A 72089-nucleotide genomic window follows, 5' to 3' on the forward strand; every position below is an offset into this window, starting at 1 on the left:
AAAAATCAATGGGAAAACTGATGAAATCTCAGCAAAATTTCTACTTTAGTAATAATATTGTACTAATGTCAATTTCTTAGTTTGGATAAATGTAAAATGGTTATGTAAGATATAAACATTAGGGAGAACTCAGTAAAGGGTATATAGGACCTCTTGACTATCTTTGTAACACTTCTACAAATCTAAGATTCATTCAAAACAGAAACTTTATATACAAACAAGTAAAATAACTTTCCTTTGACTCCACATATGACTCTGTCATAATATTTCTTTCCATCTCTTCTCAGCAAAAATCTCTGGAGAAAATTATCTAATTTTGAATTTCTTTCTAAAGTCTCTGTTGATAGTTTTTTAAACACAGAAAGAATATTCAAGGATTCTTTAAAAATAATTGTTCAATTTATTAAAATTATCAATTAAAAATTCTATTTGTTCTTCAAGTTTATCCCTTAAGAGTTTTCTATTTAGGTAAAATTTATAGTGAAATGCACATATCTTTACAATATAATGACTTTTGATGAATGCATACATCCAGGTAATCCACACGTTTAGATACAGAACGTTTAAATGACCCAATAAAGTCCTCTCATGCCCCGCATCCATATACCTCTCAGAATAATTTTTTATTCTCTTGGAATTAATTTTTCTGATTTTTTCCCACCATAGATTAATTTTTCCTATTCTAGAACATCATATAAAATACATTACAGTATGAATTATTTCATATTTGGCTTCTCCATCTAGCATAATGTTCTGGCTTCTTTCAACTCATGCATATCACTAGGGTTTATCAGTAGTTTTTTCCATTTTATTGCTTATTAATGTTCCATTTTATAAATAAAACACAACTTGTTTATTCAATAAAGATAAATATTGATGGACATTTGGATTATTTCTAGTTTTTAGCTATTGCGAGTCAGTTCAGTTCAGTTCAGTTGCTCAGTCGTGTCGAAATCTTTGCAATCCCATGAACCACAGCATGCCAGGCCTCCCTGTCCATCACCAACTCCTGGAGTTCACTCAGACTCACGTCCATCAAGTCAGTGATGCAATCCAGCCATCTCATCCTCTGTCGTCCCTTTCTCCTCCTGCCCCCAATCCCTTCCAGCATCAGAGTCTTTTCAAATGAGTCAGCTCTTCGCATCAGGTGACCAAAGTATTGGAGTTTCAGCTTCAACATCAGTCCTTCCAATGAACACCCAGGACTGATCTCCTTTAGGATAGACTGGTTGGATCTCCTTGCAGTCCAAGGGACTCTCAAAAGTCTTCTCCAACACCACAGTTCAAGACCATCAATTCTTTGGCACTCAGCTTTCTTTATAGTCCAACTCTCACATCCCTACATGACCACTGTGAGTGAGAATGCAATAAGCTTTCATGTTCAAGCTGTTTTATACTTTTTTTTTCATTCTGGAGGTTAAGTAACTAAAATTGGAATTGTTTTGTTTTATAAGAAACTGTCAAAATTTTCCAAAAGTGTTGTGCCATTTTATAATCCCAGGAGTTACACATCCTGGTTAACATTTGGTCTTTTCAGTCTTTTTAATTTTCATTATTGTGGTGGGTTTACAGTAGTTTTTTCATCATGGTTTTACTTTTGCTTTTCATTGCTGATTAGTCATATTAAGTACTTCATGCACTTACCGGGCATTCATATATTTTCTTTTGAGAAGTATCTGATCAAGTCATTTGCCCATTTTTTTATTGTTTGCATTTATTATTAGGATTTCTTTAATTAGTAGGAATATAAGCCACTTCCCATATACATATTTTTTACAAAAGTTTTTGATGTACAGAAAAATTGAGAATATAGTAAGAGAGTTTCCATAGACTCCCTCATTCATTTTCTTTTATTATTAACATCTTACATAAGAAAATCTTATGGTATTTTCTTAAAATTAATGAACCGATATTAACTAAAGTCTATAGTTTACTCAAGTTTCCTTAGGTTTTTATTTTTAACTAATGTATATTTCTGTTCCAGAATCCTATCAAGATATTAATTCCATGTATCCTGTTTCCTTGGGTTCCTCTTGGCTGTGACAGTTTCTCAGACTCCCTTTATTTTAATGATCTTACAGTTTTAAGGCGTACTAGTCAAGTATTTTGTAGAATGTCCCTTTATTGGAATTTACTGCTGTGTTTCTCATGATTAAACTGGGAATATGGGCTTTAGGGCTTTAGACTAATAGGGGCTTTAGACTACAGAGATAAAGTGTCATTTTTTTCACATCATATCAAAGGTACACATCATCAATATTGTTTACCACTGTTGATATTGGCCTTGATCACCTCGCTGATGTAGTGTTGACGTGTTTCTCCAGCCTAAAGTCATGGTTTTTTTCCTCTCTCTATACTGTACTCTTTGAAAGGTAGTCACCAGGCACAGCTGGGATTTATGTGCCCTCTGTTTGAGGGCAGAGTATCTACATAAATTATTTGGAATTTTTCTACAAGGGAGACTTGTCTTTTCTCCTCCATTCATTTTCGCCTTGTTTATTCAATCATTTATTTATATTACCATGGACTCATGATATTTATTTTTATACTTAGAGCTATAATCTAACACTATTCATTTGTTGCTATTGACCTTGATCATTTGGCTAATGTAGCATTTGAAAGGCTTCCCCACTGATACTTTTTCTCCATTTCCATATCTCTTAGGAAGAAGGTCACTATATGAAGCTCAAACTTACTGAACAGGGAGTCATGTTTCAATTCCTTAAGGTTGGAAAAGCTACATAAATTATTTTGAATTCTTTTGTGCTGATAACTTATCTATTATTCCCATTTGTTTAGTAATTTAATCACTTGCCTATATCAGTATGTACTCATGAACATTTATTTTATACTTTGGGTTATCATCCAGTGTGACTTTACTTTGCGTTCAAGGTGTTCTACAATGTAAGGTTTTTTTTCTTTTCATCCCCCTTCTTTTGTTTTGGTTCTGTTCTGTTTTGTTTTTTGAGCACTTCCTTACATTCTGGGGGCTTCCCTGGTGGCTCAGCTGGTAAAGAATCCACCTGTAATGCGGTAGACCTGGATTCAATCACTGTTGGGAAGATCCCCTGGAGAAGGGAAAGGCTACCCACTCCAGTATTCTGGCCTGGAGAACTCTATGGACTGTATAGTCCATGGGGTCACAAAGAGTCTTGACATGACTGAGCGACTTTCACTTTCACAAGCTGGACTTACAAAATGCTCTAGGCTTATCTTGTGTATTTCCTGCTCTAATTGTAGACTCAGACATTTCTCCAAGAAGTCCTAGATCCTTTTATTGCAAAATGATATTATAAACAAAGATCTGGGCAACAGATTTGCTTATTGCCATTATACTTGCAGGCCTTCTCAGCTGACAGAGCAAGGAAATATATACCTGTATACCAACCTTGATAATACACACAGCTATAAATATTTCTATGTATTTAATAATTTTTATCTCCCCAAAAGAAAACTCTACCCAGAAGCAGTCTCTCCCGATTTTTCTCCTCCTTCTAGCCCTGGCAACCATCAGTCTTCTTTCTGCCTCTACAAATTTACTTAATCTGCACATTTCATATAAATGGAATAATAGATATGTGACTTTGTATCTTGCTTCTTTCACATAGCATAACATTTTCCAGATTCATGTTGTAGCACATATCAATACTCAACTCCTTTTTATGGTTGAGTAATATTCCATTGTATGTATATAGCACATTTTGCTTATTCATTCATCCATGAATAAGACGTGGTTGTTTCCACCTTTTGGCTATTGTGCACAGTACAGCTATAAACATTTGTATACAAGTATTTGTTTATCGGTTTTCAATTCTTTGCGGTATATGCCTACCAGTGGAATTAACAGGTCATATGATCATACTATATTTACTTTCTGAAAAATGACATAACTATTTTGCACAGTGGCTACAGCATTTTACATTCCCACCAGCATGCACAAGCATTCCAATTTCTCTATTTCCTCAACAATACATGTTGTTTTGTTTTGCTTTTTCAAATTACAGCCATTCTAGTGAAAGTGAAGAGTATCTCATTGTGGTTTAGATTTGCATTTACTTAAGGACCAATAAGGTTGAGCATCTTTTTATATGTATTTCAGACATTTGTACAGTCTTTTGAGAAATGTCTGTTCAAGTCCTTTGCCCATTTTTAAAAAATGGACTGTCTTTTGTTGTTGGAGATTTTTTACTGTGGTTTTATAAGTCTTGAAATAAGGTAGTGAACTTTGTTCTTCTTTTTATAAATTACTTTGGTTAGTCTAAGTCCTTGGAATTTCCAATATAGATTTAGGATAAGCTTGTCACTTTCTCTACAAAAGCCTACTGGAATTTTTATTAGGACTGCATTTAATTTATAGATCAATTTAGGAAGTACAAACAACTTAACAATATTATGTCATCTGATCCATGAACATGACATATGTACCCAATTATTTAAGTCTTCTTTACCTTACCTCCAGAATATTTTTATTATTTTACAGTTTTCAATATACAGGTCTTACATCTATTTTATTAATAAGTATTCAATTTTGTGATGCTATTGTAAATGGTTCCTTTTTAAAATATTTAATTTATAATTGTCACTAACATAGAAATATAACTGATTTTCCTGTTGGCTTTGTATCCTCATTTATCAATTCTTGTAAACTCATTTGTTAATTCTAGTCCCTTTTATATACTATGGAATTTTCAACTAGATGTTCATAACATCATAAATAAAGTAACTTCTTATCTGTATACTTTTCTTATCTTGTTGCACTGGGTAGCATCTTCAATACAATGTTGAATACAAGCGATTATAGTGGAATCCTTGTTTTATTCCTGTTCTTAGAGGACTTGGTAGGTAGAATTCTAAAAATGTCCCCTATGATTCCCATCTCCTGATTATTCAAATACAAGCATACCTTATCTTATTCCGCCTCACTTCATCACGCTTTGCAGATATTGCACTTTTTAGAAATTGAAGGTTTGTGGCACCACTGTGCTGAGCAACTCTATTGGTGTCATTTTTCCAACAGCTTTTGCTCACTTCATGTCCCTCCTGTGTCACAGTTTGGCAATTCTTTCAGTATTTCAAACTTTTTCATTATTATTATATTTGTTGTAGTGATGTGTAATCAGTGGTCTTTGATGTTACTATTATGACTTGCTAAAGGCTCAGATGATGATTGAGAAAAGATGAGAAGCAAAAGGCAAAAGAGAAAGGGAAAGATATATACATCTGAATGCAGAGTTCCAGCATAGCAAGGAGAGATAAGAAAGCCTTCCTAAATGATCAATGCAAAGAAATAGCAGAAAACAATAGAATGGGAAAGACTAGAGATCTCTTCAAGAAAATTAGAGATACTAAGGGAACATTTTATGCAAAGATGGGCACAATAAAGGACAGAAACTGTATGGACCTAATATAAGCAGAAGATATTAAGAAGAGGTGGCAAGAATACACAGAAAACTATACAAAAAAGATCTTCATGACCCAGATAACCATGATGGTGTGATCACTCACTTAGAGCCAGACATCCTGGAGTGTGAAGTCAAGTGGGCCTTAGGATGCATCACTATGAACAAAGCTAGTTGAGGTGATGCAATGTCAGCTGAACTATTTCAAATCCTAAAAGATGATGCTGTGAAAGTGCTGCACTCAATATGCCAGCAAATTTGGAAAACTCAGCAGTGGCCACAGGACTGGAAAAGGTGAATTTTCATTCCAATCCCAAAGAAAGGCAATGCCAAAGAACGTTCAAACTACCGCAAAATTGCACTCATTTCACACACTAGCAAAGGAATGCTCAAAATTCTTCCAAGCTAGGCTTCAACAGTACGTAAATTGAGAACTCCCCAATGTTCAAGCTGGATTTAAAAAAGGTAGAGGAACCAGTGATCAAATTACCAACATCTGTTGGATCATAGAAAAAGCAAGAGAATTCCAGGAAAATATCTACTTCTGCTTCATTGACTATGCTAAAGCCTTTGGCTATGTGGATCACAAAAAACTGTGGAAAATTCTTAAAGAGATGGGAATACCAGACTACCTTATCTGCCTCCTAAGACATCTGTATGCAGGTCAGGAAGCAACAGTTAGAACATTACATGGAACAACTGACTGGTTCAAAATCGGGAAAGGAGTACATCAAGGCTGTATATTGTTACTTTGCTTATTTAACTTATATGCAGAGTACATCATGTGAAATGCTGGGCTGCATAAACCACAAGCTGGAATCAAGATTGCCAGGAGAAATATCAGTAACATCAGATATTCAAATGACACCACCCTTCTGGAAGAAAGTGAAGAGGAACTAAAGAGCCTCTTGATGAAAGTTAGAGAGGAGAGTGAAAAAGCTGGCTTAAAACTCAACATTCAAAAAACAAAGATCATGGCATCTGGTCTCATCACTTCATGACCAATAGATAGGGAACAATGGAAACAGTGACAAACTTTAATTTCTTGGGCTTCAAAATCACTGCAGATGGTGACTGCAGCCATGAAATTAAAAGATGCTTGCTCCTTGGAAGAAAAGCTATGACAAACCTAGACTGCATACTAAAAAGCAGTAATAAAAATTACTTTACCAACAAAGGTCCACATAGTCAAAGCTAGGTCCATATAGTCAAAGCTATGGTTTTTCCAGTAGTCATGTATGATGTGAGAGTTGGACTATAAAGAAAGTGCTGAAGAATTGATGCTTTTGAACTGTGGTGTTAGAGAAAGACTCTTGAGAGTCCCTTGGACAACAAGGAAATCAAATTAGTCAGTCCTAAAGGAAATCAGTCCTGAATACTCATTGGAAGGACTGTTGCTAAAGCTGAAGCTCCAATACTTTGGCCACCTGATGCAAAGAACTGACTCATTGGAAAAGACCTTGATGCACAGTGTATGGGGTTGCCAAGAGTTGGACACGACCAAGCGACTGAACTGAACTGAACTGAACTATGACTTGCTGAAGGTTCAGATGATGGTTGGACTTTTTTTTAGTAATAAAACATTTTTAAATTAAGATACATACGTTTTAAAGACATAGTGCTACTATACATTTATTAGACTATATTATAGTATAAATATAACTTTTACATACACTGAGAAACCAAAAAAAAATTGTGTGACTAACTTTATTGTGATATTCCCTTTATTATGGTGGTCTGGAATCAAACCCACAATATCTGCAAGGTATGTCTGTACCAACCTGGGTATGCTGTGTAGGGACTCTAAAGATGGAATTAAGGTAGTAATCAGCTCAACATTAAATTAGGAAGATTATTGTGCTGGGTCCAATGTAATTACATAAACCCTTAAAAGTGGAAGAAGAAGGCAGAAAAGTGAGTCAGAGAGATGCTAAAGAAGGAGAAGTGTAGTAGATGACAGATGAAGAAGAATTCTTCAAAGAGATTCAAGGCATAAGAAGGACTTGACTAGCCATTGCTGATTTTGAAAATGGAGGAAAGGGGCCATAAGCCAAGTTACACAAGTGACCTCTACAAGCTGAGCACAATCTCCATCTGACAACCATCAAAGAAATAGAACTCCAATACTAAAACTGCATGGAACTGAATTCTGTCAACAACCTGAATGAACTTAGAAGTGGATTCATCCTCAGAGCCTTCAGAAAAAAAAAAAAGCTCTGCTGAAAACTTGAATTTGGCCTGTTAAAATCCAGAGAAAAAACTGAGCCACCCTGGCATGGACTTCTGATGTATACTGTGTAATTTTTTAAATGAGTGTTATTTTAGGGCACTAAATTTGTTGCAATTTGTTGTGGGGCACAATAGAAAAGAAATAGAGAATATGTTCAGTCTTTCACTGTTGAATATGGCATTAGTTGGCCACCTCCACCCCACAGGTTGAAGTAGTTCCTTTATATTCTTAGTTTGCTGTTTCTCTCAGCAATGGGTACTGAATTTTGTCACTTTTTTATTGCATCCACTTAGATAATTGTATGTTTTTCAACATTTTTCTATTAATGTGGTGAATTATATTGATTTTCTCTTTTTAATTAATATTCAGGAAAGTAATGACAACAAATTGAGTTTTTCATTTAAAGCATATAAAGGCGTAGGGTCGCAAAAGGATACTCACTGTAGTATGGTGAAATTATTTATGCTGAGTAGATGAGTATTAATCCTCATTTTTTATCTTTTCTTAAGTAACAGCTTTCAGTTCAGTTCAGTTCAGTCGCTCAGTCATGTACGACTCTTTGCGACCCCATGAATCGCAACACGCCAGGCCTCCCTGTCCATCACCAACTCCTGGAGTTCACTCAGACTCACGTCCATTGAGTCAGTAATGCCATCCAGCCATCTCCTCCTCTGTCGTCCCCTTCTCCTCCTGCCCCCAATCCCTCCCAGCATCAGAGTCTTTTCAAATGAGTCAACTCTTCGCATGAGGTGGCCAAAGTACTGGAGTTTCAGCTTTAGCGTCATGCCTTCCAAAGAAATCCTAGGGCTGATCTCCTTCAGAATGGACTGGTAGGATCTCCTTGCAGTCCAAGGGACTCTCAAGAGTCTTCTCCAACACCACAGTTCAAAAGCATCAATTCTTTGGCACTCAGCTTTCTTCACAGTCCAACTCTCACATCCATACATGACCACAGGAAAAACCATAGCCTTGACTAGATGGACCTTTGTTGGCAAAGTAATGTCTCTGCTTTTGAATATGCTGTCTAGGTTGGACATAATTGAGGTATAATTCACTTATCATGTAATTTCCCCTTTAAAATGTACAATTCAGTGATTTTTAGTATATTCAGAATTGTACAACCATATTATCTATTACCAGTACCTTTTCATCACCCCTAAAGAAGCCCTGTACCCATTAGCAATAATCTCCCATTCTCTCCTCCACCCAGTCCCAGCAATCACTAATCTACTGTCTGTTTCTATGGATTTGCCTATTCTAGACATTTCATATAAATGAAATCATTCAACATGCAGCCTTTGCGACTGGCTTTTTTCATGTAGCATAATTTTTAAGGATAATCCACACTTACTATTTATAAGTACTTCTTCCTTTTTATTGCTGAATGTTCCATTATATAGAATAGCTTATTTCATTTATCCATTCATCAGCTGATGAGCAATTAAGTTTTTTCTAGTTTTTTACTATGATGAATAATGCTATTATGAACATTAATGTACAAGTTTTTTGCAGGGATGAATATTTTCAATTCTTTTGAGTATATAACTAGATGTAGAATTGTTAGGTCATATGCTGTCTCTAAGTTGTATATTTTGAGAAACTGCCAAACTCTTTTCCAAAGCAGCTGTGCTATTTTACAGCCCCACTAGCAATGTATGAAGATTCCAATTTCTCTATATCCTTGCAACAATTGTTACTGTGTTTCATTTCAGTCATTCTAGTGGGTGTAAAATGGTGTCTCACTGTAGTTTTGATATGCATTTCCTTAATAACTGACGATGTTGATAAGTTTTTTGTGTTTAATAACCATTTGCATATCTTCTTTGGAGAAACATCTATTCAAATCTTTAGCCAATTTTTAAAAATTATTTTTCTGTTAATTTTTGAGTTGTAAGACCTTTACATTTCTGTATACAGATCCCTTATCAAATATATGACTCGCAAATATTTTCTTTGTATGATTTTATTTTCACTTTTTTGATGTTGTCCTTCAAGGTACAAATATTTTCAATATTGATGACATTCAATTTATTATTTTTTTTTAATTTATTACTTGGAGTTCTGTCCACAGGCGCCACCTGGGAATCATTTCACAATCCCAGCAGGAGCAGCACCATAGATTCCTTTAAAGTGGTGCTGGAGGGGCCAGCACTTTGGGGCTTCTGGCCACAGGTGGGCAAGGACTTCACTGTGCCCTTCTCCATCTCCTGGCTCACTAAGTCCTGGAGGTAAAGCTGCGCAGGCCAGCATGGCTGTGGGTGACTGCGTGCTGAGTGTTGATGGTGAGAACGCCTCATCCAGCATGGCCGTGGGTGACTGGGTGCTGAGTATTGATGGTGAGAATGCAGGGGGCCTCATACACATGGAAGCCCAGAACAAGATCCACGCCTGTGGGGAGAGCCTCAGCCTTGGTCTCAGCAGGGCTCAGTCCCCTCAGAGGAAACAGCAGAAGGCCCTGGCCCCTCGCCATGGACCCCCTCTCCCCACTCCCACCCCTGCCCAGGCAGTACACCTTTGCACCCAGTGCTTCCCTCAACAATACACCTGGCCTTCAGGGCAACCCCGCTCGCTGACAGTGCCCTGTAGCAGAATGGACAGCTGCTTAGCAAGTAGTGGCTGATGGAGGACATGGAAGACTGGCAGTCGAGGTCTGGGACAGGCCAGCCCCATTTCTTCTGCATCCTCGCCCACCTCACGAGCACTGAGTTCATGCAAGACCTGATAAGGAGCACCTGAAGAAACCAAGGGAAAACTATGTCCTGGAGCTGCAGGGCCCATGCCACACCCACCTCCAGGACTGGCACCCCTGGCACTCTGCCCATGTGCTCAACATGCAATGGTAGTTTGGCCCTCGCTGGCTGGCTGCCCCCTCTGCCTCTCTTTCTGTTCTTCCACCTAGGGCACCTCCCCTTGGCGCTTCCAGCTTCTGCCTACCTCACCCATCCCTTTGTTGCCCCTGCATTGAGCCTCCTGCTGGCCTAGCCCTGGCTGCCCTACTGGCACTGGGCCTGGCTCCATTTGACACTGTCCTCTCTCTTTGCCCTATGGTACTGCTGTCTGCCAGGTCTGTGCTGGCTTGGGCATGAAAATAACTTCTTAGCCCTGCTTAAAAAAAAAAAAGTCTGCTTGCCAATGCAGAGATACAAGAGGCAGGGGTTGATCCCTGGGTGGGGAAGATCCTCCAGTAGGAAATGGCAATTCACTCATTTTCTTTTCTGGAAAATTCCATGGACAGAGGAGCCTGGTGGCCTACAGTCCACGGGGTTGCAAAGAGTCAGACAAAACTGAGTACACACACACACACACACAAACACATGCTGTGAAAGGATTCCTCCCATCTAGTTAATTGGCACATCCATCATGTCATACGTCATACATTTATCTTTTTTTGATGAGAACATTGGCATTCTACTCTCTTATACAACACTGCGTTGATTCACCATGCTATACAATACAACCTTATACCTTACTCATCTTATAGCTGAAAGTTTATACCTGTTTACTAATCTCTTCCTATTTCTCCCTAGGTCCTGGCCACAATTTTCTACTCTATGTTTCTGGTTTGTTTTTCAAGATTCCACATATAATGAAATCTAAATTCAGTATTTTTCTTTCTCCACCTGGCTTATTTCACTTAGCATCTATGTGTTCATCTATGTTTCAAAAGTGGCAGGATTTTCTTCTTTCACATGACTGAATAATATTGTATTCATTGTGAATATATACCACAGCTTCTTTATCCACTCACCCACTGACAAACACTTAAGTTATTTCCATACCTTGATTATGTGAGTAATACTGCAATGAACATGGGAGTGCAGATGTCTCTTCAATATCCTGTTTTCATTCCTTTTTGATATATACCCAAAAGTGGGATTGCTGGATCATATGGTAGTTCTATTTTTAATTTTTTGAAGCACCTCCCTGCTGTTTTCCATAGCGGTTGCACCATTTTACAGTTCCCATAACTGTGCACAAAGATTTCCTTTTCTCCACAACCTACCAGCACTTGTTATCTCTAGTCTTTTTGATGATGGTCATTTTAACAGGAGTGAGGTGATAATATCGTGATTTTGATTTCCCTCATGATTAGTGATGTTAAGAAACTTTTTATGTACCTGTGAGCCATTTGTATGTCTTTGGAAAAATGTATATCCCATCCATTTTAAAATCAGATTTTTTTTTTTGTTTTGTTACTGAATTGCATGAATTCTTTTTTAAAAACAACAATGGCTAGTTTTGTATTCAAGAGCTCTAATAATTGCTTATTTTTAATATTTATTTATTTATATGGCTGTATCAGGTCTTAGTTGCAGCACATGGGATCCTCATTGCATCATGCAGGATCTTTCACTGTCGCACACAGATTCTATTTAGGGTGCAAGGGCTTAGTTGCCCCTCAGCTTGAGGAATCTTAGTTCCCCAACCAGGGCTTGAATTAACATCCCCTGCATTGCAAGGCAGATTCTTATTCACTGGACCACCAGAGAAATCCCTGAATTTTGCATGAATTCTTGATGTATTTTTGGATACTTACACCTTATCAGATGTATGACTTGCAAATACTTTCTTCCATTCCATACGTTGTCTTTTCACATTGTTGATGGTTTGCTTTACTATGCAGGAGCTTTTCAGTTTGATGTAATCCTTGTTCATATTGTCTTTTGCTACTTTTGCTTTTAATGAACGATCCAAAAAAATCATTACCAAGATCAATGTCAAGAAGCTTATCTATGTTTTTTATGGTTTTGGTTCTTATGTTCAAGTCTTTAATGTATTTTGAGTTAATTTTTATGTGCGGTATAAGATAGGAGACCAGTTCCATTCTTGTGCATCTGGCTATCCAATTTTCTCAACCTTATTTATTGAAGAACTATACTCTCCCCATTGTATATTCCTGCCTCCTTTGTCATCAAGTTGGCCATATAGGCATGAGTTTATTTCTGGACTACTTTTATAATTCATTCATCTATGTGCCTGTTTTTGCACAATGCCGTACTATTTGATTACTACAGCTGTGTAGTATAGTTTGAAATCAGGAAACATGATGCCTCCAGCTTTATTCTTCTTCCTGCACTAGATTACTTTGACTACTTGGGATATTTTGTGGTTCTATACACATTTTAGGACTTTTTTATTTATGTGAAAAAATGCCATTGGAATTTTGATAGGAACTGCATTGAATATTAGATTGCTTTGAGTAGTATGGAAATTTTAACAACATTGTTTCTTTCAGTCCATAAGCATGGAATATATTCTGTGTCTTCTTCAATTTCAAAGTCTTAAGAGTTTTCAGATCTTTTACCTCCTTGGTTAAATTTATTCCCTAGAATTTTATTCTTTTCAAAGAAATTGCAAATGGACTTCCTTTTTTATTAAAATATTGATGATTTACAATATTAACTTCAGGTGTACAGTATAGTGATTCAGTATTTTTGAAGATTATACTCCACTATAGATTATTACAGGTAGTAGATATAATTCCCTGTGCTATACAGTATGTCTTTGTTAATTATCTATTTTATATACAGTAGTTTTTAATCTATTAATCCCATACCTCTAATTTGTTCCTTCGTGAATTCAGGTTGTTAATACTTTCATATTGCACTATGCTTATTATTTTCCCTTCTTGTAGTGTCTTTGTCTGGTTTTGCTTAATAGAGTAATGCTGGCCTCATAAAGTGAGTCCAGAAGTGATCACTCATCTTTCAGTTCAGTTCAGTTCAGTCACTCAGTTGTGTCTGACTCTTTGTGGCTCTATGAACAGCAGCACGTCAGGCCTCCCTGTCCATCACCAACTCCCCGAGTTTATCCAAACTCATGTCCATTGAGTTGGTGATGCCATCCAACCATTTCATCCTCTGTCGTCCCCTTCTCCTCCTGCCTTCAGTCTTTCCCAGCATAGGGTCTTTTCAAATGTGTCAGCTCTTCACATCAGGTGGCCAAAGTATTGGAGTTTCAGCTTCAGCATCAGTCCTTCCAATGAACACTCAAGACTGATCTCCTTTAGGATGGACTGGTTGGATCTCCTTGCAGTCCAAGGGACTCTCAAGAGTCTTCTCCAACACCACAGTTCAAAAGCATCAATTCTTCGGCGCTCAGCTTTCTTCACAGTCCAACTCTCACATCTATACATGACCACTGGAAAAACCATAGCCTGGACTAGACAGACATTTGTTGACAAAGTAATGTCTCTGCTTTTGAATATGCTGTCTAGGTAGGTCATAACTTTCCTTCCAAGGAGAAAGTGTCTTTTAATTTCATGGCTGCAGTCACCATCTGCAGTGATTTTGGAGCCCCAAAAAATAAAGTCAGCCACTGTTTCCACTGTTTCCCCATCTATTTGCCATGAAGTGATGGGACCGGATGCGATGATCTTAGTTTTCTGAATGTTAAGCTTTAAGCCAACTTTTTCACTCTCCTCTGTCACTCTCATCAAGAAGCTCTTTAGTTCTTCTTCACTTTCTGCCCTAAGGGTGGTGTCATCTGCATATCTGAGGTTATTGATATTTCTCCCGGCAATCTTGATTCCAGCTTGTGTTTCTTCCAGTCCAGCGTTTCTCATGATGTACTCTGCATATGAGTTAAATAAGCAGGGTGACGATATACAGCCTTGACGTACTCCTTTCCCAGTTTGGAACCAGTCTGTTGTTCCATGTCTAGTTCTAACTGTTGCTTCCTGACCTGCATACAGATTTCTCAAGAGGCAGGTCAGGTGGTCTGGTATTCCCATCTCTTTCAGAATTTTCCACAGTTTCCTGTGATCCACACAGTCAAAGGCTTTGACATAGTCAATAAAGCAGAAATAGATGTTTTTCTGGAATTCTCTTGCTTTTTTGATGATCCAACGGATGTTGGCAATATGATTTCTGGTTCCTCTGCCTTTTCTAAAACCAGCTTGAACATCTGGAAGTTCACGGTCACTCACCTTTAACATGTTGGAAGAGTTTACAAAAAATTGGAATTAATTCTTCTTTAAATGTCTGTTATAATGCACCAGTGGAACCATCTGGTTCCGAACTTTTCTTCGTTGGGAGCCTTTGATTACTGACCTATAATTCTTCCTACTAAATGATCTGTTCAGATTTTTCATGATTCATTCTTGGTAGGTTGGACATTTCCAGTAATTTATCGATTGTTATATTTCAACTGAACAATACCTAGACCAGATAAAGAGGGCCAAGACCTTTATTTCAGCACCCTGTAGTTATTTCTTTAGCAGCATTATATCTGTTAAAATTGCTAGATTGTATCCTGCACTGGACAGCAAGTACCTAATGAACAATAGGCTGTCCTGATCAACACAGTCATTCCAGACCTGAGTGTACTAAGATAAAAAGTAACCCTCATTTTTTATGGATTCCATATTTATGAATATACCTCATTACTAAAGTTTACTTGTGACCCCCAAAATAAAATTTCGCTGTGTTTTCTTGCTCATTTTTTGACATTTACAAAATAGGGGAAGATTTTAGTCAGTCAATACACATTTTCCTGCTGCTGCTGCTGCTAAGTCACTTCAGTCGTGTCCAACTCTGTGCGACCCCATAGACAGCAGCTCACCAGGCACATTTTCCTAGCTAAGGTCAAAGAAGGCAGTGCTCTGCCTTCTTGTTTCAGATATCAAACTGTAAACAACTGTTGTTTTCACAGTCTATTTGTGTTTCTTTTTGCTTTTTTGTGACTTTCGTTGATGACTTGGTTGTTTAAAATGGTCCCCAAATATAGTATTGTAGTGCTCTCTAGTGTTCCTAAGCACATGTAGGCTGTGATATGCCTTACAGAGAACACACGTGTTAGATAAGCTTCCTTTGTACATGAATTACAGTGCTGTTAGCTGTGACTTAAATGTTAATGAACCAATTAAACACAGTGTCTTCAAACACAAGCACACATAAAGCAAGATTATATATGTTAGCTGACCAAAATGTGATGCTCACAGGAATGTAATGTGTACTTCCTCTAGTAGCAACAGTTCAATATTCACTAATCCAGTGTTTCAGCAACTTGACTAGAATCAACTATATTTGTTGAATGCATGAAGCTGGATCATTTGATTCCAAACCCAAAGCTTGTGTGACTGCAGTATATGGTGGTATACAGGCAGCATGCAATAGTATATGGTAGTAACAGTGATTGTGGAGACAAGCTTCCTTAGAGTTCAATCCTGGCTCTTTGACTTGCTAGCTGTCTAATTTGGGGCAAATTATTTAACTTTTCTCTGCCTTCTTCCACAATTGAAAGCGCAGACAAAATAGTTGCTAATGGTTGCCTGGGCTGGGTGTTGGGGGAGGGGACTGACCACAAAGAGGCACAAAGAAAGTTTTGAGAAATATTCTGCACCTTGTTTATAGGTTTACAGTGGTAGTTACAAAACTGCCCATGTTTTTCAAAACTCACAGAACTTAAAAGGGTAAATTTCACTTTGTATAAACTCTAACAGTAAATTTGAAGGTTTAAAAAGGAGTAACAGTCAAGATTAAAGGAATAATGCACATAAAACATTTACTGCACTACCTGCTTATATACTCTAAATATTTGTAACTTTCTAACAATAACAGGGAAAGGTTAGGGGGTGTGAGGAAAAGCAGAGTGGACTCCTGAACCAGGGTCCTAATCTGGCTCTTTCACATATTAGCTACATGCTGAGCTCAGTTTAGGGTGTTCACTTGCTTACTGTAAATCTGACTGGACAACACACGTGAAACATCTGTGTAAACCATGGAGTCACACAGAAGAGTGAGAAATGGAATTTTTCATGAGACAGCAGTACAAAATCACAGGCCCACATAAACTGGGGTTTTAAGGCCATCTCTGCAAGGTAGTAGAATTTGGTGGGCTGTGAAACCACTGAGAAAAGGAGAATGCGTCTCTTTTTAAGAAACTCGGTCCTAATCCTATTCAAGTCACTACTGGCTCCTATTAATTCCAAGACAACCCAACTGGCCTAATGAGGTACAGGCATACCTCAAACTTGAAGGAATCCCAATGCCAGGAGGATGTAAGAGCTGAGTTTGGCAGCACATCTTTCTGCTGGACAATGCAGTAGGAGTCAGACACCATTTGCCTCCAAAACTCGGTAACAGCCTCTGATGTGAGGAGTGTGAGGAGAGAGTTAGGTCATTTCACCGCTGCTTTTTAGTTCGTGGATGTCTCAGGAGTTCTCTCCCTTGAGAGCGGATCAGCAGTGGCAGCCGCCGCTGGAATCTCATAGTGGGCGACTGGTGTCTCCCGCGAAGCCCACAGTGGGAGCCGGGTAACACCATACTGCACTCAGGCTCTTCCTCAAGTAAAAAGCATGGTTTGGAACGCCAAGTAGGGCTTCAAGTTGGGCCAGAAGTTGGAACCCAAAGTTCCCTCCAAAGCCACGAGATACACTCGTTGAATTCGCACGCCTTGTGAGTTCTGACAGCCGTCACATGACAACTACCACAACACCGGAGGGCACGGGCCATCAAGTGCGTGGCTTGGTTTCCGTTCAGTTCGACAGGGACCCTAACTTAATTGCACCTGGAAGTTTGAGAGAGCAAGTTTCCTTACCTGCGAGTTTACCCTCAGCAACCGAACTCCATAAAGTGCTCTTCACGCCGGAAGTGCACTAATCCGCAGCACGTGGGGTTGCCAGGGCGCTCTTCACGTGACTGGGCGGGGCCTCAGGAAGCTTATAGCCAATGGTAGCGCGAGAGGGCGGTGCCTATGACGCGCCGGGACCTATCCCGGAAGTGGGGCTGAGGTGGGGGCGGGAAAGGGCGGGGAGGCCGGGGTGTGGAAAGTGTGGCGGCCCCGCCCCGTCTCTTGGAACTGCCGCGGCCGCCACAGCTGCCGCCGCCGCAGCTGTGCGGGACCGGCGCGGGTGCGCAGGCAAAAGGCTCTCTTTACCTTCTGAAAGGTGAAGACTCGGGGAAAAGGTGGTGGGGCTGCGACCGGAGCGAGGAAGGGCTGGGGTAGGCAGCCAGAGCCGAGCCCCGACCGAGAAGAGGAGGAAGGATGGATGGGGGACCGAGGCGAGCGCGGGACCCGCCAGGGCTCAGGCCCGTGAGGCGCCGGGCCGGGGATGTCGGCAGGACAGAGGGTGTCTGAGAGGTCGAAGTGACGCCGCTGCAGGCTGGAGGGAGAAGTGTGCGCCCACTGCCCGAGGGCCAGGTGCTGATGGCCAGGTCCTGTTATCCCCATCCTTCGCAGGGATGTGCGGCCTGGGCTGGGTCCCCCGCACTGAGGATCCGGGCGGCGGCGGAGGGCCGGGCGGCGCGGTGCGGGAAGGTCGTCCGGCGGTGGGACGGTGGGGGCCGGGATTTGCTGCCCCCCGAGCGGGTGAGCGCCCTCGGCGGGTATTCCCCAACCCCAGCGAGCTCTGCTGCGACTTCCCTCCCACCTCCCCAGCAAAGGATGGAAAAGTTTGTAAGGCCGGAGTTAGAAAGTGCCCACTATTCCGGGTGGGTGTTCTATAAATGCAGAAATAATAGATCCATGATGCTTGGCTCGTAACTTGTCCGAAATGAGGCGTTTTCCTGCTTGCATGCTAGTTGTTAAAAAGCAAACAAACTTTTTGCATAGTACCCTCAGAAGAATCTCCCCAGCCCACCATGGCGGATGAAATTGATTTCACTACTGGAGATGCTGGGGCTTCCAGCACTTACCCTATGCAGTGTTCCGCCCTGCGCAAAAACGGCTTCGTGGTGCTCAAAGGACGACCATGCAAGATAGTGGAGATGTCAACTTCCAAAACTGGAAAGCACGGTCATGCCAAGGTAAATGCCCTTCCTGGTCTGCCTTGGCGTTTGGGTTTTGATCATTTGTATTCCATTACAGAACATGAGGTTTCTGAACTTGTAAGTGTATAAGAACACATTTTTATTCTTCCCACAATTACTGGGTGATCGGCTATTTGAATACTGAAAGGTAGCATTTCCTTCCTGGGCCCAATAATGTTTCATTAACTGGAAATAGAAACTTTCCTGAATCCTAGTGACTTAGGCGATCTATTTTACAAATGAAAAAACCTGTTCTAACATCATTCTAAGGAAACTAACCTCATTTTTCTTAAGCACTTTTATGATTGAGTTACTAGACTGTATGATATTGTGTCTTGATATGTCATGATACTGTTTAGTTGTTCACTGCTTCTCAGTTGTATGACCACTACTTTTTTGTTTTAAGAAAGTAAAATTAGATGACCTTGAAAGGAGAAAGAATCTGTCATAATCAGCATTGGTATTATGCTTCTGTGTATGTAATGAGTGATATCTTGGCAAAGATTAAACAGATTTCCTGTTCTCCCTTCTCTGTTAGGTTCACCTTGTTGGAATTGATATTTTCACGGGCAAAAAGTATGAAGATATTTGCCCTTCTACTCACAACATGGATGTTCCAAATATTAAGAGAAATGATTATCAAGTAAGTATTAATTTCCTTTAAAATATTACTTGTTTCCTAAAGGTGCAAATACTTTCTACTGTCAGTTGTAATTTAATAAAACCCACAAGTAGTTTTATAGGTTTTTCTAACCCATTATTAGGTACTGCTTATCTTAGAAATTGGAGAAATATAGTGCTGTTTAACACTTGTATTTTATCTAGGATAACTGTTAGTTTGCCCTTTAACATTCTTGCATTTTAAAAATTTGAACACTTCCTATTTTTCAGATCAAGTGACTCCATATTGTGAGTCCAGTGTTTAGTAAAATTACTATTCTCTTTGCTGTAAATTATTTCAAGTTTAAATAATTCCCTTCTAGGTAATGTATTTTTTTTTTTTTTTTACCTTACCAGACCTAAGATTCTCAAGAAATTTTTGGAATTCATGTTCCACCAACCAAGTTTGTATGTATTAAGGAATGAGTGTCAGAATTTGGTGTCCTTAAATAGGGAAATAAGTTGAAAGCCATAAATACAAAGGACAAAATGTATGGTCACTGAATAGGTGAAGGAAATAAAAAAAAAAAACTTTGTAGTTTTATTTATATTCAGTGACCATGCTGTGAAATTATAGGTATAAACTGCAACTTTTAGCTCCAATTATACATTTAGATAAGTCATGTTTAATGATAGCATTTTCTTGTTTGGAGTATTGATAGTAACTAAACCACTGACCTCATAGGATGTGGAAACTCAGATTAATCATAACTAAAGTCTTTCTTGAAAGTCTTTAATTTCTTTATCAAACATGCTATATGTAGAACTCTTTTCTATTCATTTTACATAGTGAAAAATACAAATGTGATGCTCAATTTGTTTTACCCAATTTAAACTGATTTCTTGCCATACCTAATATTGTGTTTATAATTTTTAAAGAATGTTACCATTAACTGCAATATCCAATGATTTCCTTTTAGTTTTTGTCCACATGTAAACATATTTTTTTGGAGAAGGAAATGGCAATCCACTCCAGCACTCTAGAGAAGGAAATGGCAATCCACTCCAGCACTCTTGCCTGGAAAATCCCATGGACAGAGGAGCCTGATAGGCTACAGTCCATGGGGTTGCAAAGAGTCGGACACGACTGAGCAACTTCACTTTCAAACATATTTTTACACAATTTTAATCTAGTAAGCAGTTTTATATTTTCATTTTCCCTCTTAATAAATGTTTTCTGTTGTTGTTAAAAAGTTTGTAGAAATTTGAATTGTCTTAGTAGAATAGTAGAAAGTTTTTTTTTTTAAGTCAGGCAGATCTGAGTTTCAATCTAGTCCTGCCACTTTCAAGCTGGGTGATCTTGGACAAATTATGCAATGTTTCTAAGCCTCAGTCTTCCCATCTACAAAGGAGGGATAATATGAAGGTTAAAAGATAATATGTACCCCATAATTACCTCTTAATTAGATTTATGCCCCAAACTATTTTTTCCTATATAAAAACTTCACTTAATCACTTATTCTTGGAGTACTTAGACATTGCATACAGTGCTGCTGCTGCTACTAAGTCACTTCAGTTGTATCTGACTCTGTGGGTGCTCGGTAAACATTTGTTAAATGCATACATGATTATTCAATGAGGTAAGGATGGTACAGCCAACTAAAGCTAAGCATAGAATTTTCTTTTGCCAAAAATGAATTTCTGTTTTCATCCTTAACATGTGAATGCTTTGAATATGCAATATTCATTCGGTATATAATGCTTTTGCCTTTGAATGTTTCAGAAAAATAGTAGTTCAGATGACGACCACTGTGATTAAATTAGCCAATCATTGATTAGAACTCAGGATCAACATAAAGGAAAATTTGGGTTTGAGTTGTATTTTGGCAGGACCAGAACTAGAATGAGGGAAATGAGATTAGTAGAGCCCTTGCCTCAAGCACAAAACTTTACATAAAGACAAGACCAGTAACAATGCCAAGCAACATAGGGGCCTAAGTCAGAAGGGAAAAATCAGGAATTCTGATCTTGTCTGAAAATTTGTTCATTATAGAATTTTTGCATTCTAATTTTTAAAAATACTACCTTAACCCGATCACTGAGGGTTTTGTGTGTTTGTGTGCACATGCACACCACCTTAAATTCTGCACCCTAAACAAGTGCCTCACTTGGTTCACTATAGTCCCAGCGCTCAGTATATGGTCTGTGTTGCAGAGCTGCTAAGACAATGGCTCAAGCCTAACAGTCTACGATCAGATCCTTTCTTTGGCACCTACTAATTACATGACGTTGTTTGACGAGTTATTTAATCTCTCATCTGCCTTTTTGTATTTATAAAATAAGGATAAGAATAATAAACTCCTCGTGAAATCACTGTAAGGATTAATTAGTTAATTCTTAGAAAAGTGCCTTGCAGAGTGAGCACTCAGTGATCACACCCCTTCATTATCAAGTCAGCATAGAATATTTATTTCTGTTCATTTAAAAAATTAGTTTGATGAACCCTTCCAGTTATATTCATTGTGCTATGGAAGGCAATGGCACCCCACTCCAGTACTCTTGCCTGGCAAATCCCATGGACGGAGGAGCCTGGTGGGCTGCAGTCCGTGGGGTCACTACGAGTCGGACACGACTGAGCGACTTCACTTTCACTTTTCACTTTCATGCATTGGAGAAGGAAATGGCAACCCACTCCAGTGTTCTTGGAGAATCCCAGGGACGGGGCAGCCTGATGGGCTGCTGTCTATGGGGTCTCGCAGAGTCAGACACGACTGAAGCGACTTAGCATTAGCATGGTGGTCTTCACTATCCAAGTGGCTTGATTCAATTTCTACTTACTATTTGGCTACTTGTAGTCCTTTGTGTTTGCTGAATTCAGTATTTCAAATGCCAGTTTGGCAGTCAGCTGAAGTGAAATATATACATATGTGTGTGTGTATTCGTTATAATAATTAAAAGGTAAATCTTTGTTTAAGAAAATAAAGGTATTTATAATTTTATGTATCTTAAAATAAGTTCAAAATGAAAGAAAAATTGTCTTCTGAATTCCATTCCAAGATGTAGCTGGAATTGCTAATTTCCATCCTTTCTCTCAAAACTAGTTATGGTTGTCTGGGGCTCACTGATAGTGTAAAATATAAATACACTTAAACACTTTTGGGAATCCCCAGACTCTTAAATACAGAAACGCTTGTTCAAACTCTGCTACTCCCTTGAATCATATTGGTTTAGAAAGTTCTATGTTCCTGTGCACCACACCACAAGTTAAATGCATTTTCATCATTCACTAAAGTTTTATTTGTCATTTAAAGATCACTTTTTAGAAGGAAAGCTAATCACTACAGGACATGTTAAAGTATAGATTTTGTATCTTTGGATTATTGGTGAATTTCCAAAACTGTGAATGTTAAATCCTAGTATATTCTTCAAATAAGTGTATGCCTTTTGTATAAGGAGTCGAATTTTGTTACTGCAACTTAAAATAGAACAACAAAGAAAATAATGATGCAATGAATTCTCTGTGTTTGAAGTCTTTTTATACTTTTTAACCTGTTTGTGGAATCTTTGTGTTCCCTGGTAGAAGCAGTGTTTCTTTGGAATAGAAAACCTCTAAATCAGCAGATCCCAGTGTTGCAGGGAGAAGAAACAGATATTTTGCTACAGGATCAGTGAGGGTAATAGTGAGAAGAGCCTTCTACCTTTGGTTCCTAGGCCTGTGTATTTTACCTTTGGGAGAAATAGTACCATATATTGGAATATATTGTAACTTGTAAAACAGCACCCAGGCGTGCATTGTCCAGCAGGTGGCAAAGATGAGTAGGCCAATGCAAACTCTCTTAGAATGACGGGAGTACATGGAGCAGTGAATCCTCTGAGTGTTGTCCTGCTGTTTTTTATTTCGCCTGTCAAATGAATTTTTTAACCAGAAATGACACTGTGTGAGGTTCTGAAGGAATGTGACAGTTTATAAATCCACAGATGAGATTTCAGCAGAAGCACTGCAGGCAGCAAAGGCAAATTTATATGTAAAGTAAGAATATATTGCAGTGAGCACAAACTGCTGCCTCTTCCATGATGGAGGGAATATACTATCACCAGGCAGCTGGCTCTTTGCCCTAGGTTCAGTTCAGTTGCTCAGTTGTGTCCAACTCTTTGCGACCCCATGAACCGCAGCACGCCAGGCCTCCCTGTCCATCACCAACTCCCAGAGTCCACCCAAACCCATGTCCATTGAGTCCGTGATGCCATCCAACCATCTCACCCTCTGTTGTCCCCTTCTCCTTTCTCCCTCAATCTTTCCCAGCATCAGGGTCTTTTCAAATGAGTCAGCTCTTCGCATCAGGTGGCCAAACTATTGGAGTTTCAGCTTCAACATCAGTCCCTCCACACCCAGGACTGATCTCCTTTAGGATGGACTGGTTGGATCTCCTTGCAGTCCAAGGGACTCTCAAGAGTCTTCTCCAACACACAGTTCAAAAGCACCAATTCTTCTGGGCTCAGCTTTCTTGTCCAACTCTCACATCCATACATGACCACTGGAAAAACCATAGCCTTGACTAGATGGACCTTTGTTAACAAAGTAAGTCTCTGCTTTTTAATATGCTATCTAGGTTGGTCGTAACTTTCCTTCCAAGGAGTAAGTGTCTTTTAATTTCATAGCTGCAATCACCATCTGCAGTGATTTTGGAGCCCCCCAAAATAAAGTCATCCACTGTTTCCACTGTTTCCCCATCTGTTTGCCATGAACTGATGGGACTGGATGCCTTGATCTTAGTTTTCTGAATGTTAGTTTTAAGCCAACTTTTTCACTCTCCTTTTTCACTTTCATCAAGAGGCTCTTTAGTTCTTCTTCACTTTCTGCCACAAGGGACGTGTCATCTGCATATCTGACATTATTGATATTTTCCCGGCAATCTTGATTCCAGCTTGTGCTTCATCCAGCCCAGTGTTTCTCATGATGTACTCTGCATAGAAGTTAAATAAGCAGGGTGACAATATACAGCCTTGGTGTATTCCTGTTCCTATTTGGAACCAGTCTGTTGTTCCATGTCCAGTTCTAACTGTTGCTTCCTGACCTGCATACAGATTTCTCAAGAGGCAGGTCAGGGGGTCTGGTATTCCCATCTCTTTCAGAATTTTCCACAGTTTATTGTGATCCACACAGTCAAAGGCTTTGGCATAGTCAATAAAGCAGAAATAGATGTTTTTCTGGAACTCTCTTGCTTTTTCGATGATCCAGCAGATGTTGGCAATTTGATCTCTGGTTCCTCTGCCTTTTCTAAAACCAGCTTGAACATCTGGAAGTTCACAGTTCACATTTTGCTGAGGCCTGGCTTTGAGAATTTAAGCATCACTTTACACTAGTGTGTGAGATGAGTACAATTGTGCAGTAGTGTGAGCATTCTTTGGCATTGCCTTTCTTTGGGGTTGGAATGAAAACTGACCTTTTCCAGTCCTGTGGCCACTGCTGAGTTTTCCAAATTTGCTGGCATATTGAGTGCAGCACTTTCATAGCATCATCTTTGAGGATTTGAAATAGCTCAACTGGAATCCCATCACCTCCACTAGCTTTGTTCATAGTGATGCTTTCTAAGACCCACTTGACTTCACATTCCAGGATGTCTGGCTCTAGGTGAGTGATCACACCATCGTGATTATCTTAGTCATGAAGATCCTTTTTGTACAGTTCTTCTGTGTATTCTTGCCACCTCTTCTTAATATCTTCTGCTTCTGTTAGGTCCATACCATTTCTGTCCTTTAATGAGCCCATCTTTACATGAAATGTTCCCTTGGTATCTCTACTTTTCTTGAAGAGATCTCTAGTCTTTCCCATTCTATTATTTTCCTCTATTTCTTTGCATTGATCGCTGAGGAAGGCTTTCTTATCTCTCTTTGCTATTCTTTGGAACTCTGCATTCAGATGCTTATATCTTTCCTTTCCTCCTTTACTTTTCACTTCCCTTCTTTTCACAGCTATTTGTAAGGCCTCCTCAGACAGCCATTTTGCTTTTTTGCATTTCTTTTTCTTGGGGTGGTCTTGATTCCTGATTCCTATACAACGTCACCAACCTCCATCCATAGTTCATCAGGCACTCTATCAGATCTAGTCCCTTAAATCTATTTGTCACTGTCACTGTATAGTTTAGTCATAAGGGATTTGATTTAGGTCATACCTGAATGGTCTAGTGGTTTTCTCCACTTTCTTCAATTTCATTCTGAATTTGGTAATAAGGAGTTCATGATCTGAGCCACAGTCAGCTCCCTGTCTTGTTTTTGCTGACTGTATAGAGCTTCTCCATCTTTGGCTGTAAAGAATATAATCAATCTGATTTCGGTGTTGACCATCTGGTGATGTCCATGTGTAGAGTCTTGTCTTGTGTTGTTGGAAGAGGGTGTTTGCTATGACCAGTGCGTTCTCTTGGCAGAAATCTATTAGCCTTTGCCCTGATTCATTCTGTACTCCAAGGCCAAATTTGCCTGTTATTCCAGGTGTTTCTTGACTTCCTACTTTTGCATTCCAGTCCCCTATAATGAAAGGGACATCTTTTTGGGGTGTTAGTTCTAGAAAGTCTTGTAGGTCTTCATAGAACTATTCAACTTCAGCTTCTTCAGTGCTACTGGTTGAGGCATAGACTTGGATTACCGTGATATTGAATGGTTTGCCTTGGAAACAAACAGAGATCATTCTGTTGTTTTTGATTGCATCGCAGTACTGCATTTCAGACTCTTTTGTTGACTATGGTGGCTACTCCATTTCTCCTAAGGGATTCCTGCCCACAGTAGTAGATATAATGGTCATCTGAGTTAAATTCACCCATTCCAGTTCATCTTAGTTTGCTGATTCCTAGAATGTCAATGTTTACACTTGCCATCTCCTGTTAGACCAGTTCCAATTTGCCTTGATTCATGGACCTAACATTCCAGGTTCTTATGCAATATTGCTCTTTACAGCATCAAACTTGCTTCTATCACCAGTCGCATCCACAACTGGGTATTGTTTTTGCTTTGGCTCCATCCCTTCATTCTTTCTGGAGTTATTTTTCCACTGATCTCCACTAGCATATTGGGCACCTACCAACCTGAGGAGTTCCTCTTTCAGTATCCTATCATTTTGCCTTTTCATAGTGTTCATGGGGTTCTCAAGGCAAGAATACTGAAGTGGTTTGCCATCCCTTCTTCAGCGGACCACATTCTGTCAGACCTCTCCACCATTACCCATCCATCTTGGGTGGCCCCACACGGCATGGCGTAGTTCCATTGAGTTAAACAAGGCTGTGATCCATGTGATCAGATTGGCTAGTTGTCTGTGATTGTGGTTTCAGTCTGTCTGCCCTCTGATGCCCTCTCTCAGTGCCTACCGTCTTACTTGGGTTTCTCTTACCTTAGATGTAGGGTATCTCTTCATGGCTGCTCCAGCAAAGCACAGCCGCTGCTCCTTACCTTGGACGTGGGGTAGCTCCTCTCAGCTGCTGCCCCTGACCTCGGGCATGGGGTAGCTCCTCTTGACTGCCACCCCTGACCTCAGGCCCCTGACCTTTGCCCTAGGAAATAGTGCCATATCAGTGACTATGCATTGGTCTGTGCTCTGAGGTACCAGCAGCAGCTGTAGTCAGTAGTGGCTGTAGGTCACATCAGCCTTGGTGAGAAAAAACCTGTGTCAATTAGCTTATGCCACAATGGCCAGTCATTGATAAGCCAGTTAAGCAAGGACTGAGAAGACTACAGTAAGAAACTTAAGTGACATTTGCCGATAGAATCATCTTGTCACCTGTCTGCCTCCTCAGTGGCATGTCCCCTGAGAGGCCCCTCAGGTACCAGGTACCAGAGAGGCCCCTCCAGGTACCACTCTCCCAGACCTTATTGTCAGCAGTTTTCCCATCTTGTTCTTTCAGTGTGGTTGAACTTCCATACAGACTCTTAGCCATTGCCCATCATTCGTGTAAATCTAAACCTTCAGTTCTTTATCCTCTGAGTCCAGTGCATGAAGTTCTCATCCTCACTGTCTCTCCAAGTAGTTTCATCAGACCATGCATAACCATCTAGAAACCACTCTGGCTTTTTTTATTTTTCAGTCAGCTGCGCATAGGGAACTCCCCCCATAAAGCCACTGGTATGAGTTGAGGGGGAAGTGGTGGATGTTGCAGAAGGTACTTTCTGAGTCTCATACAGCTTGCCTGTGCCTTCAGGACCTGCTCAGGTTGGTCTCATATATGCAGCTTGCACTTGATGATGAAGTGGCGCTATGCATAACCAGTTTTATGGCTTGATGAGTCAGATAGCACTCTAGTTGATAATAGTGTTATTTACTTGTGTTGTTTGATAACACTGGTCAAGCATTTAGTTCCTTCTTGCCCAGTCTCCTCCCCATGCCCCCCTCCCCCCGCCGCCAGGGACCAGCAGCTCTAAAGAAGTAGCTTGAGAGTACTGGAGGAAAAGGAAAAGGAAGGAGGAGAAGAAAGGAGGTCTTACTTAAAAGTCTGACTATTTTGAAATATATTGAGAAATAAAATTAAGTTCAGAAGTTAGGGCTAAGAAGGCACCTGTAGTGATGCTATTCCTTCTCCAGCTTTCTGCTGTTGTGTACCAATAAATTACAGGCAAAAAGTTGCCCCATAATTTTCCTTTTTCATGTTCTTATATGACCACATCATGGACAGAATCTCCAGTCACTGGCTTTCTCCACATACTTCCTTTCAGTTCATGCTTTGTTTTCTCAGCTCCCTGTGCCTCCAGCTATTTAGTGGTTACGGTGCTCTTTCTAGAATTCTGATATACCATAGCATTTTTATTTTTTGCTTTTTATAGTAGACATTTTCAAAATATGATGAACCTCATATACCCATCATCTGCCTTAAAAAATTATCAATACATAGCAAATCTTATTTCATTTATACCCCACCATCTACTTTTATTTCCTGTATCCTCTGTCTCTTGATTATTTTGAAGCTAATTCCAGATATTATGTTATTTATCGTTTCATCTGCAAATATTTTGATACACATTTTTAAAAGGTAAGGGCTGTAAAGAGCAAGATCAAAGCACACTGTGGTACCTCAAAAATTAGTAATTCCTTAATATCTTCAAATATCCAGTCAATATCTACATTTTCTTAATTGTATTTGTGTTTTGCTTTTTCAGATGTGATAGTTAATTATTTTTATTTTGTAGTTTTTCTAAATCAGGACCTAAATAAAGTCCACACAGTGAAATTGGTTGAGGTATCTCTTAAATCTGCTTTATAGGCTCTCCTCTCTCATACATGCATTTGAGTCTCTCTTTCCTCCCTTCCTTATTTCTCTCTCTCTTTCTGCCCCCTCTCAATTTTTTGAGGAAGAATGTTGCTCTATAGACTTTCTCACAGGCTTTATTTTGCTAATTGCATTTTCCTTGTTCTTTAACATGTTCCTTTGTCCCACATATTTCTGAAAATGGATAATTAAATCTACAGATCTAGTTTAGATTTTTATTTTTTTCATCTTTTTTCTTTAATAAGAACTACTCCAAAGGTGATGTTCTGTGCAGTCATCAAGTAAATGAATCTTATGGTTTGCTCTTTTGTGATGTTATTAGATATGTAATAACTGCCTCAATCCATTAACTTATTAGGGAAGACAAAGTAATAATAATCAGTTATTCTTTTAAAAAAAAAAATAAAAGCCAGAACACTTCTATAAAGAGAAATTTTCCTTTAGCTTTTTTGATTACCCTTGCAATAGTATATAATAGGAAAGGCAATATAAATACTTGATTCTTTGCCTTTAATTACCAGTTTTCAAAATTAGTTGGTTCTCTGGCTTTTATTGAAGATGACCAGTGAAATGTTTTTTTGCCACTTTGAACTCAAGCATTTAAACACATTTATGTTTCAATATATTATAGTTATTATCATTATTCATTCTCAAATTGTTCTATCTTTGGCCAGAGGGCCCTTATTTCAGTTAGCTCCTGAATCCCTTTGATATGGATTATCATGCTTTCACATCTTATATGCTTCCTACTCTGGACCTGGAATTATCCATTTTCCCAAGAGCCCTATGGAGAGAAAAAACACCATACATTGTATTCTTTTAGTAGGGAATAATAGATACCACATTCTGGTACTAGTATTTTGGGGGTATGGTATAATTTCAGATGTCATTCAGTAGCTTGGTATGCCACTGCATGATTGACTCTTCTATTACAAGTTTTCTGACCCTGCCCTCTCCTGTCTCCTTGCTTACCATTAAGAAAATGATTTTTCTACCAAAAAAAATTCTTCAAAACATTTCAAAGTTACCAAATGAGAATTGTTGTTCAGTCGCTCAGTTGAGTCTGACTCTTTTCAACTCCATGGACTGAAGCACACCAGGCTTCCCTGTCCTTCACCATCTCCCAGAGCTTGCCTCAAACTCATGTCCATTGAGTTGGTGATGCCATCCAACCATCTCATCCTCTGTCATCCCCTTCTCCTCCTGCCTTCAATCTTTGCCAGCACGAGGGTCTTTTCCAACAAGTTGGCTCTTTACATCAGGTGGCCAAAGAATTAGAGCTTCAGCTTTAGCATCAGTCCCTCCAGTGAATATTCAGGATTGATTTCTTTTAGGATTGACTGGTTTGATCTCCTTGCAGTCCAAGGGACTGTCAAGAGTCCTTCTCCAACACCACAGTTCAAAAGCATCAATTCTTTGGCACTCAACCTTCTTTATGGTCCAGCTCTCACATCCATACATGACTACTGAAAAAATCATAGCTTTGACTAATATTGACCTTTGTAGGCAAAGTTACGTCTCTGCTTTTCAATATGCTGTCTAGGTTTGTCATAGCTTTTCTTCCAAGGAGCAAGCCATCTTCTAATTTCATGGCTGCAGTCACTATCCGCAGTGATTTTGGAGCCCAAGAAAGTAGAATCTGTCACTGTTTCCATTGTTTCCCCATCTGTTGGCCATGAAGTGATGGGACCAGATGCCATGATCTTCGTCTTTTGAATGCTGAGTTTTAAGCCAGCTTTTTCACTCTTCTCTTTGACCTTCATCAAGAGGCTCTTTAGTTCCTCTTCACTTTCTACTATAAGGATGGTTTCATCTGCATATCTGAGGTTATTGATATTTCTCCCAACAATCTTGATTCCAGCTTGTGCTTCATCCAGCCTGGCATTTTGCATGATGTACTCTGCATATAAGTTAAATAAGCAGGGTGACAATATATAGCCTTAATGTACTCCTTTCCCAATTTTGAAACAGTCCATTGTTCCATGTAAGGTTCTAACTGTTGCTTCTTGACCTGCATACGGATTCCTCAGGAGGCAGGTAAGATGGTCTGGTATTCCCATCTCTTGAAGAATTTCCCAGAGTTTGTTGTGATCCACACAGTCAAAGGCTTTAGTGTAGCCAATGAGTAGATTTGCTTACAGTGAAGGATCAGAAGGAAATACTTAGAATTATAACTCTCTCCTTACCACCATCTCCTTCTGACTGTATAGAATCAGAGAGGGCTTTGAGGAAAGATTGAAAAAGTTGCACAGTAATATGTTTGAAACACAAAAATGACACCGTTAGCTTTTTTTTTTTACAAGCTTTTTTTTTTACAAGATTGAAAATTACAAAAGGGGAAATGATACCTTGAAAGTGGAAAAATCTGGCAGATACTACTGTAGCCAGGTAATCAAAGTTAATATCACCAGTAATAGGAAATAGACATTATTTACCTCTTGATGTGATACTCTGAGGACACATCATTTATGCAGTAATCCTTCCAAAAATGCACTATCTTATTCATTAAGAAACTGACAAACTCAAACTAAGAAACATTCTATAATTCAATGAATCTGTGCTTGTCAAAAACGTCAGTGTCATGAAAGACGATGGGAGCTGTTCCAAATTAAGAGACTGAACTGGTATGATAGCCAAAAAGATACCAGGCATGATCCTGGAGCTGGGAGGGAAAAAAAGACAATACTGCAGCTTTGAATACAGACTGTATATTAAATAATATGTTAGCAATATTGAATTTCCTGATTTTGAAAAATAAACTGCGGTTATATGAGTATGTCCTTGAGAAGAACACAGTATTATTGCTAAAGAGTCATAATGTTTGAAACTTACTCTCAAATGGTTCAGTAAAAATAAAAGAATAAGAATGTGTATGGAAGCATTTTATATATTCCATATATACTAGAGATTTTTAAAAAAGCACATGGTTAAATGTTAACAAAGAGTAAATTTAAGTAAAAGACACAGGATTTTATTGCATTACTTTTACAGCTTTTCTTTAAGAAGATCAAATAATTCATTATTATTATTTAATTTCATTTTTCTATAGCTTAGTTTTATTTTTGAAAATTTTAATTTTATTTATTATACCAATTTATTTTAATGCTTATAAGCAAATACTTTAGTAGATGTTTTATATGTCTGTACATTTTTGTATTTGAAATGCTTTATAGTTCATCCCATGGCTTATGAATGCTATGTTATGAACTGCTCTTAAAAAATAAAATACCATATAAATTTCAAAATACCAATATTATTATTTGGCTAATGTGGTTCAGTCACTAATGGAGTGGGAACCTTTAACTCTTAAAATTGACAAGTTCTACCTCAGGGAGTTGCTAAAGGAGCTAAAATAAAAACAATGAGCCTGTGATTGTCTAAAAGTCACACTTCTGTCTCAATTTCCTTGCTCCCCTGCCCTTTTCTGCCAGCTATCTCACAAATGTTTGAGTGACCAAAAGATTAAGTTGTTTGTGGTGGCTCAATAGGGTGGCTTTTTGTTTTTGAGATTATAGACATGTGCAAAAACTGAAATCTCCTGTGGTCAGTGCAGTGTCTGTGGAAAGCCATTGCCTGAGTTGGTAGCGCCATAAGGGAGCGCTCTGACACCTGTGGTCCATGCAGTGTCTGTGGAAAGCCACTGCCTAAGTCTGTTGCGCCATAAGGGAGCGCTCTGACACCTGTGGTCCGTGCAGTGTCTGTGGAAAGCCATTGCCTAAGTCTGTTGCGCCATAAGGGAGCGCTCTGACACCTGTGGTCGGTGCAGTGTCTGTGGAAAGCCACTGCCTGAGTCGGTAGCGCCATAAAGGAGCGCTCTGACAGTCTATCTCTGGGGTATGCCTGTGTATGAAATAGTGGCTGAAGGGGATCAGGGACCGTGTCTCTGATTCCTTTTGTGTATCTCAGTGTTAGCATCTGGTGTGCTGGCTGGTTGCCTTTCATAAAACCTCTTGGAATTCTAGGCACACTGATGGTGTACCTGCTTTTAGAATAAATGAATGTGGCCTGCCAGTTTCCTCATACCTGTAATGAAAAAAATTCAATGATATCAAAACTATGTCTTTTTGCAGGTTAGGTTGATGACTGGGTTTGTTGCACTAATGTCATCAACAAGCTAATTTTTTTCTTTTTAAAAAAACCTAGTGTTGTTAGCAGTGAGCTGGAGACTAAAAATTTTCCACTTCAGTTTGTGTATAATCAAGTTATAAAACGTATTGTTTATAGTCATGAAAAACTGAAAATAACTTTTATGCTCATTAATACAAAAATGGTTAAATCAGTAACTGTCTCCATACAGATTAAAGAGATTAAGCTAAGTCCATATTTTCTAAAATTGAAAGATTTCTAAGACATATTTAAGTGAAAACAACTTGCTGAAAAATAACTCATTTATTTTTGAAAACAACTATATTTGTATTGTGTACATAAATGTAAATACTTCTGGATACACTATTTTAAAAAAGCCAGATTGTTGAATAATGTAGAGATTTGTGGGGGGGGGGGGAGAATGCAAGAAGGAATGAACTTATACTTTTTCTCTATATCTATCTTCTACTTTTCTATGTGTAGCATTCTTAAGTACCAAGAATTTATTAATGTATTACTGTGTACTTATACAAATAAATGTAAATGGCAATTCATGTTAAAATTACAAAGGAGTGGATATAATCTAATCAGTGCAAATGATATAATTTCTTTCAATAGCTGATATGCATTCAGGATGGTTACCTTTCCCTGCTAACAGAAACTGGTGAAGTTCGTGAGGATCTTAAGCTGCCAGAGGGTGAACTAGGCAAAGAAATAGAAGGAAAATATAATGCAGGTGAAGATGTGCAGGTAAAGACCTATGGGGAGATTTTTTTTAAGCCATTTTATAAAAGCTTTGACCTAAATTAGCATAAAATACTATAAGAAATACAGCTGTTAAATAGTGCTGAAATGTTGAAAAGGAACTCTAGAACTAGGCAGTTTTCCCAGGATACCTTTTACCATGCCCATTCCCCAAAAAAGTATCAAAGTTCATTTTTTACTACATAGACACTGTCAATCCCAAATTTGTTTCGAAGGTCAGCCTGAACTATTCTGAAGGATGAGAAAGGATGTTATGGGAATTCTAAAGAGTAAAGGTGATTTATTTTATTTTTGTTATGATTTTCAGAAGTATAACATCTAAGTGTTGTGGCATTTATACTTCTTATTTTCCTGTTCCCTGGAAATTGTTTTAAAAACCACAGTTTAAGAAATTCTTCTCTAGAAAACTGTAGAGAAAGATGATTTGATCTTGGAATGCCTCTTTCCAAAATAAATATGTATAAAACATCCATGAGTACTCATCTCATCCTCTCCTTCCCTCACTGTATCCACAAGTCTGTTCTCTGTGTCTGGAAACGTATACATGACCACATGCAAAATAGATGAGCAGTGGGAACTTGTTGTATGATGCAGGGAGCTCAAACCCAGTGCTCTGTGACAACCTAGAGGGGTGGGAGGAGGGTCAACAGGGAGAGGACATAGGTATACCTATGGCTGATTCCTGTTGATGTATAGCAAGAACCAACACAATATTTAAAAGCAATTATCCTCCAATTAAAAATAAAGTTTTAAAGTTAAATAAGCAGGGTGAAAAATAGATCCACAATTATCCAGTGTATGATGAATTAAATATATCTTATATAGATACTGCCTTTTGAATAACTTTTTACCTGCTTTTTTTTTCCTTCTAGGTATCTGTCATGTGTGCAATGAGTGAAGAATATGCTGTAGCCATAAAGCCCTGCAAATAAATGGGAACATCAGGCATGACCAAACTGTTTAGGTCTGGATCAACTACAGATCTAAAGTTTGGTTCTAAGTTGTCACCAAAGCTATGGCCTTCATAAGCAACCTCATTTCTTTTTCAGTTGTTTTGAAATTGTGCTGAGTTAGTTTTGTAGGCAATTAGCAATTTAAAAAAATAATCAAGATATATAACTTTTTTTTTAATTTTGTAGGTGTCTTTACTATATAACATTCCTGTGGTTTTCAGTATGTGAGTCCAAGAAACAGATGAGATAGCTTCAGCACATATGATTTGTCTGAGCAAATCATTCCTGAATTTTAGTTAAATGATAAATAAACCAGGGTTTTAAACAATGTAGCATCCAGTGGTATTGATGTACCACATTTAAGTTGAATTGCTCTGCATTAATTTCAAACTTAATATCATAGAATAAGTAGATTATGGATTGGAATTGTCAAAATTTCAGCCTGGGTGTGGCAAGTACAGATCCTTAAACAAAAATCATGTTATCAAAAGTGCCAGTTATCTTAGTAATCGTGTGCAGCCCACCTGTGTTACCTCAGTCATTCTGTTCTTTGCCAAATTTCTGGCAGACTTAGTATAATCTGTATTATGGTCATTTTAGTACTTTGTTGTGGTTAACAGAGGCGTTAAACTGTTGTGTGACTGTTAGCAAGTCATATTGTAAAGAAGGCCCAAAGGACAGTGGCAGAGGGTGTTGGTAAAAGCTGTAGCTTTTTATTTGAGCCCTTTGTAATCAGCATAAAAATAGGAAGTTTCTGTTTGCATTTTTAACTTTTGTTTTCTCTATTTAAAGGAGTGACATGCTTTACAGGATACTATGCAGTACTTTTTATCGATTATGTTGAATAGTTGATATTTGTAGTAATCACTCCTTTCTAGACATTTTTAAGTAGACTTTTTTTGACATCAGAGTATTTGTTAAACAAAAACTGGAAATTCTTAAATTATTTGGAATGCTTGTTAAATTTATGTATGTTTTTTCTAACATGAAAGTGAATCATAGAAGAAAAGTTACTTTATATGATTATTATTTAACTTAAGTATGTATTTATCTGATTGTCATGTGACTTAATTCACTTAACTGGTATGAAATATAGCTAGGAAAGATTTCTATAAACTGAATTACTTTTAAAAGTATTTTAGGTGATTCTGTTACATTTCTGTTCAGTCTTTTGGATCATATATCTCTCTATTTCCAGAATTCTAGGCATTATATCACAGGGTTTGTGAGGACTCAGTAACAGCCATTATATTGCAGTGAAACTTAGAACAAAATCACCATTTCAGTAATACTTTCATTCTCTAAGACTGATTCTAAGACCTCTCCCATCATACATTGACTTCTAAAAGGCCTTTGTACCCTATCACCTAGAGGAAAATCTGCATGATGCTATAATCGGTCTACTCAGTGATTGGAAATAGCATTAGGAACAGAAGATCCCAGTTTTAGTTACTTAATTTGCCCACGTTTTAAATCTTGTATTGGCCTCAGCAAAACCACTTGGAGAAGAAGCAAGATGCTTTAAGGAAATGCAAGAGGAATTCTAAAGCACAAGAAATATTGATGTTGTAGTTAATCATTTTTTAGTATAACATTTTAGCTTTTGCCCATCTAAAGCACAATTAGTAATTAGGCTAAATTCTTTCATTTCCGGAATTCCATTTAGGTATCACTGCTCTAGTTTTTTTAATACTCTGTAGTATGTATCTTACTTGTGACTGGTTGGCATCGTTACCTGCAGGAATTCCAGAAAGTTACCAATCTGTGCTTCTTGCTGGCCATTCATATGACTCCAGTTAACTACACTAGTATTCTGGTTTAGTATTAATTCTGGATTAGCATGCCCTTGTTCTTCCTAATTTATCAAACTTGACATAAATATATTTTCAATTGCAAGATAAAGTATTTCAATTGCAAAGTATATATAAATTATGATAATGCACCTATACTTCATATATTGAATGGCAAAAGCTACTTATGCATAAGTATTTCAAGTATTATAATAAAGTGTAAATTCTCTTCTGACATATAATTATAGATTTTAAAGATATGGGACTGTTTATTTTCATGTAAGTCAATACTTGTTTCTGTTGAACAATATATTTCATTTAGAAAAGCTTTATAAATTGTATTAAAAGGAAGCAGGAAACATTTTTTAATAGAACAGAAAAGACTTCATTCTTTTTTGACATCAGAAATGTTAAAAGTTGATTCCTAGTATTTGTTGTACTTTTTTGTAGTAAATGTTAAATGTCACAGTTACCACGTGTAGAATGTAGACTGTCATCTTGATAGATTATACAGTGATATACCTTTTTGTCTGCAGGCATTTCACCAATTTATATACAGTATTATACTAACAAGTGGAATATTTGTTTCTTTCTAGAACAACATATTTTATTTCTACTGTGAAGACTTTGTTATATCTTATTTGCTACAAAGTTATATACCCTCTGAAACAGATCAAATTATTGCTACTTTGACTTAGCATTTGCATCATAGACATGATGTTTCTTTCATGTTCCCTTCCAAGGGCTGTCAAGTCACTTGAAATTGTTGCTAACTGACCAACTTCACATTCACTTTTCACTTTCATGCACTGGAGAAGGAAATGGTAACCCACTCCAGTGTTCTTGCCTGGAGAATCCCAGGGACGGGGGAGCCTGGTGGGCTGCTGTCTCTGGGGTCGCACAGAGTCGGACATGACTGAAGCGACTTAGCAGCAGCAGCAGCAAGCTCTTGAATCCATTTCCATTTATGGTACAAAATTCTGTATGGATTCTTTATAACTATTACCAAAACTCTCCTGCAGCCAGAGCATGAAATCTTTAATAGGAGATGCTGCAATAAAATGTTTAGGCTATAAAATTTGGGGATACAGTTTTTCATTAATAGCACAACATGTGTGCATATGTGCACATAGCTTTGGATGTTTGTTCTCTTTACAAAGTCCTTCCAACTCTTAAAAGTACTGTAGTCTGGTAGTGCCTCAAATGTTGGTAACTTTTTTTTTATTTACAACTTTTCCAGAATTTGGTTTTGTATTTTAAAGTTTCTCAATTAGATTATTTCTAGTTGCAATTTGAATGCATTGTTCTCAGGGCTGTTTGTGCTAAGAGCTGAAGTTTCCTTATTTTAAAGCTAACTGCCTGAAAGAATATTGTAAAATTTTCCCACATTGTAATACAATGATACATACAAATAAAAATCTGTAATATCAACACACTTAAACTATATGCTAAATATTCAAAAAAAAATTGGAATATTGCTAACATGTATACTGGAATCTTGGCATATTTTTTTCATTTTAGAAAAGAATTTGGTGGTCTTATCTTAGAACCTTATCCTTAATGATACACCTGAAAGCATTCCTTTGGCATGGACCCCAAAGATAGCTTTGGAGCCAAACTTGGATATGATTTTCAAAACATGTCTAGGGAGAAAAGAATTAAAATTCATAACACTTTTGGGGGCACATTAAAGTGTTTACAGATTGAATTCTGTATATGAACTAGTAACATTTATTATAAGAAAATATGACTCTTAAGCAGTATATGTACAAACTATAAGCATATATCCATAAACAGCATAATATTAATTGGTCAACAGTTTAAACTTTTCTGATATCTAGGCATGATATTTCATAGTTTTCAAGCCTTTTTTCCTCCCAGCATTTGGACAAGTAATAGGTAACAAAGACTTAAGAAAATTTCATTGTGAAAAACCTTAAAATTGAGAAAATTCAATCCATTAACTTTATTAAATTTTCTTTCTCTGAATTGGGCATATGGTATTATTTGATTTTAGCAGGGAACATTTGGATTTAGCTTACAGAACACAGATGTTCTATGGGAACATGACTTGAAGTTCTATATAATTTAATATTTTTTCATTAAATGACCATCTGAGCATCAACATAACTACCACGTGAGGTCAAGTGCCTGAAAAGTGCTGTATATATCTATACACATTTTCCTTACATGAAAGATGCATCTTATAGCAATGCATATCAGGCTTTCACCTGCTAAAAAACATTCTTGTTGCCCAACCTTACCATCCACCACTATTCTGACTCCTTATTACAAGTTGCAACCTATTTTACAATTAAAAGAGAGGTTCCTTTATTTATATAAAGTCCCTAAAACTATGTCTTGATATTGGTAGACTTAAGTTTATCATAGTTCAAGATTGCACTTTTTTAAAACTCTGGATATAAACTTGATTCAGTGGTGACTATACAGCTTGTCATAAGTCACGGTTGTGATTTTTCTTGAGAGGAATCCTTTATGTGGTTAATATCTACTATAAATAAGCACTCTTGTGCTTGTTATAAAGAATAATGCAAATTCCTAGCTCTGTACTGTTTCTGTCCTTCTCTTCAAAAAGGAAATAGTTGAAATGGCATTGTCTAATCCAATGGCACTTTATTAGTAATACATTTTATTTGTCATAGGTATAAGAGAACTCTTACCTGCAGAGACTTATATGTTTTAGCTAAAACTTTAAAATTGTAAGATATGTAGTATGGGTATTATTATAATTGTGTATTTTACATTTCAAAAATGGGTAAAATTCATATAGTAAGCCTTTGACTATGTTAAAATAATTGTGAAATCCTTTAAAATGTGGAACGTAAACTAATCAATTATAACTTTTTGTTACAATATATTTGTCTGTTAACTTCATCAGTTATATTAAATAAAAATAAAGTTAATAGCTTATACTACTCTTGTATATATACATTCCTAGAGACATTTTCATACTAGAAAATTAACTACTGTTAAAATCTAACTTGTATTTTGTTTGTTTTTCTATATTTTAGGTTCTTATTGTACAGCACCCTAGCTTTACACATGAAAATGTTAATTTCTAAATTTCAGTTCCAGATTTAGATATACTTTAAAAAAAAATCTTTTAAGTTTTTAATAGTTTTTAGAATATATAAAATACATGGTTCAAAATTCTATAGATACAAGAATAAATACATCTCTTCCTCCTCTTCCTGTGCATTCTTCCAGGGATACATAATGCAAGAGAGTTCAGTGGTCCCAACCCCTGATCAGGGTCTGAGGTGTTCCTTCCCTACCAGACTTGCTGTTCGCTTTCTATACTGATGTGAATGGTGTGATGAGTCCCAGAAGCAAACTCTTTTCCCAGTCCTCATCATATCTAATCAACATCATCTGGACATATTCATTCTGAGGGGGTGCAGCAGTTTCTTCCTTTTACCCACTGTACCATTCTAGAACATCTCTCACTTCCTGATGTGTGGACCATACCAAGACTACCAGCATAATTGTCACCTCCTATCTGTGATGAGCATTACTGTTACCCATAACCCTCCAGATCCAGCAAGCATAACTGGGCAGTGGGAGAAGCACCAGATTAAAGTCTTGTACACCTCAGCCCCACTCTTTTTTGCCACTTGCAAACACTAATAACTGTATCCCAGAAATAGGCATGGGAGGGAGAAAAGAGTGAAAAGGGACTAACTGTATGTCACATATCAGCTTGAGTTTCTTCACGCCCCGCCCCGCAACCTCGTATTTAAACAAATATTCTATCCAAATAGGATGTGTCCTATGGGACTGCCACTTTTAGAACTCGTACTGCCTGTCTAAAGTGTGTGCCACTGGGAACTTAAAATACCGATTCCCACAATACTTTCATCCAGCAGGATCAGTTACAATCACTGGGTGTGTATCGGCTCAAAAGGACCCACCTACAATGTTTTATCAATCCACTGTCCATTTGTGAGTTATTTAAATCTAGTTGAAACAATTTTTGATCCCACCCACGGGTACTACCCAGCATCACAATGACTTGTGTCCTAGTGTTTAGAAGGGCAAAAAGACCTGGCAACCACAATTGCTATCAGATCCCTGACAAAGATTCTAATTGGGAGAACGGAGGTTTATCTACCTAATATTGATAGTGTGTCTGCCTTTTTTGTTCACACTGATGTGTGTGTGTGTTTCACTTAAAATTGTTGCCACTCTAGTGCATTTTAATTTGTACAATCATTGAGGTAAATCTTAGAGAAAAAACAAATACATGGAACTTTCTGAAAAGAAAAGGACATTTAGGGCACAAAGAAAACAGTTTCTACAAAGAGGAAATGGTAAAAATAATGCTGATACCAATCCTAAATGAAAATAAAAAGACCCTCCTACCTGGAAATTTGAAAATCTATTACATAATTCTATAGTGAAAGGAGTACTACAAACAAAGAATTCCTGAAAAATAATGAAAACTCTTATCAGAATCTAAAGCAGTATATAGGAAAATTTGTAGCTTTAACATCTATATCAAAAATGAAAGGAATGTAAATAAACTCCTAAATCAAATAACCAGAAAAAAAAAAACAAGAGAGCATAAGAGAAATGATAAAAACAGAATTAGGTGACTAGAGAACTTCCCTGGTGGTTCAGTTGGTAAAGAATCCACTTATAATGCAGGAGACATGGGTTTGATCCCTGGGTTGGAAGATCCCTTGGAGAAAGAAGTGACAACCCACTCCAGTATTCTTGCCTCAGAAATCCTATGGATAGAGAAGCCTGGCCGGCTACAGTCCATGGGGTTGCAAGAGTTGGACACGACTTAGTGACTAAACCACCAGTGAATAGAAAAATTGAAATAAAAATTCTGGTTTCTTGAAAAACTAACAAATCACTGGCTAATTTATTTAAGGTAAATAAAGGAAGAAAACAAAAGTAAAAAATGAGAACAAGAAAGAATGACTAACAATGCAGAGGGAAAATGAAAATAAATTCTATGCTGATAAATCTGAAAACCTACATGATACGATTTTTTTGGAAAATACGGTTATTAGAATCAACCTCCATAGAAAGAGAAAGCTTAAATAGAACAACTTTAAAACAGAGAAAGTTATCAAATTGTTCACACACACACAAAACCCAACAACCAAAAATGAAACCAGGCAAATAGTTTCACAGGAGAATTTTACCAAACTTTTAGAGTCTAGATGGTCTCAAAGTTACATAGATTGTTTTAGAGCATAGAAAATTAGAACTTCCAAATTCTTTTTACAAAACAAGTATAACATTGATACCCGAACTTGATAAAGATAACATAAATACAAGTACTCATGCAAATATCTTAATATACTATACTAGTAGTGAATAGACTCAAACCACACGTGAAGAAAATGATACCCATACCCACATGGAGTTTACATCAGAGATGCAAAATAAATCAATATGAAATCTATCAATTCACTCCCAAGGAAATAGATTAATATCTTAGGAAATCTCTCTTAATAGTATTCACTATATTAATGAGTCTAAAGAGAAAAGTCATATTATTTTCTCCATAGATGCTGAAAAAAAACTTTGAATAAAACAAAATCCATCCTCAAAACATCTCTCTAAAATGGGAGCTGTGTCAGGTTCGTGAAATTATAGAAAAATTCCTTATTTGTGTTACTAGTGCTATGTTCCATGTGCAATAAATTTGATTTCCCCCCACAACTTGTTTGCATGAAGCACAGGTAGGTTTCTGTAACAACCCAAGTGGGCCATTTTTAAAAAGGTAACTGTAGGTTTTACTAACTGTGAGATCAGACCAGTGCTGCCAAAGTTGGGACTAAAGTTCAGCAGAGATTATCTGGGATCTCTGAAACCAAATTATTTTACCTGAACTTGGTGAAAAAAAAAAAAAAAAAACTCTTCGAAAGAAAAAAAGAGGTGGATGAATATTTACCACAAATATATCTCCATTTACACATGATAACATGGTATGTGTAACATTATATGTGTGTACGTGTATGCATGATCACATGTGGGTGTGTGTTTGTGTGTAAAATTGTAAAAGCTAGCCATTTACCTAATGGAAAAACACTGAAGGCATTCTCAGTAAGGTCAAGAAATAGACAAGAATGCCCACTATTTTGACAACTATTATATTGTTTTGAAAGTATCAGCCAATACTATTGCACAACAGAAAACAGTTAAGACACATTACAACTGTAAAAGAGAAGAAGCTCTCCTATTTTTAGATGATCTGATAGAAGACCTGGAAATCCCAGATAATCAATGATAAAGCTAACTCAATAGAATTATTCATCAAAGTAGAAGGATATAAGATTAACATACAACAGCTTTTATATACAAAAATAATGACCAATTAGAAGATATATAATGGAAGGAAGACCAGCAAAAAGATAAAATACAATGAAGAAACATACAAAAATTTTTCAAAACCTATATGAACTATAAAACACTACTGAAAGACACAAATCTGACTTAAACAGGTGGAAAGATATTCCTTGTTCTTGGCTGATAGCTCAACACTATTGAGATGCTGCTGCTGTTGCTGCGGCTGCGGCTGCTGCTGCTGCTGCTGCTAAGTTGCTTCAGTCGTTTCAGACTCTGTGCGACCCCATAGATGGCAGCCCACCAGGCTCCCCCGTCCCTGGGATTCTCCAGGCAAGAATACTGGAGTGGGTTACCATTTCCTTCTCCAATGCATGAAAGTGAAAAGTGAAAGTGAAGTCGCTCAGTCATGTCTGACTCTTAGTGACCCCATGGACTGGAGCCTACCAGGCTCCTCCATCCATGGGATTTTCCAGGTAAGAGTACTGGAGTGGGTTGCCATTGCCTTCTCCAATTGAGATGCTAGCTCTACTTAATTTAATTTATAAACTTAATGCAGCCCCCTCAAACTACAAGCTTTTTTATGGAGCTAAGCAAGTTGCTAAAAAGTTCATGTGGAAATATAAACAAGAAATAGCTAGAAAAATACTGAAAAGAGCTAGAAATAGCTAGAAAAATACTGAAAAGAGCTGTAAGTGGGGACTGCTGCTACTGCCAAGTCGCTTCAGTCGTGTCCGACTCTGTGCGACCCCATAGACGGCAGCCCACCAGGGTGGGGGTGGGGGGACTAGCACTACAGAAATTAAAACTTACTATGAGGTCTCTATGGGGCTTCCCAGGTGGTGCCAGTGGTAAAGAACCCACCTGCCAATGCAGTAGACATTAGAGATGTGGGTTCAATCCCTGGGTCAGGAAGATCCCCTGGAGGAGGTCATGGCAACCCACTCCAGGATTCTTGTCATGGAGAATGCCCTGGACAAAGGAGCCTGGAAAACTACAGTCCATAGAGTTGAAAGAGTCAGACACGGACCAAAGCAACTTAACACACACACACACACACACAAAGACTCTATAATGAAAAGAGTGAAGTACTGGCAAATAAACAGACCAAAAGAGTGAAATACGAAGTCTCAAAATAGACCCAAATATATACAAAAAAATTTTGTATTTGATAAAAGTAGTATTGCAAACCACTGGGCAAATATTTATTTAGCTAAATTGTTCTGGGACAATTGGAAAAAAATAAACTTGGAAAAAATTAAATGAATTCCATACAACATACATAAGAATAAACTCCAAATGAAGCAGTGGTCCAAATGGAAACAATAAACTCTACAAGACCTAGAAGATAATATGGGTGAATTTCTCTATAACTTGGCTTCCTTTCAACTATGACTGAAAATCCAGATACAATAAAAAAGATTTATAGATATATAGATATATTGTAGATAAAAAACAATAAATGGAGCAAAATGCTAATAGTTGGTAAAAGTCTAGATAAAGAATATATAGACACACATATATATTTATATATTCTTTACCAGATTTTCATGTATTTATATATGTATACATTGTGTTTTGAAATATTTTTACAATTTTAAGTTTGAAATAGTTTATAGTTTTTTAAATTTCAAAAAATATGCATTGTACCAACTAATATTTACAAATGTATAAAATTACTTGTATAATCTAAATGATATAGATATATAAATACACATTCATAAACATGCATGTTCCAAAGGATTAAATGGCTATTTTAAGCAGGTGTGATTTTAGATATTTTTATGCATTATCTTTTTTACTTCTTTATATTTCCTTTCTTGAGCCATTTATTTCAGCATAAGAGGATAATAATTTTCTTCTTTAAAAGTTTCCCAAAGCATTGCTTATAGTAGTGAAAAAATGGAAATAATCTAAATGGACACAAATAGGTGAATGACTATGATAAAAATGACAAGTAATAAAATTAAGCAATAAAAACAGATACTTGTTCTTATTTTAAAGGTTGACCAATTATTCAGAATTCTTTTGGCATTGTATAGCAATAAAACCTTACTTCTGAAACTGCAATTGTTAAAAATAATTTAAAAATAACTTTGGTTTTTCTAAACATACACTGAGGGCTTCCCTGGTTGCTCAGTGGTAACAAATCCACCTGCCAATGCAGGAGATGCAGGTTTGATCCCTGGTCTGGGAAGATCCCAAATGCTGTGGAGCAATTACGCCCCTGGGCCACAACTACTGAGCCTGAACTTTCACAAACCACACACACTTTATGTAACCACCCCCAAGATCAAGAAACTACATTACTAGCACAGATCAGATCAGATCAGTCGCTCAGTCGTGTCTGACTCTTTGTGACCCCATGAATCGCAGCACGCCAGGCCTCCCTGTCCATCACCAACTCCCGGAGTTCACTCAGACTCACGTCCATCGAGTCAGTGATGCCATCCAGCCATCTCATCCTCTGCCGTCCCCTTCTCCTCCTGCCCCCAATCCCTCCCAGCATCAGAGTCTTTTCCAATGAGTCAACTCTTCGCATGAGGTGGCCAAAGTACTGGAGTTTCAGCTTTAGCATCATTCCTTCCAAAGAAATCCCAGGGCTGATCTCCTTCAGAATGGACTGGTTGGATCTCCTTGCCGTCCAAGGGACTCTCAAGAGTCTTCTCCAACACCACAGTTCAAAAGCATCAATTCTTTGGCACTCAGCCTTCTTCACAGTCCAACTCTCACATCCATACATGACCACAGGAAAAACCATAGCCTTGATTAGACGAACTTTTGCAGACCCACAAAATAAACTTTTTTTTATGTGCAGTAGGTGTTTGTTTAGATTTACGCACATCTTAGACCTTTTCTTTGCTCCCTATTTCTTTTGGCAGATACCCCTTCTTTCTAGGATTATTTTTCTTTATACCAAAGTATATTTTTCAGAGTTCCTTTACTAGGGGTCTGTTATTAATAGCAAATTTTCAGTTTTGTTAAAAATATCTTAAATGCATCTTTACTCTTGAAAGTTAGTTTTAAACTTTTTAGTTCTAGTGTTAGTGTTAGCCACTCAGTCATGCCCAACTCTTTGTGACCCCATGGACTGCATCCCACCGGGCTCCTCTGTCCATGAGATTTTCCAGGCAAGGATACTAGAGTGGATTGCCATTTCCTTCTCCAGGGGATCTTCCCACCCCAGGGATTGAACCTGGGTCTCCTGTACTGCAGGCAGATTCTTTACCAACTGAGCTACAAGCGTTTAGTTCTAAGTAGACAGTTATTTTCTCTTGTGTATGTGTCAGTTGCTCAGTCGTGTCCGACTCTTTGCAACCCCATGGCCTGTAGCCCACCAGGCTCCTCTGTTCATGGAATTCTCCAGGCAAGAATATTGGAGTGGGTTGTCATGCCCTTTTCCATTTTTTTTTTTCTCTCTCAGTACTTTGAAGGTAATAATTCTCTGCTCCCGGCTTTCATTGTTGCTAATGTGAAATCAGTTATTAATATATCTCCTGTTAATAAACACTTTGGTTTTTCTTCCTGGATGCTTTGGAAACAACTGTGTGTTTGTGTTTTGAAGTTTCACTACAATGTGTTTAGGTATGCATTCCTTTCAGTTGTCCTGCTTGAGGCTTCCTCAATCTAAGAATTTAGCCATTATTTCTCTAAATTTTGCCTTACCCCCACTTTCTCTATTGTACCCTTCTGTGCATGCGTGTGTGCTTAGTTGCTAAGTCATGTCCGACTTTGCAACCCCGTGGACTGTAGCCCGCCAGGCTCCTCTGTCCATGGGATTTTCTCAAACAAGAATACTGGTGTGTGCTGCCATTTCCTTCTTCAGGGGACCTTACTGACCTGGTACCCTTCTAGATCTCCCATTTGACATAACTAGAACATTCTTACTCTGACATCTTTGTCTCTTAACTTACCTTTTTACATTTTCTCTTTTCTCTTTGCTTGTCTATGTTGCATTTTAAGTAATTTCCCGTTCACTGATTTTCTTTGCAGTTGTCTATTCTTCTGTTTAACTCATCCACTCTTCCTAATTAAAGATTTTCTGTTTTTAATTTTTAGAAGTTTTATTTTATTCTTGTTTTTAGAAAATTTCTGGCTGATTTCAATTGTCCCTGGTTCTTTTATCATATCTTAAATAATCTTAGCTTTTAAATATATTGAAGATAGTTATTTGCATTTGCTTCTGCCTGGCACTATCAAGCCAAATACACTTTTAAACTGTTTTTTAGGCTGGAGCTGTCTCATACCATTTGAACAGAACTAATTCTAGCCCTAAATTGGTATGAGCATGAGGACTGGTCATTTCTGCCTTCAAAAAATCTTTAGCTTTTCCACCAACCTAACCATACATTAGAAATTATTGATAACTATATTTTATCTGGTTTTTTAATGTGGCTTCATATGGGAGGGTGTCCTTGTGAATCTAACCTGCCATATTGTTCAATATTTTATTTTACTGCTCTATTCAGGCACTATTATAATATAGACCCAATGATTGAAGGTTATATTAGAAATATATCTATCACATATTATAGTATCTATATTTGAATAGCAGAAAAGACAACTTCCCTTCATTGTTCTAAATTATCTTGGCTCTTTTTAGACACCTATTATTTCATATGTTTTAGAATCTATTGTCAAAATAAAAAATATTTGTAGGGTCTTGATAGGCAATGTATGTACATATACTACGTATATAATGGAGAGAGAGAATCTGTGTTTAAAATTTGGTTATTTATAATATTTAATCTTACTATCCTACATTTCTGGTTAATATTTTCCTTAAGTTTTTTTCATAATTAAAAGATTTTTTTTTCTGTTATAGTTTCTATTTAATTATCTTGGGATTGCTAGTTATTTTCAAAAACATATTGTTTTTGATATCCACTTTGTACAAATGGCTTAATAGTTTTAAGGATTTTTTGGTCATTGCATGCAAGACTGCCAAAAACAAGCAATAAAGTAATAAGTGCCTCAATTAATGGCTTATTTTCAAAATATCAATAGTACAAGGATCATTTCTACTTTTCAGCCTGGGCAGCCCTGGAGGAGAAAATGCCAATTGCTCTTCTTTTTCCTTAATGTTTATAAAATAAAATTACAGTGGTTCCTGAAGCAAACAAGCAAAAAAAGTTGAAATGAATTTTTTCTAGGAATTCAACACTTCTATTTAGAATCTACATGTTTTATGCTTCATTAAACATAGCTCTATTACTAATCATTTTCACCAAGAACATACACAGCTATCCCTTTCTAGGGTCGATCTCCAAATTAACAAAAATCCACCCCAGCCTCTACACTTGCCCACCCCTCCCCGCTGCATGACAGTTTCACCTCAACAAACAAAAGTACTGCAGAACGCTGAGAGGCATGCCACATTTCTGAAATGACATCAACTTAGAATCCTTCAAAGTTCAGAAACTATTTTTTTTCTTTTTTCATCAAGTATGTCACCACCACATATCCATCCTCTTGCGTCTTGTACATTTTAGTAGTTAGATCTCAGCAAAATATTCTTTGGATGGCATCACCGACTCAATGGATATGAGTGAGTAAACTCTGGAAGTTGGCAATGGACAAGGAGGCCTGGCGTGCTGCAGTCCATGGGGTCACAGAGTCGGACTCGACTGAACTGAACTGAAAATATTCCTCGAATGTTTACTGGGAGGCATTGAGGATGGAGTCAGGAGTCCTAGGATTAACTCTGTGTTGTGTGCTGTGCTTAGTCGCTCAGTCGTTTCCGACTCTTTGAGAGCCCATGGACTGTAGTCTGTCAGGCACCTCTGTCCTCGAGAATTCTCCAGGCAAGAATACTGGAGTGGGTTACCATGCCCTCCTCCAGGAGATCTTCCCAACCCAGGGATAGAACCCAAGTCTCCCGTATTGCAGGCGGATTCTTTACCATCTCAGCCACCAGGGAAACCCAAAAGTACTGCAGTGGGTAGGCTATCCCTTCTTCAGGGGATTTTCCCCACCCAGGAGTCGAACTGGGGTCTCGTTCATTCACCCAGGAGTCGAACTGGGGTCTCCTTCATTACAGGCGGTTTCTTCACCAGCGGAGCTACCAGGGAAGCCCAGGATTAACTCTAAAACCTATAAATAGAATAAAATAAGATAAATTACTCACATGTGTGAACACGTGAGCACTACGCATTTTACTCTTAAAAGATTTTCTGTTTAACCTCAAGAACCTAATTTTGGCTCCCCAAACACTGATTTCCCTCAACAGTCATTCAGAAAACAAGACTTAGAGTCAAAGCATACATGTAGAAATAACTTTTTTGCTAGAGGATTATAATTGCAATATAAGACAGGAGATCCCAAAGGAACCCGAGACACTGCCTTGCCCTGATTTGGACGAAAGACCCAGGCTATTAGTGAAAAACGTTTCCTGCATCCCTCGGGTGTGTGTAGCTGGAGCGGTCTCCCAGCAAGTAAGCGCAGACACCACTGCGGTCAACCAGCATTTGCAGTCACCAGCGCAGTATCGTAAATGGTTTCGCCTACCCGCGGGCCGGCGCTCCCTAGTAAACTGACTGCCTCCAGCCCTCCGAACCAACCCCCGGTTTCCTGGGTTACTGGCCTCTGCGCTCCTCCCAAGTTCTCCTCAGAGAGACGGCGATCTTACGTTCTCGGCGCGTGACGCAGCACGCTTCGGTATAAATACGTGCGGCCGGCAGCCTCTTTCTCTCTCATCGCGCGGCAAGCCTTCAAGATGGCGCCGGTGAGTGTTCGTGTTGTTGCCGGGAGTGAGCTGATTTTCGCCTGTTGTAGATGAGTTTTGTAGCTGGCGAGTTGAGATCGTCTAATTTTAGGCAGAGGAAGGATAAAAATGGGAACTTCGGTTAGGAACACAAGCAGAACGTTAAGATTGTGAGGTTTTTTCCTTAACTGCTGTCGACTGCCATGCGGTCTTGTGGAGTTCGAGGTAGGCCCGAATTGGCTTACGATGGTTGGTCGTGGCAGCGCAGGGAACGAAGAGGAGGCAGGACGGTGAACGGGGTTAGTGGGACAGCCTTTGGGCCATTACTTTTTTTTAATTTCGCGCCTGATAACGCCGATGATACCCTGTTTGTTTCCACTAGGAAGAGACGGTGGGTAATGCGGCAGGTCTAATGGCTTTGCCAGGCGAAGTGAGAGAGCTGAGGCACTCAATTTCCCGGGATAGCCGCGGTTGCAGAAGTTTCAGAGAACTTAAAAGTTAGGGAAGAGGTTTCTTCATTATCTCACGATAAAAGTTTTTAAAATGGTGAAAGCCAGAACTCTTAGGCGAATGTAGAAGTGGCGTTTTTCAAAGTTTTTACTTATTAAATAAGGGAACCAGTACCTAAAGCCATCCAAAGAGCATTTGAAATGTTAGGGTAAAACTGCATTTCTAAACCTAATTGATACTCAGGTATAAATTGCCCAGTCAAGTCCAGCTCCTAGTATTCTTTTCTACCAGTTTCAGTTAAGTCGCTCAGTCGTGTCCGATCCTTTACGACCCTATGGACTGCAGCACGCCAGGCTTTTCTGTCATCACTAACTCCAGGAGCTTTCTCAGACAAATGTCCTTCGAGTCGGTGATGCCATCCAACCATCTCATCCTCTGTTGTTCCCTTCTCCTGTCTTCAGCCTTTTCCCAGCATCAGGGTCTTTTCCAGTGAGTCAGTTCTTCTCATCAGGTGGCCAGAGTAATGGAGCTTCAGTATGAATATTCAGGACTGATTTCCTTTAGGATTGTTTGGTTAGATCTTGCAGTCCAAGAGACTCTAAAGAATTTTCTCCAGCACCACAGTTAAAAAGCATCAATTCTTAAGCGCTCGCTTGCTTTATGGTCCAACTCTCACATCTGTACATGACTACTGGAAAAACCATAGATTGTTTCAAAGTTTGGATAAAAATTTTTGACACAAACCCGTTTTTCAAAAAAGCAGAACAGATTAAAGGAATATCCCATTCTGGCTTGGAGCTGAGCTTCGGCTAAGTGGTAGGCTACCTGATTCCCCACCTGCAGAGGGGGTGGCAGTAGTAAAGACATACCTGGTAATTTGAAATTGAACATGTGCAGTCTGGAAAATAATAAAAGCCCACAAAACTTGGTCTTGATAATTTGAGGAGGAGGGGGGAAATGGACCTAATTAGAAGTTCTGATCAAGCTCTGGGTAACTTGTTGAAAGGAGGTTGATTCTCTTAATTTTTTCCATTTGAAAAATAGGATTCTTGGGAATCTTCTGGTGAAGGAAACCATAGGTCACCATGTACTTTGAGATTTCTTGAATTTTGCAGTTGTGAAACACTTACATGATGAACAAGGGAAATTTCCAGTGGATTTCATGAAACTTGGTTTTTAACCAAGTTAGTGAGTGTACTTCCCTACTCGTAGCCAGGTTAGAAAAACGTAGGGTGTAGAATTTTGCACCGTTTCATACATATATAGCCTCACTGTACATCTCTGCACTGATAACAGGGTTTTGATTTTATATGTGAATAAATTGTTGTAGAGAGCCATACTTATATTAACTTTTCTGTAGAAGAAAGACAAGAAGCCTAAGAAGTCAACCTGGAAGTTTAATTTGGATCTTACTCATCCAGTAGAAGATGGAATTTTTGATTCGGGAAATTTTGTAAGTATCACTCTACTCAGCTTGGTTTTATCATTTTAGTAGAATTTCTAATAATGAATTATATAATCTTGGATTTTAACCTAATCTCTGTTCCTAGGGTACCTTCCCTAGTGAATATCTAGGGTTTTCTTCCCTAGTGTGGCATTTTTTCTGTTTTAAAATAGGAACAGTTTCTGCGGGAGAAGGTTAAAGTGAATGGAAAAACTGGAAATCTTGGGAATGTCGTTCACATTGAACGCTTCAAGAATAAAATCATAGTCGTTTCTGAGAAACAGTTCTCTAAAAGGTTGGTATGTGTTTTCCATCGTGTTTTGTTTAAACAGTGTTGGGTGTAATATTAGAACGTGTTTGGAGAAACATGTCTGTTGTGTAGTACGGGAGTAGTGTCCTAGCTTCTAATAGAAGCAGCCAATCAAAGGTAAATTTCTCTAATGTTCATCCTGTGGCCAGTTTTCATTCATTAAAATTTTCTTGACCGATAGTAAATATTAAAACTTCATAATGACAGCACTGTTTGTTACTGCATAGCCTAGCAGTGACCTAAACACACTAGGTAGCCACTACCAAGGAACTTAAATTTAAGCATAGAAGAGAGATGATGAAATGCAGTAATGTAAGTAGTTGGTAAGAGCTGTACATAAGTGCATAAAGAAAGTTGATGTTTAAAGTGGTCAGGGAAAGCTTCATGTAAATGAAATACAGTAGTAAGCCAAAGACTTAGGAGCCTGTGGTGGTAGTACATATTAGCTATGGTTGTGAATTAATCACTAGGGATTTGGAGATGAAGTATCTGTCCCCAAAGTTCTTATGGACATGCAGATAACTGTTATAAATGCAATATTGTAATTGCTGCATTGAAGGTAGAGATTGGGATAGCAGGAGTTTGCAGAGAACCTGAGAGTAAGCTTAGTGTTGCCAGTGGAATGCGATTCCTAACGGGGGAGCAACATTGACAGAGGGCAGGGAGGCTTTAGAGGAATGTGTAGGAGTTCAGAACTGTAAAATGTAAAGGGAGAGTGATTGGAATAATGAAATCAGGCCACGCTGAAAGCTTTTTTTATAAAGACTGCGCCATATGCAGGTTTTAAGACTGGATAATCTTGAGCTTGTGAGTAAGATTCAGCCCTGTTGACAGATTGCCTCTTGTTGATCCAAGATGGGATTGAAATTAGGGAGATTGGTGGTGAAGAGAATGTTGATATTTGCATGTAACATTTGAAGAATGAGATCATATTGTTTAATTTAAAAATCTAATGTCGAAGTAAGACTGAAGAGGAAGCTACTATTACTGCTATCCTTCATATTAGTCTCCATATAAAGATTATTGTGAGGGTGGGGGAGAATAAGGGTTTTGTTGTAGGGCATAAATTGATACTAATTGGAGTTGAGAATGCTACCTTATATCCCTAGCAGCCTTGCTCAATATTTAGTACAAATGAAATAATTAGAGGGAACTAGGAACACAGAAGATGGATATGACAGTGCATCTTATATAGGACTTTATGTAGTAAGTATTATATGTAATGAAATTTATTTTTATTTTAAAGGTATTTGAAGTACCTTACCAAGAAATACCTTAAAAAAAACAATCTTCGTGATTGGCTTCGTGTGGTTGCATCTGACAAGGAGACTTACGAGCTTCGTTACTTCCAGATTAGTCAAGATGAAGATGAATCTGAGTCTGAGGACTAGATGATGCCATCCTTCACAGGGCTTTGCTTGCTAATAAAACTTATTAAGCATACAAAAGAAACATCTTGAAATGGACCTTTAGCTTATCAGTGAATAAAAAACATTACTTTGTATGTTAAACATTGATCTTTATTTAAGTGTATGCTGTTTATATAGTGCTGGCTTTCCTTTAAGACTTTTTTATATTTTTATTGGAGTGTAGTTGATTTACAATGTTGTGTTAGTTTCAGGTATATAGCAAAGTGAATGAGTTATACATAGATATCCACTGTTTCTTTTGTCATATAGACCATTACAAAGTATTGAGTAGAGTTCCCTGTGCTATACAGTTTTTTAGTTATATGCTAAGTTGCTTCAGTTGTGTCTAACGATCTGCAAACCCACGGACTGTAGCCCGCCAGTCTCCTCTGTCCATGGGATTCTCCAGGCAAGAACACTGGAGTGGGTTGCCATTTCCTACTCTTACCTGTTTTATGTATAGTAGTGTGTACATGCCAGTGTCAATCTCCCAATGTATCCTTCTCCCCTGTATCCTCTGGTAATCATAAGTTTGCTGCATCTGACTTCCATTTTGTAAATAAGCCTTTGTCCACCTCCCCCCCACCCCAAGTACTTTGTATAAGCAATATTTAAATAGCTTATAGCTGGTGGAATTTCAGGATTTATCTAGTGTACTGGTTTTACAGATGCCTCAAGTTAAAAGTATATAGCAAAAACACAATTGGGTGTAACTATATAATAAAATCTATAGATTTGATCAACAGTCTGTCTTTGTACAATGTGTAAATGAATCCTGATTGCCTACAACAGTTCTTACATGTAAGTGCTCAGTATTGAATCACTCCTGCCTTTTGCTTCAGGGGAACACTTCCCTAATTAGCGTAAAGGGTCTGAGTTGAGCATGGTACTATAAACCAGATTGCCTGTTGATCATGATCCAGGTGCCTTGTGGGCACTAGAAACAAAACCTTTGAAGGATTTGAATCTGAACTCGTACCCACTAAATCTGCTTGTATGTTCTTTGAATAATTAGAATTCCCTCAACTAGTTGGAATCTCTCAACCTCCATACTAATCATTCAGAAAATGTTGTTCTTCTGTTGCTTGAAACTGTGGACAGACCCTTTCTCCCAAATAAAGCAACCGTTGAGAGCTCTTTAAGCAGTCAGTTCAGTCGCTCAGTCATGTCCCCGTGAATTGCAGCACGCTAGGCCTACCTGTCCACCAACCCCCGGAGTTCACCCAAACTCATGTCCATCAACTCGGTGATGCCATCCAGCCATCTTATCCTCTGTTGTCCCCTTCTGCCCTCAGTCCCAGTATCAGAGTCTTAACACTGAGTCAATTCTTCTCATGAGGTGGCCAAAGTATTGGACCTTTAGCTTTAGCATCAGTCCTTCCAAAGAACACCTGGGACTGATCTCCTTTAGAATGGACTGGTTGGGTCTCCTTGCAGTCCAAGGGACTCTCAAGAGTCTTCTCCAACACCACAGTTCAAAAGCATCAATTCTTCGGGGCTCAGCTTTCTTCACAGTCCAACTCACATCCATACATGACCACTGGAAAAACCATAGCCTTGACTAGACAGACCTTTGTTGGCAAAGTAATGTCTCTGCTTTTGAATATGCTATCTAGGTTGGTCATAACTTTCCTTCCAAGGAGTAAGCGTCTTTTAATTTCATGGTCGCAGTCATCATCCGCAGTGATTTTGGAGCCCAAGAAAATAAAGTCTGACACTGTTTCCCCATCTATTTCCCATGAAGTGATGGGACCAGATGCCATGATCCTAGTTTTCTGAATGTTGAGCTTTAAGCCAACTTTTCCACTCTCCTTTCACTTGCATCAAGAGGCTCTTTAGTTCCTCTTCACTTTCTTTAAGCAGAATGGTTAACAATCTCCAAATTGTAGATGAGAATTAATGCAAGGGAGGTACTAGAGCCGTATCTTCTACTGGCCCCAGGATGGTGGTAGTACCTCAGGTACTTAGGTGGGCCATGAATCCTAATGCCAGTAGAACAGTGTTGCCAGATTTTGACTATTCCAACAATATAGATGTGTGTGTAATTGGTTTGGGGAGTGTTAAATGTTTTCATCCTATTAAGAGCTTTAAGTACTCACCAAAGTTAACACAGCCACTCCTCCCTTAACTCTGCCCCATTTGAATTGTTCATGTTTTCCATCAACATCCTACTGTGTGCTTGCTTTGTTGGGTATGGTGGATGCATTGAAGTAAAAACAGCCCGCTTTCTGGTATTGTGAGGGAAACTGACCACATGGTGAGGAAAATTGCATTAAAGTATAACAAAGGGAGAAGGCAGTGGCACCCCACTCCAGTACTCCTACCTGGAAAATCCCATGGATGGAGGAGCCTGGAGGGCTGCAGTCCATGGGATCGCTGAGGGTTGGACACGACTGAGCGACTTCACTTTCACTTTTCACTTTCATGCATTGGAGAAGCAAATGGCAACCCACTCCAGTGTTCTTGCCTGGAGAATCCCAGGGACGGGGGAGCCTGGTGGGTTGCCGTCTATGGGGTCACACAGAGTCGGACACGACTGAAGCGACTTAGCAGCAGCATAACAAAGGGGTTTTAAAAGAGTTTAATGTGGTCAAGGGAAGGAAGTGAGGAAGTGTTTGAGCTAACTTAAAACAGGCAAAGTCAACTCTGGATGAAGAGAAAAGGGTGTTTCAGGCAGAGGGAACAGCATAGGTAAAATTCTCAGGACATTGGGGGTCTGGTTGGCATACCATTCATCTGGAATAGAATGATTGGTCATGAGAAGAATCTGGAAAGTTAAGTAGAAGCCAGCCCATGTAGGACAGAAGTTGATGCCTCCTTTTAATCGAGAGCTATGGGAAAGTGCTGAATTTTAAGTAGTGGATAATGAGAATCCAATGAGGTAAGCATTTTGAAAAAGATCAGTGGCTGCTTTATGAAGACTGGTTGTCAGTGGAGGTCATATTGGATGCTTCCCAGGTAGCTCAGCTGGTAAAAGAATCTGCCTGCAATGCAGGTGACCCCAGTTGGATTCCTGGGTTGGGAAGATCCCCTGGAGAAGGGAGAGGCTACCCACTCTGGTATTCTTGGGCTTCCCTGGTGGCCCAGATGGTAAAGAATCCACCTGCATTGCTAAAGAATCCACCTGCATTGCTGGTGACCTGGGTTGGGAAGATCCTTTGGAGGAGGGCATGGCAACCCACTCCAGTATTCTTGCCTAGAGAATCCCCAGGGACAGAAGAGCCTGTTGGGCTACAGTCCATGGGATTGCAAAGAGTCAGATAACGACTGAACAACTAAGCACATATTGGGTGCAAGGATACAGGAGGCTTATGGCTAGATCCTTGATGGTAGAGAAGAGTGAGGTGTTGGAGATGGGCAAGTAGATGATTTAGGGATTTTTCAGAGGATAAAATTTTGAGGACTTGGTGATGGACATTGGTGGAATGGGAGAAATGTCAAGGGTGACATACAGTGGGCTTAGATGGTGGCGTTTGCTGAGTTTGGTTACAGTGGAAGAAGTAGGTTTAGGCCATGCTGAATTTGAGGTCCAAAATGTGTCAAGTATGAACTTGAATATAGTACAGGTTTTGAGCTCAAAGGATCTAGGTGAAGATAACCTGCTTGTCTTCTGCACATGGGCAGTAAAGAAAACAGTGGACATGGGTGAAATTGCCTATGGAGAGCGCAGGGTGAGGATTAAGTATTGCAAACACCAACTGCTTCCTTATTTCTCTCCTAATCTTTCAGAAACAATTAATTTAACTTTTGATCCTGTGTGCTGGAGCTTGGATATTTTGCCAAGTAAGATACATATGCCTTTAAGGAGTTGGCAAGTTAGTTGAGATAAGCACATTCATTTAACATTTTTTTGAGAAAAGCTGCATGCTAGAACTGCTGATAGTAGTGCTCACTCAGTCCTGTCCGACTCTTTGTGACCCCATGGACAGTAGCCCATCAGGCTCCTCTGTCCATGGGATTCTCCAGGCAAGAATACTGGAGTGGGTTGCCATTTCCTCCCCGTGGAATCTTCTGACCCAAGGACTGAATCATACTGAAGTACAAAATAGACATTTGTTTTTTGAAGCTTATACTCCAGTGGAGGAAGATAGTAACATGTATGATTGTTGTTTTCATTGTTGTTTAGTCCCTAAGTCATGTCCAACTCTACTGTGACCCCATGGACTATAACCTGCCAGGCTCCCCTGTCCATGGGACTTCCCAGGCAAGAATACTGGAGATGATAGCCTTTTCCTCCTCCAGGGAATCTTCCTGACCCAGGGATCCAGCCCACGTCTCCAGCATTGCAGGCAGATTCTTTACCACTAGTGCCACCTGGGAAGCCCCAGGATGTTTGGTACGTAGTGGTAAATTTTATGAAGAAAAATCAGAGATAAGAAATGTAGGGAGGATGGCTTGTTGAATTTGTCAATAAGGTCAGGAAAGGGTTAACTGAGAAAAGCTTAAGTGAGGAAAGACCTAAAGGAGCTAGGGTCCAACCAGATACCTGAGGGGAAACATCAGGCACAGAGAGTAACAGAACAAAGGCTCTGAAACAGGAGTGCCTCTGGTATTAATACAGGCAGAGAGCAACAGGGAGGCCTCTGAGCTGAGCTGTGTGTGGTGGAGAGTAGTGCTTAGTCACTCAGTTGTGTCCAACTCTTTGCAACCCCATGGACTTTAGCCCGTCTGGCTCCTCTGTCAATGGGATTCTTCAGGCAAGAATATTGGAGTGGGTTGCCATGCCATCGTTCAGGGGATCTTCCCAACCCAGGGATTGAACCCAGGTCTCTCGTATTGCAGGAGGATTCTTTACCAGCTGAGCCACCAAGGAAGCCCCTGGTGGAGAGTAGGATGAGGTGAAATTAGAAACGAAGTGGTATGTGTGTTGGAATGGGGGTGGTGGGCAGGAATATAGATGAGAGTGTGTTAATTCCATTATGGCAAGGTGGCTTAAATGGTAAAGCATTTGCCTGCAATTCAAGAGACCCAGCTTCAATACCTGGGCTGGGTCAGGAAGATTCCCTGGAAGACGGAATAGCTACCCATTCCAGTATTCTTACCTGGAGAATCCCACGGACTGAGGAGCTTGGCGGGCTACACTCCATGGGGTCACAGAGTCGGACGTGACTGAGCAACTAACACTTTCATTATACCATTATCATATCTATAATAAATTAACAATATTTTCTTATATTATTCAGTGTCCAGTCAGTGTTTAAGTTTCCACAGATAACTTTTCACCTGAGCGAATCAGGGTTATAATATGATCCATGTGTTGCTATTAACTGATTTCTTTAAAATCTCCTTTAGAGTTTTCTCTCTGTCTCTGCCTCTCTCCCTCTTGCCCTGCCAATTTATTTGTTGATCTAACTAGATCGTTTGTCCTATAGAATTTCCCACAATCTGGATTTTCATGATTCCTCACCCCCCAGCCTCAGTACAATCATGGCATCTGGTCCCATCATTTCATGGGAAATAGATGGGGAGACAGTGGAAACAGTGGAAACAGTGTCAGACTTTATTTTTCTGGGCTCCAAAATCACTGCAGATGGTGACTGCAGCCATGAAATTAAAAGACGCTTACTCCTTGGAAGGAAAGTTATGACCAACCTAGATAGCATATTGAAAAGCAGAGACATTACTTTGCCAACAAAGGTCCGTCTAGTCAAGGCTCTGGTTTTTACAGTGGTCACGTATGGATGTGAGAGTTGGACTGTGAAGAAGGCTGAGTGCCGAAGAATTGATGCTTTTGAACTGTGGTGTTGGAGAAGACTCTTGAGAGTCCCTTGGACTGCAAGGAGATCCAACCAGTCCATTCTAAAGGAGATCAGCCCTGGGATTTCTTTGGAAGGAATGATGCTAAAGCTGAAACTCCAATACTGAGGCCACCTCATGCGAAGAGTTGACTCATTTGAAAAGACTCTGATGCTGGGAGGGATTGGGGGCAAGAGGAGAAGGGGACGACAGAGGATGAGATGGCTGGATGGCATCACTGACTCGATGGACGTGAGTCTGAGTGAACTCCGGGAGTTGGTGATGGACAGGGAGGCCTGGCGTGCTGCAATTCATGGGGTCACAAAGAGTCAGACACGACTGAGCAACTGATCTGATCTGAGCCTCAGTACTATCATCTAACATAGTCCTCTGGCCACTGTGTTAGAGGTGCTCTTTGCTACTGCTTTGGTCATTATTTCCAGACCTTTTCAGTGAACAGAGCAAGAAAATACACTTTTCTTTTTCAAGAAAAAATACTTTAATGAGTTAACACTGATTAAATAATACAAATCTAACACAAATTCAGGATAACAAGATTTTTGTAACCTCATCTATTGTATAACCATGTTTCCTTTTTCCAGGCTGAAAATGTCAATGTCACCAACACCAGTACTCATTCGCTTTACCTTACGGTCCACACATAATACTCTCAAAAAAGCAATAGCAATACTACTGCCTATAACACGACGACTCTGCAGTTTAGGGTTGTTTCACAGTTATTTGTGTCCTCATGATATATCCACTATGAATGAACAAAGCCCTGTGTTTTAAAGTCAGTGGAGATGATTCATTGCTGTATGGCTAGGACACAGACTTGATCCATGGGTTCATTTGTTTCATGTTACTTTTGATTTTAAAAGTTTGCTTAAAATCTTTTTATGTTTTATATTTCTGTAAAGTATTTACAAGGCTTCAAAGTCCAAAACAAAGTATGTTTAAAGAAGTCTAACTTCTGTATTAGTCCCCTTTATTCTGTTTACTCCTTTCCCCTGCAGATAGCCATTTAAAAATGCTATTATGATCAGGTGTTGTTGTTTAGTCTCTCAGTTGTGTCCAGCTCCTTGTGACCTATGGACTGTAGGCTCCCCGCCAGGCCCCACTGTCCATGGGATTTCCTAGGCAAGAATACTGCTGTGGGTTGCCATTTTCTTTTCCAGGGGATCTTCCCAACCCAAGATCGAACCTCCGTCTCCTACATTGCTGGTAGATGCTTTACTGCTATGCTATCAGTTCAGTTCAGTCGCTGTTGAGTCCGACTCTTCGAAATCCCATGAATCCCAGCCCACCAGGCCTCCCTGTCCATCACCAACTCCCAGAGTTCACTCAAACTCACGTCCATCGAGTCAGTGATGCCATCCAGCCATCTCATCCTCTGTCGTCCCCTTCTCCTCTTGCCCCTAATCCCTCCCAGCATCAGAATATTTTCCAATGAGTCAACTCTTTGCATGAGGTAGCCAAAGTATTGGACTTTCAGCTTCAGCATCAGTCCTTCCGAAGAACACCTAGGATTGATCTTTAGAATGGACTGGTTGGATCTCCTTGCAGTCCAAGGGACTCTCAAGAGTCTTCTCCAACACCACAGTTCAAAAGCATCAATTCTTCGGTGCTCAGCTTCCCTCACAGTCCAATTCTCACATCCACACATGACCACAGGAAAAACCATAGCCTTGACTAGACGGACCTTTGTTGGCAAAGTAATGTCTCTGCTTTTGAATATGTCATCTAGGTTGATCATAATTTTCCTTCCAAGGAGTAAGTGTCTTTTAATTTCGTGGCTGCAGTCACCATCTGCAGTGATTTTGGAGCCCCCTAAAAATAAAGTCTGACACTGTTCATTGTTTCCCCATCTATTTCCCATGAAGTGATGGGACCAGATGCCATGATCTTCATTTTCTGAATGTTGAGCTTTAAGCCAACTTTTTCACTCTCCACTTTCACTTTCGTCAAAAGGCTTTTTAGTTCCTCTTCACTTTCTGCCATAAGGGTGGTGTCATCTGCATATCTGACATTATTGATATTTCTCTCAGCAATCTTGATTCCAGCTTGTGCTTCTTCCAGACCAGCATTTCTCATGGTGTACTCTGCATAGAAGTTAAATAAGCAGGGTGACAATATACAGCCTTGACATACCCCTTTTCCTATTTGGAACCAGTCTGTTGTTCCATGTCCAGTTCTAACTGTTGCTTCCTGACCTGCATATAGGTTTCTCAAGAGGCAGATCAGGTGGTCTGGTATTCCCATCTCTTGAAGAATTTTCCACAGTTTATTGTGATCCACACAGTCAAAGGCTTTGGCATAGTCAATAAAGCAGAAATAAATGTTTTTCTGGAACTCTCTTGCTTTTTCCATGTTCCAGCAGATGTTGGCAATTTGATCTCTTGTTCTTCTGCCTTTTCTAACACCAGCTTTAACATCTGGAAGTTCACAGTTCATGTATTGCTGAAGCCTGGCTTGGAGAATTTTGAGCATTACTTTACTAGCATGTGAGATGAGTGCAATTGTGTGGTAGTTTGAGCATTCTTTGGCATTGCCTTTCTTTGGGGTTGGAATGAAAACTGACCTTTTCCAGTCCTGTGGCCACTGCTGAGTTTTCCAAATTTGCTGGCATATTGAGTGCAGCACTTTCACAGCATCATCTTCCAGGATTTGAAATAGCTCAACTGGAATTCCATCACCTCCACTAGCTTTGTTTATAGTGATGCTTCCTAAGGCCCACTTGACTTCACATTCCAGGATGTCTGGCTCTAGGTCAGTGATCACACCATCATGATTATCTTGGTCGTGAAGATCTTTTTTGTACAATTCTTCTGTGTATTCTTGCCACCTCTTCTTAATATCTTCTGCTTCTGTTAGGTCCATACCATTTCTGTCCTTTATTGAGCCCATCTTTGCATGAAATATTCCTTGGTATCTCTAATTTTCTTGAAGAGATCTCATCTTTCCCATTCTGTTGTTTTCCTCTATTTCTTTGCATTGATCACTGAAGAAGGCTTTCTTATCTCTCCTTGCTATTCTTTGGAACTCTGCATTCAGATGCTTATATCTTTCCTTTTCTCCTTTGCTTTTCGCTTCTCTTCTTTTCACAGCTATTTGTAAGGCCTCCCCAGACAGCCATTTTGCTTTTTTGCATTTCTTTTCCATGGGGATAGTCTTGATCCCTGTCTCCTGTACAATGTCACGAACCTCCATCCATAGTTTATCAGGCACTCACTCTATCAGATCTAGTCCCTTAAATCTATTTCTCACTTCCACTGTATAATCATAAGGAATTTTATTTAGGTCATACCTGAACTTAATAGCATTTTTAAATGGCTATCTGCAGGGGAAAGGAGTAAACAGAATAAAGGGGAATAATACAGAAGTTAGACTTCTTTAAACATACTTTGTTTTGGACTTTGAAGCCTTGTAAATGCTTTACAGAAATATAAAACATAAAAAGATTTACATTTACAGCACTGGACCTTGCTTCTATCACCAGTCACATCCACAGCTGGGTATTGTTTTTGCTTTGGCTGCATGCCTTCATTCTTTCTGGAGTTATTTCTCCACTGATCTCCAGTACCATCTTGGGCACCTACTGACCTGGGTAGTTCCTCTTTCAGTGTCATATCATCTTGCCTTTTCATGCTGTTCATGGGGTTCTCAAGGCAAGAATACTGAAGTGGTTTGCCATTCCCTTCTCTCAGACCTCTCCACCATGACCCACCCATCTTGGGTGGCCCCACGTGACATGGCTCAGTTTCATTGAGTTAGACAAGGCTGTGGTCCATGTGATTAGATTGACTAGTTTTCTGTGATTATGGTTTGTGTGTCTGCCCTCTGATGCCTCTTGCAACACCTACCGTCTTACTTGGGTTTCTCTTACCTTGGACTTGGGGTATCTCTTCATGGCTGCTCCAGCAAAGCGCAGCCGCTGCTCCTTACCTTGGACGAGGGGTATCTCCTCACAGCTGCCCCTCCTGACCTTGAACGTGGAGTAGCTCCTCTCGGCCCTCCTGCGCCCACGCAGCCACAGGGAAGCCCATTATGTTTATCCATCCATTTAAATGTAATATGAACCATTTGTTAAATGATACCTTAATGTACTCACTTTTCTCCATGTTACTTATTTTTCCTTAATAGTTCATGGAGTCATCATTCCCATATGTGTCCACACTTCATTCAACCAGTTCCTACTGATGGACATTGGAGTTGTTTCCAAGCCTTTACTACTATAAATAGCACTGTGATTAAAAACCTCATGCATGTGCCTTTTCTTATTTTTGCCATTAAATCTTTGGACTGTATTCCCAGAAGTGAGACTCCTAGGTCAAAAGATAAATGAATGTATAATTTCACTATATATTGCCAGACTTTCCTCCATGAGGGTTCTACTTTTTTACCTTCCTAGTAGCCTTCCACGGAGAAGGCAGTGGCACCCCACTCCAGTATTCTTGCCTTGAAAATCCCATGGATGGAAGAGCCTGGTAGGCTGCAGTCCATGGGGTCGATAGGAGTCGGACATGACTGAGCGACTTCACTTTCACATTTCAGTTTCATGCATTGGAGAAGGAAATGGCAACCCACCCCAGTGTTCTTGCCTGGAGAATCTCAGGGATGGGGGAGCCTGGTGGGCTGCCGTCTATGGGGTCACACAGAGTCAGACACAACTGAAGCGACTTAGCTGCAGCAGCAGCAGCAGCCTTCCCACTGTTGTAGTCACGCGTTCTGGGAAACAAACTCACTCAGAAGGACAATACAGATAGTAGAGTGCAGTTTATTACACAGAGGAGCCCAATGCAGTCTCCTCTTAGCCAAGGAACCTGACTGGTTTTTGTGAAAACCTTATATACCCTAAGTGTACGTGCACAAACCCACCTCCCCAAATTCCCTGAAACTAGTCTGAACAAAGGAAAAAGAAAGATACAATCAAAGTTAACCCGTGATTCAAATGGCTTAAGCCTAGGTAGTTAACAGTGGACAATTATCAATAGGCCTGTGGTCATACCCCAATAAGCATATAGAATGTATGATTCTATTCAGTTACACAGATAATTAGGGTATTCTTTTAGGTGGTGGAGAGTCTAGGTACAGGCCCTGGGGCTCTTCCTTCTGGGGGCCTGGTTTTCCAGTTGGTATCTCATTTCCATAGATACTGGGCATATAGCTCAAAGTCCACAGTCCAGCCCAAGATGGAGTCCTGCTTTCAAGATAGAGCCTGTTGTTTCCTCCTTCACCACCAGCAATGTACGTAAATGTCCATTTGCCCACAGTATCACCAACAGCTTTTATTGTCCCACTTGGGTATTTTTGCTGATAGATGAGACATTGTTTTCAGGATCATTTAATTTGTATTTCTCCCATGAGTGAGACTGAGTGTCACTTAATAAGTTAAGGACTATTTACACATCTTTTTCTGTGGGCCACTTGTTTATGTCTCTAAGATGTGTAAGGGATTCTTGGTCTTTTTATTCTTTATTTTTAGAAGCTCCCTCTAAATTAAGGCTATTAAGCTCTTGTCTATGATACAAGTTGTAATTTTTCTTTTCAATTTAAATATGTCTTTATGGTGTTTTTTGTTTTGTCTTGTTGAAGTATTATTTTGATGCAATTAAATCTTAATCTTTTTCTCATTGTTTCAGAATTTTTGAGTCAGGGTTAAAAATGTTTTCCCTATTTCTAGGATATAAGAGAATTCATTGATGCTTGTATGGTTTCATTTTTAAAATTTAGGTCTCTATTCTATTTAGAATTTATCCTGGTTTGCAAATTTGAGAAGTAAATATAATTTTACCTTTCGTTTTCCCATGTGGCTATCCACTTATACAATTTTCCCTCATTAAAAAGTGCTAAAAAAAAGTTTTGATTAGCATTAATTTTTCTACTTTTCTGGAATTCCTTGTTTGTGGTTATGCTGAAGTGATTGGAGAGTCTACAGGTATAGCTTAAGTGTGTGTCTCTTTTACAAGTTGGATGATTTAAATGCTAGAAAAAGTTAAAGTTAAGTGGCTCAATCGTGTCTGACTCTGTGACCCTGTGGACTGTAGCCTAGCAGGCTCCTCTGTCCATGGGATTCTCCAGGCAAGAATACTGGAGTGGGTTGCCATTTTCTTCTGCAGGGGATCTTCCTGACCCAGGGATTGAACCCAGGTCTCCCACCTTTTCTCCTGCAAATGCTAGAAAGGTCACCTTTAAATAACATGTTGCGTTTTATAAAAGAACTTGTCTTCTCTTTTGGTCCTTAAGCAGCCCCATGTGGTAGAATGTTGTCTTCCCCATTTGGCATATGAGCACATTGGGTCTTAGACCCCTGGCTTTCTCAGGATCACACCACGCTTCTGCCTCTCTGTCCTCTCTCAATGTTCCTCCTGCTCTTGGGCTGTGCCACTTCTTCACCACACAAAGCCATGGTCAGGCTGAGATGCAGTGGAGAAACACAAATCCTGCCTCTGCCTGCACACACGGTGTGTCTCCTTGGACACACCTGTTTCCTCATATGTATGCAAATAAGTGGTTGGAAATAGGTTGGTGTTTGTCAGGCTTCAGTAATGCCTACCTCCTTTTGACAAATACAGATACATGATGCTTCCCTGCCCTGGTTCTGGTTGCCCTCATGATATGATTGACCCATACCTATCCCCACCAACTGAAGTTTTTGTGTGCTTTCCATTCCAAAACTCAACAAAGTAAGGTCCTTCTTTAACTTTTCCAAATATAAACTTACAATGTTGAGTACCGTTTTTAAGACACACAAGCTGCTTGAGATAGTCCCCTCTCCTCCCATGATGAAGCACTCTCTAAAGCTTTTTCCTGCCTTAGAATTCTATGATCCAAAGACCCAGACTAGGAATCAAGGACCTACCATCTCAGTTTTGATTAATTGGATATGTTTTCTCCCAAGGGAGGAAAGAAGTGACATAGACTGCTCTTTCCCTATCTCTGAGGTGGGATGGTGTGAATTACACGGATCCCATATATGTCACAATTGCCAGGTCATTGATTTCTGTTCTTCCAGGTCCTATCTTGAGAGCTGTACTATACAATTTGAGTAGTAAACATAATTTTACCTTTCTTTTTCCCATGTGGGAAATACTAACAATAACACTGCTAATGTGGGAAATACTAATAATACTAATAACACTACTCTCAGGAATACAGTGTTCTCTATACTCAAGGAGCCCACAGTTCCAGTTGGGGGAAGTGACTTTACAATTTCAAGTAAGTGTGGTTAGTGCCACAGTAGAGATATCACAAGATGCTTTGGAAGCATCTATACCATAATGAAGGGGGAAAGGAGTCCAGGCAAGCTACTGGAAAAGATGGCTGACTCTGAGCTATCTTTAAGGGAGAGTGGGAATTAATGGGGCAAGGAAGAAAGAAAAAGGGATTGTAGGCAGAGGAAGGATGGTGATGGTGGTTACCACTCATGGAGGGACTTCTCTTTTAGTCTTTTTCACACCAAACGTTTCATCTCCACAGCCATTCTTCACATTAGCTATTATTTCCCTTTCACCAGTCAGAAAATCAAGGGCTTAGAGTGCTGAACTGTCTACCTGTGGTTACACAGCTCATAAACTCCAGGTCTATCTGACTTCAGTGATCATACCCTGTAAAGGCCTTAGTATAAAAATATTTCTAAACTTCTCTCTCTCTGACAGGCAGTTCTTTCTCACAGTGATACACATTCAGCTGACTCCATTCAGCTTCTTAGGAGAACCAAAATTTTGTTCTGTTTACTGCTTGAGACCCACAAACAGCTTTAGCAGTTGTCTGGTGCCTATCTCTGTTGTAATAAAGTCAATTATGGGAGCTGGCCCACTACTTTCTAGAAACAGCTTGGAAGATTCTGTATTTCATCACTCCTATACTTTTCATATAGGCATGAAATAAACTTTTACAATGAGACCTTTTCTGTTGCTTTTCAGCTGAGATCCACAAAACTGAGAACAAAATTGAAGGTGGCAAATTTTCCCACTTCCCAAGTGAGGTGTTTATAGTCTCTGTAGACCTTGCAAAGAGGTGCTCAGGTTCCAGTTTTGTAACCTTAGTTCACTATCTACACACCAGGACTATAAACACACCTAGACTCCTGAGTGTTTGACTCAACCTTGAGAAACCAAGGCTCGCAGTAGTGGCCAGAGCAGTTTGCCAGCAGCAGAGCAATGGGAGATGGATGTCCACAGATGCAAGGATGAACAAATGTTTCTTTGGACGAAATGTGATCCATGAAGAAGGACCAGGCCTGGGTTAAATATTTGTCCACTTAAGAGGATTTCCTGGGAGAGAGATAAGACCCCAAACAAAAAGAAATTGTGTAGAATGAACTACCAAGTACTCAGAGGCTACAAGAGGAAAGTGAAAGTTCTAAGAAGGGGCACTGCCCATGTCATAAATATAAATAAAGATTCTCAGTGATAAATCTTTGAGAAATGCAGATACGTGTTGTCTACTGAAATAGAAACATACAAGATAAAAGTTGTGAATTTAGTTTCATTCATGGACCTTACTGAGGACTATAGTCCAGGAGACAGCCTCTTAGATAGCTTTGAGGAACTGCTCTGAAGAGGTAAGGGAGGAACCATGAAATGTATGAGGCGTTTTGCTGGGAAAAAAAATGTAGTCCAATGTCAGAAGATTACTTACTGCTATTCAAAAAGAACAGACATCTCTAGTTAATGATTTTAGTGCTTTTCTGTGTATGGGAAGATGCAAGAATCTGGGCTTACTGCAATTATTCCTTAGATATGAATCTTCACTATCTAGTTTCAGTATAAAAAAAGCACAGAATATTTCCTGTTTTTCTCTATCCTGAATTCCCCTAAGAGTGACTGCAGTGGCTAATGGCTTGCCCATTGTAGAACTGGAATGGTGGGTCACTCTTTGCTTAGAGTATCCTTTAAGATGAAGAATAAGGGTCAAATGTTCTTCTTGTCCAGAGAGCCATGCCACCAAACCATTGCTCTTACATCAGACTTTTCAGTCTGTTTCTCTGCCAACCCCTCCATTTCCAGCTCAACCCAGAAAGAGCCAGAGGCAACTACGAAGTTGGAGGAGGGGCACACTTGAAATTTCCTGGCACACAAACTAATACCACCACCTTTTCTTTTTGGTTAAACTACACTATAGGCATTCTGACACTGACAGAATTTTTAATTTGCTTATTTTCCTCCCTCACTAGACTTCAAGGCCAAATTTACCTCTGCGTGCCTTTCTATATAAACCAATCCATATAACTTCAAATGAATTCCAAGCCAGATCATTAATAGGATCTTTCATTCATAAATATGGAAAGATCAACCAAGGATGACTCAAAATGAATAAAACATCAAAGAAAAAGCAACTGGTTTGAACAAATCAAAACAACTGGCCCAGATATAGACATGCAAGGAACTGATGAAGGTTTCTCTCACCCTAAGGAAGCTTGGATCTTCATAATAAAAAGGCTGACTGAAAGCCAGGCAGAATGAAAGGAAAAGCTCATACTTAGACACATCCTGAAGAAATTTCAGAACTCCAAAGTATAAAGGGAAAATCCTAAAAGCTTCCACAGGGAATACAAAACAGTTTACCTACCAAAAAAAAAAAAATAATAATTTTGAAAGGGACTTTTTCAGTGTATTATTAGATTTAGCAGCAGGAACATCTGGGTTTTAGTCCTAAGCTGTGTCCTTCATTGGCTGTGAGAATTCTTTCCTATTCCTGGACGTTCTGTCCTCTGTGAATGAAAAGACAATACCAGATGACTTCTGGGATATTTTTCAGCTCTGACTTGCTGCCAATTCTTGTTGCTCAGCTGCAAAGCCAGCCTCACCACTGGAGCCTCCTCCCAGTGAACCCCACCAGACCATTCCGCTCAGTGACTGCAGTCTACACAGCTGTTTTTCCTTTTCTTTTTTCTTTTTTAACTGCCTTTCCTTTAAATGGCCATGTGCATTTGCTTTCTGGACACCTGCTGATTCATCAACTCAGCCTTAACTTCTGAGAACAGGAATCGTGTTTTTAAATATTTGGTGGTGGCTTAGTCGCTAAGTCGGAGAAGGCAATGGCACCCCACTCCAGTACTCTTGCCTGGAAAATCCATGGACAGAGGAGCCTGGTAGGCTGCAGTCCATGGGGTCGCTAAGAGTCACACACGGCTGAGCGACTTCACTTTCATTTTTCTCTTTCATGCATTGGAGAAGGAAATAGCAACCCACTCCAGCGTTCTTGCCTGGAGAATCCCAGGGATGGCGGAGCCTGGTGGGCTGCCGTCTATGGGGTCGCACAGAGTCGGACACGACTGAAGCGACTTAGCATAGCATTAGCATAGCATTAGTCGCTAAGTAACCCTATAGACTCCTCCATCCTTGGGATTTCCCAGGCAAAAATACTGGAGTGAGTTGCCATTCCCTTCTCCAGAGGGTCTTCCTGACCCAGGGATCGAACTGGCATCTCCTGCATTGCAGGTGATCTCCTGAATTGCAGGCAGATTCTTTACCACTGAGCCACCAGGGAAGCGTTTTCAAGTATAATACTCTATAAATAGAAAACATAATAAATGTCTGTGGGATCCCCCTATCAGCAAACTTGTATAAAGATCTGCAGTGGGTCTTGCTCCATACAAAATCGTGGAATTCTGAGAAGACCAGTTAGGTTTTTTCTTCCAGTGTTTATCAGAATGTGTAAAACAGGACTCTAGTTCCATGTGAATATAATAGGTAGTACAACAACAATCACAACAACAAAACCCGAAGGAAATGCACAGTTAAGCAAAATTGAACATTTCCTCACTTTAGGATTTTTCAGGTCTTTATCTGTAAATCTCCATATGTTGATTTACAAAGTATACAGCATTTCCCAAACGTACTGCATCATAGAGCCCTTTTATTTACCCACTCAAGAAACACATTGATTCCTAGGTCTGTCTACTGGCTTACAAAAAATTCAGTGAATAAAGACATATAAAACAACACCAGGAGGATTTAACTAGCTATATGCAGAATGTGAGAAATTCTACAAGATAAATGACCTGTTTCTTCAACAACAAAGAAGTAGCATTAACCAAAGGGGATAGGACTTTTACAGAATAAAAAGATTTAAGAGAAAAATTAACCAAATACAATATGTGGACCTTTTTGGATCACGATTCAAACCAATCAAATGTAAACAGACATTTTTGAGATAAGCAAAAAAAAAAAATGAACATGAAGTGGGTATTAAAATTTTTAAGCATTAAACATTTCTAATTCTAATTATTGTTAATTTTACTGGATGTGATAATGGCATTATGGTTATGTTTTTAAGTTTCTTATTATTTTATCAATGGTATTATGATATGTGTTGAGAGAGACAATCTAAACGAAGAGGTAAGCTGAAGCAGGCTCAAATGATTAGATATTGAGTTTATTTGGAAATAGCAGGGGAATTGCAGCCTAGGACACACCAGGCTACACGTGAATCCATTGAGGGTTTGAGGCAGGTGGTATTCTTGGGCAAAAGGTGCAAAGAAAGGGGGTTCAGCCAGAGTCCAGGCAGCAAGTTCATTGAAAATGGGGAAGTATTCATGGTGGATGTTCATTGGTCAGGAGACAGGTTTGGGGAAATTAGTCTTTCCATTCTTCTTAAGTTTTATTTTTCTGGTTGGGGGGGGGAGGGGCATGCCTGAGATTCTCCATTTCAAATCCTCCCATTCCACTCTAGGCTGAAATCTTATATCAAGGGATACATACTGAAATATTTACAGGCAAAAATTTTAAATGACTGGTATTTTCTTTAAATACACACTGCTGCTGCTGCTGCTGCTTCTGCTGCTAAGTCGCTTCAGTCGTGTCTGACTCTGTGTGATCCCATAGATGGCAACCCACCAGGCTCCCCCGTCCCTGGGGTTCTCTAGGCAAGAACACTGGAGTGGGTTGCCATCTCCTTCTCCAGTGCATGAAAGTGAAAAGTGAAAGTGAAGTCGCTCAGTCGTGTCTGACTCTTAGCGACCCCATGGACTGCAGCCTACCAGGCTTCTCCATCCATGGGATTTTCCAGGCAAGAGTACTGGAGTGGGGTGCCACTGCCTTCTCCAAATACACACTAGTAGTGCTCTTTTACTTGACATGAATTTTTTTACTTGGTTATGTTGACTTTATAAACGTTTGCTGTCTTTCACACTTAAAATTTGTACACTTTTTGCACGTAAGTTCTTTTTACAAAATTTTACAAAATGCTTAATTTATTGGATTTTGGATTTACAGAAAATACACACAGATGGTTTTAAAAATCAGTTTATATAGAAAGGGTATATATGAAAAAGTATGTCTTCTTCCCCCTGAACCATTTCTTCTCTCAGAGGCAACAACCATTACCAGCTTTCATCTGGAGGTATTTTTCTTTGTGTACAAGTATGTGTGTACAAGCATGTCTTCAAGATAATTCCATGTCAGTGTATATAGATTTTCTAACCTTAATGGTTACATGGATTTCACTATGCATTACACTAGACACCTAGTGCTGGACATTTAGGTGGCTTACCGTTTTGGTGACTGTCCTTACCTATAGGTCTTATACTCATGGGTTTTGAAATATTAATAGATGTTGCCAAATTGTCATCCAAGGTATTTCTATTAATTTATTTCTGTTTCTACCCACCAGTATGTATCAGAGGGCTGGAGTTTAACAGTATACTGATGCATAAGTAGTAATGCCCTCAAGAGGGAGATATTTCAAAATAAATGAACCTTTGATTATAACAGTTCTTATTCAAGTACCTTAAACAAAGAGGACATGGCTTGTTTGTTTATAAAATTAGTACTGAGAAATGTCTACTGGAGTACTTCCAGAGAGAAAAGTTTTCCCTTCTAAATGGTGTGATGCTAAATATAAATTTTGGGAAAATAAAATCAGTAAGAAAACTTTGATTTATCCTTATTTAACAAGAAGACTAATGAGATAAACTCAAAATTTTGAAGGAATGGATTCTGATGTCTTTTCTCTCTGACCTTACCCTTGCTGTTGTTTGGTTCAAGACAGATGCATATAAACCTTATCCATATAAGTCCTTGTTATAGGATTGAAGTTTATGTGAGGGAATTTGGGGAGAATTTAAAGCAGTTTGCTCAACTTTGGATGTTGTCAGGAAGTAGGAGTAATTATGTGATTAAGTTTCTTTATGAATCTTACCTAGGAGGTAGAAAATTTTCACTGGGGCTAAAACTGTAATAATAAAACAACAGTTCCTTATGTTAGCCAGAAAATGGAAACATTTGATGCTTTTTGTTGTTTTAAGAGTGTTGTTTGTCTTTTCTCAGACATGATTACTAAATTGCCTTGCTCTCTCATGGTCACAAAGTGAATTTGTCTAATGTTAATGTTTTGTGAATTTTTTTATGTTTAGTAGAATACCTTTGTCTGCCTGTGAGGCCAGGCCAACTCCTGGTTGCTTTTCTTTTTTTTCAAGAGGTAAGACTCATGAAATTGCAAAGGACATAAAACCCCACCCCCAAATTGACTTAAGTAAAAAGATAAGTCCAGGGCTGTACTGTTTATATTTTTATTGATGAAGTAATTGAGGCTCAGAGTGATTAAGTAGCTGAATAGTCTGATTTCACAGCCTTTGTTTGTTCGCTGACTTCCAGGCACTAAAGTATGAATGAGCAGAAGGAAATGGAGCTACCAGCAGAGCATGAATGGATGGGAATGGGGAGCAGGGAGGGAAAATGTCAGGCGAGTGTATGCTCCTCGGTTTTTGTCTCGTCACAACAAAGATTTGGAGTGACGGAAAAGCCCCCTCGGCGTGTCACAGCCCTCGGGTCTTGGACAGACCGTGTTATAGCTCTCAGGTCTCGAACGGACCGTTAGAGCTCTTAGACAAATCAGTGTTACAGCTCAGTGTTACAGCTCTATTTTATTTAGAAGATAGCAGGAA

General features: G+C 39.1%; 2 protein-coding genes, 1 long non-coding RNA gene and 1 pseudogene across 5 annotated transcripts; 3 read left to right on the top strand and 1 right to left on the bottom strand.

Moving 5' to 3' along the window:
• Positions 1–7880: 7880 nt before the first annotated feature.
• On the top strand, positions 7881–10472 carry LOC101906811 (PDZ and LIM domain protein 7-like; annotated as a pseudogene).
• A 7011-nt stretch (positions 10473–17483) lies between these two features.
• EIF5A2 (eukaryotic translation initiation factor 5A2) lies at positions 17484–38755 on the top strand. Of its 2 annotated transcripts, none has more exons than NM_001192089.1 (5): positions 17484–17518; positions 18184–18377; positions 18919–19023; positions 32933–33064; positions 33952–34187. In NM_001192089.1, exons 2-5 carry the CDS (start codon positions 18213–18215, stop codon positions 34009–34011), a joined length of 462 nt encoding a protein of 153 aa, NP_001179018.1. In that variant the 5' UTR covers positions 17484–17518; positions 18184–18212; the 3' UTR covers positions 34012–34187. The 2 variants fall into 2 exon arrangements, with proteins under 2 accessions (NP_001179018.1, XP_059748041.1); XM_059892058.1 differs by lacking the exon at positions 17484–17518 and adding an exon at positions 17692–17772 and having other exon boundaries at positions 33952–38755.
• A 2222-nt stretch (positions 38756–40977) lies between these two features.
• LOC132345715 (uncharacterized) lies at positions 40978–48755 on the bottom strand. The gene is made up of 2 exons (XR_009495201.1): positions 48654–48755; positions 40978–48239 (listed from the first exon to the last, which is right to left on the bottom strand). It is a non-coding gene; the product is annotated as an uncharacterized lncRNA (long non-coding RNA).
• Positions 48756–48833: 78 nt separating this feature from the next.
• RPL22L1 (ribosomal protein L22 like 1) lies at positions 48834–53210 on the top strand. Of its 2 annotated transcripts, none has more exon segments than NM_001098131.1 (4): positions 48834–48870; positions 50660–50752; positions 50917–51038; positions 52300–53210. In NM_001098131.1, coding segments are annotated over 4 exon segments (369 nt in total). In that variant the 5' UTR covers positions 48834–48861; the 3' UTR covers positions 52445–53210.
• Positions 53211–72089: the final 18879 nt, after the last annotated feature.

This window comes from Bos taurus, chromosome 1, assembly GCF_002263795.3.
Source record: "Bos taurus isolate L1 Dominette 01449 registration number 42190680 breed Hereford chromosome 1, ARS-UCD2.0, whole genome shotgun sequence".
Lineage (NCBI taxonomy): Eukaryota > Metazoa > Chordata > Mammalia > Artiodactyla > Bovidae > Bos > Bos taurus.

Excerpts from the sequence above, each read along its gene's own strand:
- EIF5A2 (NM_001192089.1), top strand. The coding sequence starts at position 18,213 with ATGGCGGATGAAATTGATTTCACTACTGGAGATGCTGGGGCTTCCAGC. Across the intron at positions 19,024-32,932 it reads TTAAGAGAAATGATTATCAA|CTGATATGCATTCAGGATGG; the intron begins GTAAGTATTAAT and ends TTCTTTCAATAG. Across the intron at positions 33,065-33,951 it reads ATGCAGGTGAAGATGTGCAG|GTATCTGTCATGTGTGCAAT; the intron begins GTAAAGACCTAT and ends TTTTCCTTCTAG.
- RPL22L1 (XM_059886502.1), top strand. Across the intron at positions 50,753-50,916 it reads TTTTTGATTCGGGAAATTTT|GAACAGTTTCTGCGGGAGAA; the intron begins GTAAGTATCACT and ends GTTTTAAAATAG. Across the intron at positions 51,039-52,299 it reads GAGAAACAGTTCTCTAAAAG|GTATTTGAAGTACCTTACCA; the intron begins GTTGGTATGTGT and ends TTTATTTTAAAG.